Source organism: Bos indicus, chromosome 6, assembly GCF_029378745.1.
Source record: "Bos indicus isolate NIAB-ARS_2022 breed Sahiwal x Tharparkar chromosome 6, NIAB-ARS_B.indTharparkar_mat_pri_1.0, whole genome shotgun sequence".
In the NCBI taxonomy this organism is placed as follows: Eukaryota; Metazoa; Chordata; class Mammalia; order Artiodactyla; family Bovidae; genus Bos; species Bos indicus.
In genome coordinates, this window is record NC_091765.1 from 98,526,464 (window position 1) to 98,581,582 (window position 55,119).

The 55,119-nt window shown below is 42.7% G+C and overlaps 1 protein-coding gene across 1 annotated transcript; it reads right to left on the reverse strand.

The window, feature by feature from the left end:
* Nucleotides 1-5,890: 5,890 nt before the first annotated feature.
* LOC109560635 (placenta associated 8) lies at nt 5,891-40,780 on the reverse strand. Its single transcript, XM_019963024.2, has 5 exons — nt 40,623-40,780; nt 17,941-18,091; nt 15,948-16,072; nt 9,828-9,946; nt 5,891-6,188 (listed from the first exon to the last, which is right to left on the reverse strand). The coding sequence occupies exons 2-4, from the start codon at nt 18,059-18,061 to the stop codon at nt 9,842-9,844; spliced, it is 351 nt and encodes a 116-aa protein (XP_019818583.1). The 5' UTR covers nt 18,062-18,091; nt 40,623-40,780; the 3' UTR covers nt 5,891-6,188; nt 9,828-9,841.
* Nucleotides 40,781-55,119: the final 14,339 nt, after the last annotated feature.

Genomic DNA, 55,119 nt, shown 5'->3' on the forward strand with positions numbered 1-55,119 from the left:
TCCTCACAACAAGAAAAGGCTTAACAGGTGGAAAAAAATCAATTCCTTTTCTTAGATCCACCAGAGAATTGAGGTCACAGGGCACACCACCACTCCCAAAACTGGAGAAATAAAGAGTCACAGTAGAGGTCAGCTTACCAGGAGCAGACCAGCGTGGGCCAGTAACTGGTGACTAGTGAAATGGTAACTGACAAATTACTGGAGGCTAACTGTGGACTAGGACTTCTGTGGTGGCTCAGTGGTAAAGAATGCCTGCAATGCAGGGGATGTGGGTTACATCCCTGCTTTGGGAAGATCCCCTGGAGAGGGAAATGGCAACCCACCCCAGTATTCTTGCCTGGGAAATCCCATGGACAGAGGAGTCTGGTGGGCTGCAGCCCATGGGGTTGAAACAATAGCAATAAGTTTGGATTGGCAGGACAGTTAAAACCCCCTGGCACTCCAGGAAGTTCTCATGATTAAGATGAGGGATCCTCTTGTATTTCAGGGGAGGAGAAAGCAACTATTTTGAAATACTTCCAGATCATTTTCCATGACAAAGGCCTGCCCTCTGAAGGAAATTACTCTACCAAGGCCTTATCTGACCTGGGGAAAAGCCAGCTGCATAATTTCAGTCCCTGTTAGCCTACTTGTGACACAACTTAGCAACTAAACAACAAAATTTTTTTTTTTAACTTTAGACAACATGTCAAGGACAGATGGGTAGTGTAATCAGAGAGATTGAAATTTCAGAACTATAAAATTTTAGGAATGTATATAATTGGTACACTAAGAAAGGATGGAGAAAATGGAATCACAGTATTTTTAATTAAAACCAGAGCATCAACAACAAAAAATGTGAGGCAAAAAGTGATAAAACTGCAAAAAGAAATAGATGAATCCACTATACTTGAAAATGTCAGCACCATTCTCTCAGCAGTGGACAGTTGAGCAGGCAGAAAGTTACTAAGTACATAGTTGAACTCAACAGCACCATCAGTCAACTGGATCTAATCTGATATTTCTAAACGACATCCAACAACAGTACACTCGAGTTCACATAGAACATTCACCAGAGTAGACCATACCCTGGGTCAGAAAACACACCTTACCAAGTTAAAAAGAACAGAAATCATAAAATTTTATGCTCTCTGACCACAATGAAATGAAACTGAAAATAACAGAAACATAGCTGGAAATTTCCCCAAAACTTGAAGATTAAACAACATACTTCTAAATAACATGCAGATTAAAGAAGAAATCTCAAGAAGAAAATATTTTGAACTAAATGAAAATACAACTTATCAAAATTTGTGGGATGCAGTGCATGTGTTAGGAAAGAAGACAGATCTAAAATCAATAAGCTTCCACAAGAGGAAACTAGAAAAAAAGAAAATTAAATCCAAAGTAAGCAGAAGGGATGAAATAATAAAAATCAGAGTAGAGTGTAAATCAGTGAAACTTGAAAACAGGAAGTTAATAAGAGAAAATCAATGAAATCAAAACCTGTTTCTTTGAAAACATGAATAAAATGGTTAACTCTAGCCAGACTAAGATAAAAAGAGAAGGCACAAATTACTAATATCAGAAATAAAGGGGAAAGTTTAAAAATAAAATTAAAAAAAAAAGAAAAAACTTAAAAAATTAAAAAAATTAAAAAAAAGAAATAAAGGGGGTCATAACTACAGATCCTATGAAGATTAGAGGAATAATTAAGGACCATTATAAATAGCTCTATGCTGATAAATTTGATAACTTAGATGATATGGACCAATTCTATGAGCGATATCTACCAATTCTCACAAGAAATAATCTGAATAGGCCTATAACTGTTAAATTTTTAAAATTAATAACCTTCCATACCGGAAAGCACTGGGCCCAGATGAGTTCACTACTGAATTTTATCAAACATTTAAGGAAGAAATCATACCAATTCTCTACAATCTCAGAAAACAGAAGCATACAGAACACTTCTTCATTCATTTTTTTTTTTTAAGGCAAGCATCATCCTTCCACCAAAGCCAGATAAAGATATTACAAGAAAGGAAAACTGCAGTTCTGTATCTATCATGAATATAGATGCAAAAATTCTTAACAAAATATTAGTGAGTCAGATCCAGCAATACATAAAAAGAATTATATGCCATGACCAAGTGGGATTTATTCTAGGTATATAAATTGTTCAACATTAAAAAATCAATTAATATATTTCATCACATCTATAAGCTATAGAAGAAAAGTTCTTTGATCATATCAATAAGTACAGAAAAAGCATTTTTATAAAACCCAACACCTATTCATGATAAAAAAAATTTCAAAAAACTGGGAATACAGAGGAATTTCCTCAATAAAGAATATGTACAAAAACCTTATAGCTAACATCATAATGGTGAGAAACTAGATTGCTAGATTCTTTCCCCCTAAGATCAGGAATAAGGCAAAGCTGTCCACTCTCACCACTCCAATTTTTTTGGCCATGCCTGGGGGCTTGTGGAATCCCTCACCAGTAATTCAACCTGCACCCTTGGCACCGAAAGCACAGAGTCCTAACTACTGGACTGCCAGGGAATTCCCTCACCACTCTTATTGAACATTGTATTGTAAGTCCTGGATGATGCCGTAAGACCAGAAAAGAAAGTTAACCTTAAATACAGATTGGCTGCAGATGGTGACTGCAGCCGTGAAATTAAAGACGTTTGCTCCTTGCAAGAAAAGCTATGACCAACCCAGACAGCATATTAAAAAATGGAGACGTTACTTTGCTGACAAAGGTCCGTATAGTCAAAGCTATGGTTTTTCCAGTAGTCATATATGGATGTGAGATTTGGACCATAAAGAAAGTGCCGAAGAATTAATGCTTTTGAACTGTGGTGTTGGAGAAAACTCTTGAGAGTCCTTTGGACTGCAAGGAGATCAAACCAGTCAATCCTAAAGGAAATCAGTCCTGAATATTCATTGGAAGGACTGATGCTGAAGCTGAAACTCCAATACTTTGACCATCTGATGCATAGAAGTGACTCCTTGGAAAAGACCCTGATGCTGGGAAAGATTGAAGGCAGGAGGAGAAGGGGACAACATAGGATGAGATGGTTGGATGGCATCACCAACTTGATGGACATGAATTTGAGCAAGCTCTGGGAGTTGGTGATGGACAAGGAAGCTTGGCGTGCTGCAGTCCATGGGGTTGCAAAGAGTTGGACATGACTGAGCGACTGAACTGAACTGAACTGGGAAGAAAGAAATAAAACTATCTCTGTTCACAGTTGACATGATTATCTATGTAGAAAATCTCAAGGAACCAGAAGAAAAAATTCTTGCAACTAATAAGGAGTTAAATAGCAAAGTTGCAGGATATGAGGTTAATATACAAAAGTCAGTTGCTTTCAGGACTTTGCTGGTGGTCCAGTGGTTACGAATCTGCCTTACAATGCGGGGTTGCAGGTTTGATTCCTGGTTCAGGAACTAAGATCCCGTGTGTCGTGGGGCAACTGAGCCTACACGCTGCAGCTACTGAGCCCGGTGCCACAGCTAGAGAAGCCTACACAGTGCAACGATAGATCCTATATGCTGCAGTGAAGATCCCGAGTGCTGAAACTGAGACCCAGCACAACCAGATAGATATATTTTAAACATTCAATTGCTTGTATATATATATAAGTATATATATATATAAACAAAGAGCATTTGGAATTGGAAACTTGAAATAAGTATGTGTGTTCGAAGTAGGGAAAACAGGAAATTTGGAGTGTGAAAACATGGTGATGGTGGGAGAATAGGCTAAAGAGGTGGATTGAGGTTACATCATGAAGGATCAGGGAAATTTTTTTAGGATGTTTACAATTTTTTCATGGCAAGCAGTGTACAGGATGGACTGGGGAGAAAGCAATGGGAGCTGGAGTTACTAGAGGCCGAGAAACTAATTCAGGAGCTATAAACATGATTCTCAAGAGACGTAATATGGGCTTGGACTACATTCTTGGCAGTGGAGACAAAGAGGAGAGGACAGATTAATTCATTCAATAAACGATCTCTTCAGTTCAGATGCTCAGTTGTGTCCAACTCTGTGGCCCCATGGACTGCAGCAGGCCAGGCTTCCCTGTCCATCAGCAACTCCTGGAGGCTGCTCAAACTCATGTCCATTGAGTCAGTGATGCCATCCAACCATCTCATCCTCTGTTGTCCCTTCTCCTCTGCCTCAATCTTTCCCAGCATCAGGGTCTTTTCCAGTGAGTCAGTTCTTGGTATCAGGTGGCCAAAGTGATTTGCGCATGTATCTACTAGGTGTCAGGCGTTTTTCTAGGCACTGCAGATACAGGAACAAACAAGATCATCCACTAGGGTTATCAGGTGGAGTTTAAGTGACAGAAGTTGATGTCTGAGTAGATGTGAGGGGAAAGGAGAAGGGTGTGATGAGACAATTTAGGTTTCACCAATATCTAGATTTCTTACCTTGCAAACCTGGGTAGTGAAATCGTTTGACCTGTTGGGTAGAGAACGGGTAGGGACACCAAGAAGCGGTTGTTTTGTAGACAGTGGAAGAGACATTCTGAAGACCAATCGTAAGAGAAGAACTAGAAATACAGTCCTCCTTGGTGTGTAGGAGGCATTTGAAGCTGTGAGAGTAGATGATTCCAAGAAGACTAGGAGGTGTCAAAGGAATGGACCCAGGACCAGATCAGATCAGATCAGTCGCTCAGTTGTGTCCGACTCTTTGCGACCCCATGAATCGCAGCACGCCAGGCCTCCCTGTCCATCACCAACTCCCTGAGTTCACTCAGACTCACGTCCATCGAGTCAGTCCATCTCATCCTCTGTCGTCCCCTTCTCCTCCTGCCCCAGGATAGAACCTTGCAAAACACCTACATCTATAAGGCAAGTGAAAAAAGGGGGCAAAGGACTCAAGTTTGAGTGCCTATTAAGTTCTAGGTGGTTTTACATTTTTTCTCACTGAAATCTCACAATATCCTTATAGTGAAATATTTACTTACAGTAGATGTTTCTACTAATAGATATTTCTACTAGTCTGAAGATTGCCTTCCCTGACCCTCCACCCCAACAAATGAAATGGACTCACAAGTGTAGGGGGAGAAAGAAAGGAAATTAGGAAGTGAGATTTTCAGCAGGGCAAAATGTTGCAGAGGATAAACAGGATGAGAAATGGGAAAAAAAGAAATGATGACTTCACACATTTATCTATCAGTTTTTAACCAAAATTGAATCATATTGAATTTGACAATTGAATTTTTATTACTTGCTTTGATACCTCATATGCAAAAGATAAAATTAATGACACAACAATGAAACCATCAAGTATGCGGTTGGGAAGCAGAGCCTAGTACACTGTTGCTTTGTCAGACTACAGCTCACCAGGCCCTCCATCCATGGGATTTTCCAGGCAAGCGTACTGGAGTGGGGTGCCATTGCCTTCTCCGAATAATGCTTGTAGGTAACACAAAAAGGAGGGAAAGCGTTGGTTAAATGTGCTGTAAGTGTCTTAGAACAGGGGTCCCCAGCCTCTGGAATGTAATGCCTGATGATCTGAGGTGGAGCTGATGTAATAATAATAGAAATAAAGTGCACAATACGAGGAATGTGCTCGAATCATCCTTCCCTCTCTCTCCTCCACCCACCCCACTGCACCCCACCCCTGTCCCCCGCCCTCTTTCATGGCAAAATTGTCTTCCATGGAACCGGTCCCTGGTTCAAAAAGGTTGGGGACCACTTTCTTAGAATAGTTGCCCGTAGTCTTTGTCTCTCTCTCTTAAACTTCTTACATGAAAGAGAGCTGAATTGCTGTGGACCAAAATCTCCTGTTAGGAAAACAAACTACAAGGACAAAATTATGATATTGACCCTTGGAATTGACTGATGACATGAAGACATTTTATTGAGAGCAAAGAACCATAAAGAATCATGTAAAATCTTTTATTTGTTTATATTTTAAAATGTAATACAGAATTTATAAGCTGGAAAACTTAATAGCAAGGAGAAACTACGCTGGACCATTTAGCAAAACTAAGGGATAACACTCCTTTGAAATAAAAATTCAGTTTTTTTTAACCCCACTAATTGTGATTAAAAATATCAATTATATTTCAGTTGCAGAAAGTGGAAAAGCTGAAGAGGTGTTGATTTTAGTTGCTTCAGTAAGAGCTCTTCACTGGGTCAGGAGGGACCACAGAAGAAAGGGGAGAAAGGGAGCTCTTCACCTACGAGGGACACACAAAAAATATGGTTAAATTTTCTCAGTCTACTTTTTAATTTTTAATAAAGATTTAATTTTAGAATCATTTTAGATTTATAGAAAAGTTGCAAGAGAGTTCCCATATACCTGCACCAGTTTCCTTACTGGCTAGCATCTTACTATGGTAGGTGTATCACAACTAATGAACCAATGTTGATAGATTATTAATCAAAGCCTTTTCTTTATTCAGATTGCTCAGTTTTTACATAATGTCCCTTTGCTGTTCCAAGATTCCATTCAGATAGCATATTACCTTTACTCATTATGTTTCTTTAGGCTCCTCTAAACCGTGACTGGACCTTTCTTATTTCTGATGACCTTGACAGTTTTGAGGAGAATTGTCTTAATTTTTGTATTTTGCAGAATGGGCCTCAGTTTTTTTTGTTGTTGTTCTTGTTGGTTTTTTTTTTCTTTTTTTTGTTGGGCCTCAGTTTTTTTGTCTAATGTTTTTCTGATGGTTAGACTGGAGTTGTGGGGTGTTGAGAGGAAGACCACAGAGGTAAAGCACCAGTTTCATCGCATCATTTCAGGAGTGCGTGCTATCAACAGGATACCACCAATGAGGATAACTGGCTAAAGTAATTTTGTCAGGATTTTCCACCTGGTTAGTCTTCCAAGGTTATATTCGTCCCGCCCCCCTTTTATACTGTTCACTTTGAAAGTCACTATGCAAACCCATACTTAAGAGGTGGGAAATAAAGCTTTCTTTCCTTACGGGGAGGCATACCTTCATTAATTATTTAAAATTCTGTACCTCTGGGAAATTTGTCTATTCTCCCTTTTTAGTTGGTTCTTGTACCTCTTTGCCTCAGTCTGTTTTTAACATAAATCACATTATTCATTGATCTTTATCTTTTGATTCTCCCATTACAGATATTTGGAGATCTAAAGTTTTATTGTCAATGAATAACGTAGGGTCCAAGCTGATGAGCAAGAGTCAGGACCACCAAGATATTTTTACAGCAAACCAGCTTAAAAATTCAGAGAAATAATTTCCTTGAAGGAAAAAAAAAAAAGCTCAGGTGCCAGGATTTATGTATGTGTGGGTAGCTCTTAATATTTTATCCAAATTGTCTCATAAGTTCATTTAAGCAGTGTTGAAATAACACCTCTTTGCTTCTGACCTTACCCCGTCCAGTCTGTGTACATAGCATTACCAGGTTAATTTTTCTAAAACATAACTCTACCTATGTTACTCCTTTACTTACAACCTAAAATAATTCCCCTGCCTGCATGCTAAGTTGCTTTATGCTAAGTCACTTCAGTCGTGTCCGACTCTGTGCAACCCCATAGACGGCAGCCCACCAGGCTCCCCCGTCCCTGGGATTCTCTAGGCAAGAACACTGGAGTGGGTTGCCATTTCTCATGTCTCCTGCGTTGGTGGGAAGATTCTTTATCACTAGGGTCACCTGGGAAGCCCCAAATAACTCCCCAGTGCTTACCAAATGAAAGCCCAGATCATTAGCCTAGTATTCATGACACTGCAGTAAAATATTTCATTTCTCATTATTTTCCCCCTTTTATGTTCCTGCCAAGAGGAATCTAAACTCATAAATATGTTTTTTTCCTCTTTTTGCCTCTGTAGTTTCATTGGGCTTCCCTGGTGGCTCAACCAGAAAGCATCCATCTGCAGTGCAGTAGCCATAGGAGACGTAGGTTTAATCCCTGGGTTGGGAAGATACCCTGGAGGAGAGCATGGCAACCCACTTCAGTATTCTTGCTGGGGGAATCCCATGGCAAAGGAGCCTGGTGGGCTACGGTCTATACGGTCACAAAGAATCAGACAGAAGCGCCTTATCACAGCACAGCACTCATGTTTCACTCATGTTGCTGTTGAGAGGCAACACCCTTTTCTATTCATTAAAATCCCATCCTGAGTCAGAAATCTTCTGTTGGTCCCATCTGATCTATTTCTACCCCTGTCCACCCTGCCCTGTGCTCTGGGAGGCTGACCTGTGTACCCTAGCAATACCATCCCTGTCTCTGCCTTCCTGGTGGGTTCAGCCAATGGGAAGCCCAGAAGGACGTCAGAATGTGAGGTCAGGGCACCTTCCCTGCTGACTCTTCCTGTAGGGTTGCTCCGGGCTGCTCAGGTCCTCTCAGGGCAGCCACCATACAGGTTTCTCTTTTGGGGTTCTAGTCACTGCTCCCTCCCCTCCTCCAGAGGCCCAGGGGAGGTCTGGTTCCCTCTCCTGTCTCCTCCCACCCACCCTGAAAGTCCCTGTGCCTCCTGCCCACTCTGCAGGTGGTTTCATTAAATCCTTCTATTCCCACAGCTTGAGTGCCACCTATTTCCTCTTGAGACCCTGATGCTCACTTCCTCTTCAGAATCAAAAAACCACTTCTTTCAAGAAACTTTCACTTGTACATCTCACAGAATATCATCTTTTCTTCCTCTGAGCATAAAATAGCACTCTGACTAAAGGCACTGGTCAAAGTTTGCATTTTATCAACGCCGTTTTTTGGAGTATAAAGTCTCAAAGGACAAGAAGACCAACTTATCTCCTTTTGTTCCCCCAAATCAAGTACCGTGCAGGACTAGGTACTTGAGACATTATTTGCTAAATATATGACTATTTAAAAATGTACCTTCCAAGAGTTATGTTTGTTAACCTATACAGAGTTCTCATTCACTTGAGAAAGGAAGTGGTATTTTTGCAAAGAATGGGAAAATTAATGTTTTCTTCCCATACTCAAGATATGTTCTATAGAAGATTGTCCAAATCATGTTGATTTCTACTTTACTACATCCTCAGTAGCTAATTCTGAGAATCTTGAAAGAGTGAGTTGAAAAATGACTTGATTGAATTTCAGATGATGCCATTCTACATAATGTTTCCAAGTATTCTATACAGTATTTCACCTCTTTCAAATTCCACCGTCTCCAATAGGACTTTTCTGTTTAACCTCACCTCAAGTATTGATATGCTTCATGCCACAATCAATCCAAATATTACGTAACATAGTTTTCACTTGCTGTACTACTTCATAATTACTTACCAGTTTCTTTTGTCAGTTTGTATTAGGAGGGAGCGTGTTTTCTCACCACACTCTTGTATTATATATATACATGCTTTTGCAATTGGTGTTTTTATTAATAGACCACCAGAATTCTGAGAAGTCTAGAAAAGTCATCCCTTTATTTATAAAAATACAGTTTCAAAATACAGAGTTATGAATTGAATGTTTGTGTCCCGCTCCCCAAACTGGGATATTGAAACCCCAACCCGCAATGTGATGGTATTAGGAGATGGAGCCTTTGGGAGGTAATAGGTTTAGATGAGATCATGAAGTCCCCAAGGTTTAGATGAGGTCCCTGTGATGGGATTACTATCCTAATAAGAAAGACCAAAACATATTCTCTCTCTAGAACTGTGAGACATAAGTTCCTGATGTTTAACCTGTTCAGGCTATTTTGTTATAGTAGCTTGAACAAGCCAGTACAGCTATCTTCTTCATAAGAAGAAATCAAAATCTATCTTTATATTAAGATAACATTTGAAAGACTTAAAGAATTGCTATTATTGAATTATTGTTCAAAATAATACTTCGTTTACAAAGCCCTTAATTACATTCCTAAATATTCACAGATTCTGGGACTTACCATTGATTCTTTTTTTAGAAAGTGCGATTGGCTCTCCTTCTGTTGATGTCTCTCTTGATTTGGCAAAGAGAGCACAGAGGACAGCAATGGGTCACCATGAAGTCGTCACAAATGGATCCCTGTTGGAAAACAGAAAAGAAACAGAATGTAAAAACCCACCTATGTGGAAATAAAGGCTTGTGGGTTTTCAAGACATTTTGAAGAGAAGCAGAAGGTGCTGATCCTTCGAATTTGAAGTTTGGATGGATACATTCAGGAAAATGTTAGTTGATTTTAGTTGATTTCTCCACATAACTCCTGTCTCTTTTTATCACATCAAATGTTTTCCTGTACTTTGTAACATATATAGAATGGAAGATATCCAACCAGGGGCTTCCCTGGTGGCTCAGTGGTAAAGAATCCGCCTGCCAATGCAGAAGACCCAGGTTGGATCCCTGGTCTGGGAAGATCCCACAGCAACTGAGCCCCTGTACCACAACTATCGAGCCCACACTCTGGACCCCAGGAGCCGCAACTACTGAAGTCCATGCTGTCTAGAGCCCGTGCTCTGCAACAAGAGAAGCTACTGCAATGAGAAGCCCACGCACTACACAGCCCCCATGTACTGCAACTAGAGAAAAGCCTTCACAGGAACAAAGACCCAACACAGCCCCCCCAAAAGTAAATACATAAAATTTAAAAAGGAAAAAGAGTCCATGAGGCAAAAGAGGTACAAGATTAAAGAGAGGTAAAAGGTTGAAAAAAAAAATATCCAACGAACTATCAAAGGAAGGTAAACAGTTTCAGAAAGTAAAATCTCAAAATTCTTTTCTCCTATACCCTTTCCCTGTATCAGGAAGCTCCTAGAGGGTGCCCCCACCAGAATGAAGAAGCAAACTAACAAAGAAGAAGATGTGGGGTATAAGAAACCAGAGCCTAGCATGCGGAACTGGTTAAAGGAATCCCCAGGTCATGACGATAGAGATGGCAGGGTCACAGAGTGATTTCATCAAGAAGATGAAGATGATAGAATGTCTGTCTGATGTTTAGGGAAGAGATTTAGAACACTGGAAAGAGTTTGGGATTGGATTACTTCTAAGTAAATGGAAAACTCCTAGTGAAAAAGTCAAGAGTTATTAATAGTAGGAAAAACTAAGTTTAGTAGAAAAGACAATCATTGTTCATTACACAATTCAACTCAGCTCTGAAGAGCAAATATAGGTGTCATAATGTAAATGCTAAATTTGGACTTAGCCAAAATTATATATAATCATATTGGAGGGGGGCTTCCCTTGTGGCTCAGCTGGTAAAGAATCCGCCTACAATGTGGGAGACCTGGGTTCGATCCCTGGATTGGGAAGATCCCCTGGAGAAGGGAAATGCTACCTACTCCAATATTCTGGCCTAGAGAATTCCATAGGCTGTATAGTCCATGGGGTTGCAAAGAGTTGGACAAGACTGAGCGACTTTCACTTCACATATTGGAGGGAGTGGGGTAGGGGTAGGGTGCATGTCCGTGGTGCAGAAAGGGGAGAAAACAGAACTAAATTCTCATCTTCCACAATGGGAGGCCCATAGACAACGCCCCCAACTGAACAGTCAAAAGGTAACAATACAAGTCTACAATTTGGAGATATGGAGGTAAACAGCTCTGGGAAAGAGGAAATAGGGAATAGAAGTTTGGGGACTATTATTTTTCTCAACAAACCTTGTAAATTAGATAATTTTAACAACTATGTGCTTGCAGAGCTTTGTTAAATAATATTCAAGCTGCACTAGAAAATAGGGCTAAGCCAAAAATCTTCAGAAATTTTTGAAAAAAAAATGAAGCAGATGGGATTATGTTGATGGAGAAAGTAAAACAGAACTCAAGAACATGAAACTTAACATGGTCAGGGGCACTGCATTAGATAAACCCCAAACCAAAACCTGTGAGGTCAGAAAGGAGGAAGGAATAGGCTGGGGAATGAAAGATGGGAGGTTAACTAAAGCCAGCTTGAGTGGCTGGGCCAGCCCAGAACTGCCAGCTGTGGCCTTGCCTGGGACACAGCGCAGAGCCGTTTAACAGACAGCCCTCATGTGGGCTTCGGGGCCCCAGGGAAGAAGAGGGGTGAGATAAGTGGGGAGCTATACCCATCACATAAGAGGGCAGGCTCCCAAGGACTCACCACAAAAGCGCTAAGAGAAATAATAAGAGGTAAAGACATTTTAGCACAGCAGAGACATCTAAATCATTCCCACCAATGAGATAGGCAAATTGTTTTATGTTTCCTATTCATCAAATGTTAATTTTTCCTACTTTTTTTTTTTTGGCTGAATAGACCTTTCCTGGTTCCTTTTGTTTCCTTTGCTGTGCTATGCTTAGTCACTCAGTCGTGTCAGGCTCTTTGCGACCCCATGGACTGTAGCCTTCCAGGCTCCTCTGTCCATGGGGATTCTCCAGGCAAGAATACTGGAGTGGGTTGCCATGCCCTCCTCCAGGGAATCTTTCCAGCCCAGGGATTGAACCCAGGTCTCCTGCATTGCAGACAGTTTCTTTACCTTCTGAGCCACGAGGGAAGCCCTTTGTTCCCTTTAGTAGTTATTTATTTTTTTTAAGATTTTTTTTTTTTGATGGGGACTGTTTTTAAAGCCTTTATTGAATTTGTTACGTTATCGCTTCTGTTTCATGTTTTGTTTCTTTGGCCTTGAGACATGTGGGATCTTGGTTCCTTGAGCAGGGATCGAAGGCCTCATCCTACGTTGGAAAGTAAGTCTTAACCACTGGACCATCAGCGAAGTCCCCTTTTAGTACTTTCAGATGTCCCACAACTAATTTTTATCCTTTCAGTGATGATCCTGAAATTTTTACCCACAACTTAATATTATATTTATCTTGAGATTCATCCAAATTGTATCAATAGTTCATTCCTTTTTGTTGTTGAGTAGTATACTATTACATGGATGGACCACAATTTGTTTATTCATCCACCTGCTGGGTTGTTTTTTTAGTTTTTGGCTATTGCAAGCAAAACTACTCTAAACATTTGTGTACAAGACTTGATACAGATATATATTTTTGCAGGGTAGATATCTAGGAGCAGAATGGCTGGGCCAAAAAGTAGATGTATGTTTAACTTTTTAAGAAACTATTTTACACTCCAACCATCAGTACATGAGGGTTTCAGTTCCTCCGTATAAGCTAACACTTGGTGTGAGTTAGTCTGTTTATTTTAGCTGTCCCAATAGGTGTATGGCGGTACCTCACTATGGTTTTCATTTGCATTTCTCTAGTGACTGATGATGTTGAACCTCTTTTTATGTACTTATTTGCCATTCAAATATTTTCTTTGTTTTTTCCTAATTTTTGGGGAGGTTAAAAATACTTAACATGAGATCTGCCTTCTTAACACATTTTAAGTATACACAACAACTTGATGAATCCTCAAAAAATCATAGTGAGTGAAAGAAGCTGCATAAAGTAGTACACACGGTACGGTGAAAAGTGAAAGTCATTCAGTCGTGTCCAGCTCTTCACAACCCCATGGACTACACGGTCCACGGAATTCTCCAGGCCAGGATACTGGAGTGGGTAGCTGTTTCCTTCTCCAGGGGATCTTCCGAACCCAGGGACTGAATCCAAGTCTTCTGCATTGCAGGCAGATTCTTTACCAGATGAGCCACCAGAAAAGCCCAAGAATACTGGAGTGGGTAGCTTATCCCTTCAGCTGATCTTCCTGACCCAGGAATTGAACTGGGATCTCTTGCACTGTAGGCGGATTCTTTATCAGCTGAGCTACCAGGGAAGCCCACACACTATATAGTTCTGTTATATAAAATGGTAGAAAATGAAAACTAATCTACATTGACAGAAGCATATTGATGGTTACTTTGGGAAGATGGGGGGAAAAGAAGGAACGATTGCAAAAGTATGTGAGTAGGTAGTACCTTTCAGATTTTGAATGTGCATATCCTGTGATCTATCAATCAAATCAATTAATAGTACACTATCCTACAAAAATACCAGTGCGTGTACAAAATCATATATATACAACTGCAACATTATTTAAGCTTTCATCAATAAGAAAGTGATTAAGTAAATAATCTATATGATGGAATACTATACAGACATGAAAAAGAATCTATGTTATGGACATAAAGGGGGTCTACCATATATTAAGTGGAAAAAAAAACCAAGTTACAATATAGTATGAACTTATTTAAAACATAGAAACAAAATAAAAGAGCCCTGTAAATCCCAAATCACATATGTCTAGCTCTACAGCTATAGCTGTAGCTTCATCTAATCTATCTATCTATTTATCTATTTATATGCCTTAGAGGAGACCAAAAGCCCAGAGACAGAGCTCAGTCGTGTTTGACTCTTTGTGGCCCCATGGACTATAGCCCATCAGGCTCCTCTGCCCATGGAATTTCCCAGGCAAGGTTACTAGAGTGGGTTTCCATTTCCTACTCCAGGGATATTCCCTATCTAGGGATCAAACTCGTGTCTCTTGTGTCTCCTGCACTGGCAGGCAGATTCTTTACCACTAAGAGGTAAAGCCTCTTAGGAGGATGCACACCAAATTATTGATATTAATAAAATTTATCACTGAATAGTGGAATTGGGCATAAAGCCATTAGATTTTCATTTTTTATTTTATATATCTCTGTGTTTTAATTTGTCATAATGTTACCTATACATATTTTTATGATTAAATATTTTTATGATTAAAAAACTAACAAACATTTTAAGCAAAAAAATAAAATAATTTCAATGGAGTAAAATTAGTTCCTTAAATATTCTATTTATTTGTTCTGTGATGATTAATTTTATGTGCCAACTTGGCTAGGCCATAGTACCCACATATTCAGTCAAATGCTATTCTGGATGTTTCTGTGAGGGTAATGTTTCAGATGAAATTAACGCTTAAATCAGTAGACTTAAAGTAACCATCCAAAATGTGGGTGGGCCTCACCTAATTGTTGAAGGCCTGAACAGAGAAAGAGCGATCTCCCCTGAACTAGAAGGAATTCTGCCCGCAGGCTGCCTTTGGATTCTGCAACTCTTCCCAGCCTGTCAGCCTATCTTGCTTTTTGGACTTACCAGTCCCCACAATGTTATGAGGCAATTCCTTAAAATTTCTTGCTCTCTTTATATATCTGTATTCATATCATCTCTATCTCCTTTTGGTTCTGTTTCTGGAGAGCACTAAAGTGAAGCTTATGGTGTAATGATGGGGGCATCCCAGGTGGCATTAGTGCTAAAGAACCTGCCTGCCAACGCAGGAAACATAAGGGACGCTGGTTCGATCCTTGGGTCAGGAAGATCCCCTGCAGGAGGGCATGGCAACCCACTCCAGTATTCTTGCCTGGAGAGTCCCATGGACAGAGTCCCGTGGACAGAGCCCTTGCGGGCTACAGTGCCCAGGGCTACAGAGAGTCTGACTCGACTGAAGTGACTTAGCATGGTGTAATGGAATGTGCGGGTATGAAAAGCTGAGTTGAGTAATGACTCCTTTATGACTAGTGCATATCTTTGCCTGAGTTATTCTACCTGTTAAAACGTTTCTCATCTGTGAAGTGTGATAGACCTACTTACTTTACAGAGATGGTGCAAGGTTTCCGTGATGTAACATGTCATGTATGTGGGGCATAGTACAAGCATGGCCCTGAACAATCCTCTTCCATTGTATGACATACATTGCAAATATGAGAGTTGTTTGTTTTCTACGGTTTTCACAGAAATGTAGAAGGAGGTCACATAACCAGAGGATCTATTGCTACAATAATAGAATGCACATGCCAGGAAACTCCTACCAACCAAATTTAGTTGATGCCTGTGGGCCTGCCAAGTTGCTTCAGCTGTGTCCTACTCTTTGTGACCCTGTGGGCTGTAGCCTGCCAGGCTCCTATGTCCATGGGATTCTCCGGGCAAGAGTACTGGAGTGGGTTGCCGTGTCCTCCTCCAGGGGATCTTTCCCACCCGGGGATCGAACCCACATCTCTTACGTCTCCTGCATCTGCCTCTTTCTTTACCACTAGCACCACCTGGGAAGCCCCCATTCAGTTGACAGGTACCATCAAATGGCCTCTATGTTTATCACAATTGTTTTGAATGTGGGTGCATATTCGAATGATACAATATTGTAAAAGATTCACCGGAATGCCGTATCGAGTCCTGTAGAGGGTCCTCATTGCGACACTTGTTCCGCACAGACAGCATTCATTCATATCAGATGCAACTTGACACGCAAGGCATGTGAAGCAAAATGTGCCGCAGAGACCTGGATGCGTGAAATCAGAGGTACGAATTACTCCATTCTGCCCTCCACCATGGTTGAGAGTTAGGGTGTGTTCATGGATGGCAGTTCCAAACCCTGGGGCCTTTGTCACATAGTCTGCTGCCAAGGTCATCCTCACTGCTTCTGTTCGACATCACATCAGCTTCCCCTCATTCCCTCTAGTACTGCCTTCTTCCATGTATTGAATGACTCACTGAAACCTGGCCCTGTTCCAGAGGTTATCCTCACTACCCACAATGCCTCTGTCTGAAGTCCAGGAGTGAGGTCAAATAATGTGAAAAGTTCTCCAACAGGAACCTACTCAAGATCCCAAGGTGTCACTCACAGAAATGGGGCCTCCAGTGCTCTGGGAAGATGCTGTTGCTTGATCTGAATATGGAATGATGATTAGGAATTTTATAGATTGAGGAAAGGGGAAAGAGCCTCTGTAGATAACTTGGTTTGTCTTGGCAATGGCTGGTTACACATAACGTGGCTGGAACCAGGGATGGGGAAGAATGGGGATGAAGCTGGATCAAAGGCAGGGTGGAGACTGGATGATCTGGAAGTACGAGTGTTCAGAGGGGGTCACGGAAGTCATGAGGAACCTCTGAAATATTTTAAGAAGGGAGAATGATTTGATCAGATCTCTGATTTAAGAAATCCTATGTGAAGGTTTTAAGCTCATATTAGAACTTGTAATTCACTTATTCAAGTAACAATACTAGGGTTTGGAGGATTAGAATATTCCTCTTTAGAAGGTTTTATTATTGTGGTTTCATGGTCACTATGATTTGCAGATGTTGAACTAACGTCCTGAGAAGTGCAAGTCATCAGCCCGGGTCATGCAGCAGGACAAGGAGCGCAAATCAACCAGCTCAGTGGTTCCATGTCCCAGGTGATTCTTTCCCTCTATGCTTTTCAATGTAATTATCAACTCCATTCCAAATTTTAATTCCTCTGCCAAGTGAAAGGTTAATAGGTTTTCCTTCCCTGTCTCAGAACACTGGGTAGATTTGAAACAGGTAAAAAAAAGAAACAAATGGACAAAAAACCTCAGAGTAAAATTTGTTTCATTTTTTATTTTGTAGGCAGGTTTGTTTATTTCTTGCTTGGTGTTGAGAACTAAGCATTTGGCCTCTCTGACAAGCACATCTTACCCCGAACTTTTCTTCTCTCAGGTTTACTTAGATCTCATAAAATGAAACAAAACTGAAAATGAAGCAGAGTTAGAGATATTTTACCCACTGAGCAGTTAATTGCCTTCAGAATTCTTTATTCTTGTCTGTATAATAATCCTAAATGTATAAATAAAAATAATGCTTATGTGAGCTCATGCTGAAACCATGGATGAAAATGAACCCTTGTGTGTGGGCACAGTGTAACTGTAATGAGTTTAATTGATGTATAACAAAAGCAGCCTTTTTTCTTTTTAATCAAGTTAAACTTTAAACGTCTCTTCTAATATAATGTATGGTCTATTTATAATAATTAGGCCAAGCCTGTTCATTATTCAAATCATTGGCTTTTTTTTTTTTTTAACAGTTATCTTAACTCCAGAACTTTTTTTAGGAGTAAGATTATCCTTTGAAGGGTGAAGAAGAATGAACCTACAGTCGGTACAGGATTTTTCTGTTCGCAAAGCATTGCCTGACAGGCAGGGTACCTTGGAATGAGAGGGGAACTTCTATTACACCCTAAGGGAGAAATGAAGGAAAGATATGAGTAAACTCTGGGAAATTGTGGAGGACAGAGGACCCTGGCATGCTACAATCCATGGGGTCACAAAGATTTATATACAACTTAGCGACTGGACAACAACAAAGTTAAAATCCACTTCTGAGTCAGTTACAGGTTTCCCCAGCACTTACAGACACCGCAGTCGCTGAAACAATCACACAAGCCCGTCTGCCAGTTGGAGTTCTGAGGCGCTGGACCGCTTCCGACTCCAGGCTGAGTTACAATGACCACTGGAGAAGATGCAGCTTGCATTTTCAACGCAGGTTCTTAAGCGGCTGTGGTCTGAAAGGAAGAACTTGGTGTCAGTAGTCTGGAGGTTGCTCTTAGAAGCCTGTTTTCAGGGACTTTGCTTCACAGGCAAGTGAGGCAGTTTAGATCAAGTCGCTGGCTGATCTTTGAAGAACCTTTTTCTACAGAGGCTCCTGGAGGAAGGGATTCACTGAATCAGTTAAAGGAACGGATGCTTCTCTTGGAGTTAGGGAATGAGACAGGCTTGTAAGTACTGTTTTAAACAGCTATCTAGTCTCTGCACAAGACAGGAAAACAGAAGAGGAAACCTGTGTAAATGGCACGTGTGTGTGCTCAGTCGTGTCTGACTCTTTGTGACCGTATAGACTTATAGCCCACCAGGCTCCTCTGTCCATAGAATTTCCCAGGCAAGAATACTGGAGTGGTTTACCATTTCCTCCTCCAGGGGATCATCCCGACACAGGGATCAAACCCCTGTTTCCTGCGTCTCCTGCATTGGCAGGTAGATTCTTTACCACTGTGCCACCTGCGAAGCCATGCCAACTAAAAACTGTCACTCGTTATCTGGTGCCACAAGAATTAAGTCATTAACCACTTAGTTGCTGATTTTCAACATACCCTGAAAGGAGTTCAGGGTGGAAATTAGGAATGAAGCTCCCTGTGATCTAGGGAACACTGGCAGAACAGGCCTTCAGAGAGTTAGATATTTTTGAGACAAGATTTTATGAGCCCAGTCTCTCATATCTTCTCATATCTAGAAAAGAACGAAAATCATTAACAGAGACAACTGCTCCATGTGACTTGCAGCAACCTTCTGCCAAAATGCATGCTTGATGGCACGTGTCCCCTTCACTAAAATCAGTCAGAGCTATCTGAGAAGCTGTCTCTCGGGCTATAGATCTCATTTGCCCCAAATAAAACTTAACTCACACCTGCCTGTTAATGAGTCCAAGCTCACTTTGCTCTCAGCACAACAGGCCAATAAATGCAAGGGATGAGATGTTGAGGCAAGGAATGCGACTTTATTGGGAAAGCTGACTGACCGAGAAGATAGTCGACTAATGTCTTAAAATAACCATCTTGTCAGGGTCTGGATGTGTTTCTTTTATAGAACAGAAGGGGAGGATTTGCAGAACTAAAGTAAAAAGGCAAATAGTCTGACTCATGGAGTCAGCTTTTAGGAATTTATCCAAGAGGGGTTGTAAACCCTTCTTCCCTTCCAGCTTTATCGGATAGGCAGTTTCTGGCCTAAGGCTCATTCTTATAGGTTGGGCCTTTACTGGCCTTGCAGGGGTTCCTTTGTCTCATTAAGGGTCTACTGCCCGTAGGATATGGCTGGGAATAGGACCTCGTGGCTGGTCTGTCTTAGTCAGAGTCAAGATAAAAGCCTGCTTGGGGCCTCCTGACCTGAGTATGGCCCCAGGGGAGCTCAGAAGATCTCTTCTAAGGACGTGGGTAGGACACTGAGACACAACTAGAAAGGCATGCAAAATCCACCGTTGTTTAAATTGGCAAGTGAAATGCCCAGTAAAATAATCGAGTGCAAGGCTTTCCATCGACACCAGTCACAGTACAGCTTTAGGAGGAGAGAGGTCCAGTGTGAAAAATTAAGACAAAGTACAGTGGCTCCTGTATCAATTAAGTAATCAATTTTCTTTTCTGCTATGGGAGTCAAGGACTACCCAGGGATCCTTGATGGAGATTAGCATCTCACTGAAGGGAGCCGCCAGAATCCCCAGGGCCACGCCAGTTGTCCAGCGTGGCCATCTCAGGAGCCAAAGTCCCCCTTCCCCTTCAGGAATGGGGGCAGTCCCTCTTCCAGTGACCTGTTTGTTTGCTATCTGGGCATAGCCCGGGGTGGGGAGGTTCTTTCTGGCAGTCTTGGGCACAGTGGCCAGTTGACTTGCATTTGTAGCATTTCCTCTTGTTGGTCTTATTTCCAGATGAATGGTTGAACTTTCTTGGCCCCCCTGAGGTCACAAAGCATGACTGACACCAACAGCTATCAGTTTTGCACAAGCCCTGGCCTGTCTTTTCTCACGTTGGGTTCTCTCTTTCTCCTGAGCTTGGTCTTGATTATTAAATACCCGAAAGGCCACATCTGGGAGCTGGGGCATGGGCATTTGTGGGCCAAGTTGTAATTTTTGGAGTTTCTGCCTAATATGAGGGGTGGACTGGCTAAGTGGGAATACTGTCAGGAGGAGGATGTGCTAGGTTTCCACCCTGAAAGATCAGAGAGCTTAGAAGGGGATCATCTAAAGTGTTGGGAGAGTCTTCTGGTTCTCCAGGTTTTAAAATACAGGAGCTACATAGGGTGGGATTTTGGTAAAGGACTCTGAAAGCCTGAATATAGGGAATCTCAATCCACTTCCTCATCTGGCAGCAATAAAGATCCAATTGCAGAAGGTTATTATAATTTAGAGACCCATTTTCAGGCCATTTTTCTCCATCTCCCAACTTAAACAAAGTCTGGGCACTGCTACAGTAGAATTTAAGTTTCTCCTTTAACCCTTCAGTTTTAAAGAATTTCCAGTTCTTAAGGATACACTCCAGAGATGTTTTTTCTGACTTGGAGGGGGATCCTCCCATGTTGAGTAACTTGCAACTGAAAACAAGACAGTGCTCCTAGAATGGAATCCATCAACCCGGAAGCCTTTACCAGGAGGTTTTAACCTGAAGGGGTGCAGGGCGTCCCCTAAATTCTCTTTGGACCTAATGGGATTTCAAGCATCCTCTTCTCTCCCATTGATTTCTGACCAGATATCTCTGCCCTCTGCGATACCACCATGTGCAGGACACCCCACCCAGCAGTTAGAGAAGGGCTTTCACGCTAAGTGTAAACCGTTGCGAGGACTTTCCTTAAGAGGGATCCCTTTTCTGTAGAGCTTACGTCCTACGATAAGTCTTTCCACGCTGGGTGTATTCCTCGTGACTGAGCATCTACAAAGCTTATGATTCGGGCTTCTGGGTGGCAGCCAGTCTAATAGGCTGTCCCTAGCAGAATGAGTAGGCTACCAAGGCCTGGAGTGAAGGGGTCCAGTAGACGCAAAGGAAAAACTTGGGGGAATTGGAGTTGAGCGCCTTGGAAGATGGCACGGGGCCCAAGGTTTGAGGCCCAGCAGGCAGAGACGTTCTCAGAGTAGATTTCTGGGCATTGAGTGAGGTGAGAGACTAGACAACAGAAGAACCCCGAAATCCTTTGCTCTGCCTTCCTGGCAGCTGAGATAGAATTAAGAATCATCTGATGATTTTGTCTGACACAGACAGCACAGAGTGTGACAGTGGCTGGGATGCAGCTTAGGAATGATATCCAAGAAATCCTTCCCTAGAAGAAGGATATTATAAGAAGGAGATAAGGAGTGAGAAAGAGAACTTGTTGTGGGAGGAAAGTGGGAAAGGAAACTGTAGTGGAGGGTTTCACACAGGACAGTGAGAGAGGGACACTGAGAGCAAGAGAGAGACAGAACTTTTGGGCTCCTGCTCAGTTGGAAATTGCGTTTCCACCTTGTCCCAGAGGACAGCAACAACTATCACCCAAGAATTATTTGATTCTTGAAAAGAAAGTGAAGGGGAGATGAGAGAAAGAAGGCAGGAGTAGAAGTCAGGGGCCGTAAGTGACAGCTGGGCGAAGCCCGTGGTTTACCTTGACTTTCCAAATTCCCGAGTTGCCATACCAGATCTGATCTCAGGGGGCCTCAGTCTGCAGCAGCTTGAAGTGGGGTTTGGGCTCACTGGCCAGAGATTGAGTCTGGGTCACAGCGATGAGAGCACCAGATCCTAACCACTAAACCTGTGGTCAGTGACAAGACCCTGGCTTCCTGGCTTTGCAAAAAAGAATTCCCTCAAAGACAGAAAGTAGTGAAGCAAATGAAGTGTTTATTAGGAGGGACAGAGCACAGTACGTGTGGGTAGACTCATGGGGGGACTCAGAGAGAGAGAGTCACTGAGTTTTGCCCTCGTGGCAGTCTGAACAGTTTTATGTGGCATTTCTTCTGGGTTTCCTTGGCCAATCATTTTGGTTTGCCTTGTTCACGGTCTATATTTGGTATACCACAGGATCCTTCCATGTGTGTGCGTGCATCTCTTAGCCGAGACGGATTCTACCGAAAAGGCAAAAGGGTAGAGCATCCCTTGGCATCATTAGCCTTTGACCACCAGGGGACCTTTCTGTGCATGTGTGGTTGGGGAAGTCTCCTGATTTTGATAACAAGAAATACATGGTCTGGGCAGGGCCCAGAGTCCTCCCTTAATTGTCCTGCTATTGTTGTCTTGGAGTTTCAGTCTACAGGAGGTCTTCTGACTTCAAGAATGAGAAATACGTGTTCTGGGCAGGGCCTAGCCTCCTCCCTTAACTTTTGTCATGGGGTTTCTGTCCACAGAGAATGAATTTTACCCTGAGATTTACCCTGGGGGCAGGGGGGTTCCATCTACACCCTGCCTCAATTTCATGGATAGAGGGATCTCACATTTTAAAAAATTTATTTATTACTTTTAGTTGCACTGGATCTTCTTTGCTGCGTGGGCTTTCTCTTGTATAAGTTCTAGGAGAGGCAGCAGAGGATGAGATGGTTAGATAGCATCACAGACTCAGTGGACACGAATTTGAACAAACTCTGGGAGACAGATAGCTTTCCAAGTGGCGCTAGTGGTAAAGAATCTGCCTGCCAAGGCAGCAGATGCCAGAGACCTGGGCTCGATCTCTGGGTTGGGAAGATCCCCTGGAGAAGGAAATGGCAACCCACTCCAGTATTCTTGCCTGAAAAAATTCCATGGACAGAGGAGCCTGGAGTGTTGCAGCCCATGGCGTCACTGAGTTGGACACGAGTTAGCAACTCAACAACAGGTTCCAGAGGGCATGGGCTTCAGTAGTTGTGGCTCACGGGCTCTAGAGGGCTTCAGAGCACAGGCTCAGAAGCTGTGGGGCATGGTTCCAGCTGCTCCACCACATGTGGAATCTTCCCGGACCAGGGATCAAACCCGTGTTCCCTACATTGGCAGGAGGATTCTTCTCTAATATGTCACCAGGGAAGACCATCTGAAGCAAGGTCCTGATGCGACAGCCCACCAGTCTTCACTCCTGGGGGGAGGGGAGGTTACCAGTTGTAGGTGGGATTGAGATCAGGGTGGCTCACCGGTTGTCAGGGAAAGCAGCAGAAGAGCACAGCCATTCACTGCCCCTTTGATAAGTTCTCAGGGTGGAGATGTTCTGATCTAACAGCTAAAACAATTACTAGCTGGGGTTGGTGGCAAGGACGCAGGCATCTCCTGATTCGGAAGGTCGGTCATCTGAGTAGAATGTAGGTGACACAGGCACTGGTCAAGCAGAGGGTGAACAGAGAAGCAAGAGTACAGTCATCTTGGGGAGCCTGCCCATACAGGGCAATTCAGCTCCATTCTGGCACTGCCACCTGTAAGCAGTGTCAGATTCCATGTATTTCAGGCTCAGTCCCACAGGACTGCCCTCCCTCTCCTACTTCAGATATCCATTGTACATCCACGTGGTTACCTGTACTTCTTTTTAAAGCATTTCTTTCATTTATTCATTTTTAAATGTTTTGGTTGTACAGGGTCTTCATCACTGCACGTGGGCTTTCTCAGGTTGCAACAAGCGGAGGTTACTCTTCATTGGGGTGCACGGCTTCTTATTGCGATGGCTTCCCTTTTTGAGGAGCACAGGCTCTAGGCACACAGGCTTCAGTAGTTTTGCAGCACATGGGCTCAGTAGTTGCTGCTCAAGGGCTACAGCGCCTGGGCTCAGTAGTTGTAGCACATCCCACAGCATGTGGAATCTTCCAAGACCAGGGGTCAAACACATGTGCCCCTGCATTGGCAGGCAGACTTTCAATCCAGTGAGCCACCAGGGAAGTCCTCACCTGTGCTTCTGACCAGGTAGATCAGAGGTTCCCATGCTCCCCTCTTCATTTCCATTAATTTGCAAAAGTGGCCCACAGAACTCAGGAAAACAGTTTATATGGGCTTGCCTGGTGCCTCAGAGGTTAAAGTGTCTGCCTGCAATGCGGGAGACCAGGGTTCGATCCCAGGGTCAGGAAGATCCCCTGGAGAAGGAAGTGGCAACCCACTCCAGGATTCTTGCCTGGAGAATCCCATGGAGTGAGGAGCCTGGTAGGCTACAGTCCACGGGGTTACAAAGAGTCGGACATGACTGAGCTACTTCACTTTCACTTTCTATTGATATATTACAAAGGGTATTAAAGGATACAGATGGACAATCAGATGAAAAGATATCTAAGGGGAGCTTCAGAGTCTGTGGAGTTTGGGGTGCGTCACTCTCCCAGCACACAAACCCCAAAACTCTCTGAACTCTGTCCTTTTGGGATTTTATGGAGGCTTCATTGCATAGGCGTGATTGATGAAATCATTGGCCATTGGTGATTGAACTCAGTCTCCAAACCCTTCTCCCCTCCCTGCCTCACAGTCTGGGAGGTGGGGCTGAACATTCCACCCCTAGTAAATCCTAAAGGAAATCAACCCCGAATATTCATTAGAAGAACTGATGCTGAAGCTGAAACTCCAATACTTTGGCCACTTGATGTGAAGAGCCAACTCATTGGAAAAGACCCTGATGCTGGGTAAGATTGAAGGCAGGAGGAGAAGGGGGTGGCAGAGGATGATATGGTTGGATGGCATCGCCAACTCAATGAACATGAGTTTGAGCAAACTCCAGGAGACAGGAGACAGTGAATGACAGGGAAGTCTGGTGTGCTGCAGTCCACGGGGCTGCAAAGAGTTGGACACGACTGAGCAGCTGAACAACAACAATCACAGGTTGCTTCCCCTGGCAACCAGCCCCCATCCTCAACGGTTTTCCAAAAGTCGCTTCATTAGCATAAACTCTATAGTTGAGAGGAGCTTGTTATGAATAACAAGACACCTTTACCACTTTTTATCACTTAATAAATTCCATAGATTTTAGGAGCTCTGTACCCTGAACAGGAATGAAAGTAAAATATGTATAAATCACAATATCACAGTCAAAAGTCAAAGTGTTAGTCACTCAGTTGTGTCTGACTTTTTGTGACCCCATGGACAGTAGCATACTAGGCTCCTCTGTCCATGGGATTCTCTAGGCAAGAACACTGGAGTGGGTTCCTGCCGGGAGCCAGCACGGGAGTCCCCACTCATAACAAGGTTATGTGGGAGAGTTCTGGTGGGCAAGGCGAGCCAGAACTCGAGGGGTGCCCCTCTGGGCCTGCCTGAGCGTCTACTCCAAAACCAGAGTCTGTCTGTTTTACTGCTTCATGACTTTCACCAACTCCTCCGACAGTCACGGAGGGGGGCTATCCCCATCGCCTTTTCTCTGAAGGAAATCAACTTAGAACTCTGGCTAATTAGCCTCTTGGGCATAATAGGAGTGTTTAAATCCAAACCCCCCAGATGGTTCTCTAACTTGCCTGACAGGTTTACCCGGACTCCTACAGCTACGCATATGATTGTTTACAGTCTCCCAACTGTGAGAGGCACGGGAAGCTTAAGATATTCAAATAGTATAGAGCCTCTGGGGGAATTAGAAATTGTCAGAATAGAACTAGTAGAAGATTTCATTGTTGAGCCAATGCTTGCTGCCAAGTTTCCACATCCCCTGTATTGTATCTTTGGAAGTGTATTAATTAATATAGTTGGTATGTAGAAAAAATAAGCAGTGGCCTTGGTGTTAACAACTTTAGACCCTTAAGGTAATAAATTCTTTCCTTCGTTGTAAACCCATTGCACCTTTGCCCTATAGGAATGCAATTTTATCTAACACCTTCGGAGGATGGCGCCAAACTTTAAAATAATTACTCTTAGAGAAAATAAGTCTTATGGTTGACAAACCTTTGTCGGAGTCATAAAATGTTAACAGGCCTTCTGGCCAGCAGATGATGTAAATCACCTAAACCATTTGTATAAGATAAGTTTGCAGAAAAGAAACCCTGGTTTCGATAAGGATCAAAGACTGCTGACTTTGCATGATTTCACACCCCCTATTATCCTCTATGTGCAACTTAGGGTATAAAAGCCCCTGTTGAAAATAAAGTTTCGGGCCTTGCTCACCGAAGCTTGGTCTCCCCGTGTCGTTCTTTCTTGTTTCCTTTTCCTCCTTTTCTCTTCTGTTCTTCCTTCACGCCAAAATAATTGGAGCGCGGGGGTCCTCTGGGACCACTTATTTGCCTGGGCTTCTAAGACCCAATCGAGAAGGTGCCTAAGGTGGGGCACCTTCCGCTATTTGAGAGGGTGCCTGCAGCCTCTGTGGTCAGAGCAAGTTTGGTGTCACGAACTTTATTGATTTCCCGCGTAAACCAGTTATTATTGAGCATCTAATAAATCCCTGCTTTGCTATTCTAATCGCCAACGCTGTCCTCCTGAGGGAATCCCTGGATCCCACTGGGGCTGGACCCCAGGAGTTTCCCTATCCCTTCTCCTGGGGATCTTCCCAACCCAGGGCTCAAACCCAGGTCTCCCACATTGCAGACAGATTCTTTAACATCTGAGCCACCAGGGAAATCCAAGAATGCTGGAGTGGGTAGCCTATCCCTTCTCCAGGGATATAACAGTAATCCTCTCCAATCTTCCTGCATCCAAGCTGATCCTTCAGTTGAAATTTACCTGAAGCCTTGTTAGGGGGCAAGCAAAGATAGAGTGCCCAAGCAAAACTTATTATAAAGTACATTTTGTCCTAATTTCTCTCCATCCTAAGAGGCAGTGTGGGGGTAATTAAACATTGATTTGAATAAAAAAAACATTTTTTTAATGTGAACCATTTTTAAACCATTTTATCAAATTTGTCACAGTATTGTTTCTGTTTCATGTTTTGGGTTTTGGTCACCAGGCATATGGGATCTTAGCTCCCCAACCAGTGATCTCTCTTGCACCCCCTGCATTGGAAGGTAAAGTCCTAACCATTGGACTGCCAGGAAAGTCCCTGATTTGATTTGGAGTGAGAATGTGCTGTGCTGTGCTTAGTCACTCAGTCATGTCTGGCTCTTTGCGACCCCATGGACTGTAGCCTGCTAGGCTCTTCTGTCCATGGAATTCTCCAGGCCAGAATACTGGAGTGGGTAGCCTTTCCCTTCTCCAGGGGATCTTCCCAACCCAGAAATCGAACTGGGGTCTCCTGCAATGCAGAAAGATTCTTTACCAGCTGAGCTACCAGGGAATATCTGGGAGTGAGAATATCTTTGTTCAAATTCTGTTTTTCTAAATTGTAATCTTGGACTAGTCATTGATAGGCCTAGTCATTTAAATTTCCTCCTACTCATCTGTGAAGTGAAAGTGGTTTCTCGCCTATCCACCTTATGTGCTCATTGAGAGTATTAAATAAGATAAAGTCCAAGGATGAATTTAATGAACAATTAAATTTAATGAACAACTAAAATTAAGATAAAATTAAGATAAAGTCCAAGGATGAATTTAATGAACAACTTAAAAAAATCAGACTTGTATAAAGGGAGTGGCTAAAATGTACAAAAATGCAGCAAGGAAATTTCTTTTGATCATTTCCACAAATAATTCTTGGCAAAAGTATCAGTTAATATTTACTGAGATGCCACCCTATATCAGGCACTATACTAGACTCACACTGTCTACTTCATGTTATAACAGCCCCGGCTAAGTACGAACTATTACCTTTACTGAGTTGATGAGGAAATGGAGGCTCTGAGACTTTAAGTAAATTGTGAAATTCAAACCCTTCTCTGGCTCACTCCACAGGCCCTGTTTCTCCCTTTGCTCTCAGCTAAAAAGCCTGCTCCTTCAGAGCACTGACTGCATTGTGGCATTGTCCTTGGTTTGTTGTGATCTCCTTGAGAGCTGGAACCCTCTCTTCCCATTGATTCCTTTATCATCACACCCAGTGTTAGGCTCATAGAAGGTACTTTTCATTGTCTTCTTGAATTAAGTACTTATTATATGCTTAATTCACTCACAGCGTGCTAGACACTGAGATGTAATACATTTCCACTTCAGAATCAGGACAAAAGAAAAACACTAAAATTGAAAATACAGTGCTTCCTGATACTCAGGCAATATGATTATACTATTTGCTTTCTTGTATTGCTTTCCTCATAGGGCAGTTTCAAAAACAAGCCAATTACCTCAGTTGTTCTATATTACTTTTTCTATTTCTTGAGTTCACTGGTTTCTTCTCTAGATTTCACTGCTCAGTCATGTGTGGGTGAGCTGGATAGTTGGGTAGTGCCCATAAACAAAAAAAGGAGAGCAGTACATGACACAGGGCAACACCTTGGATATTTATCCACACAGGGACAGTGTATCAGCAATGATTCAAACATGCCTAAATCTACCCAGGCTTCATCGTCAGTTCAGCTCAGTTGTTCAGTTGTGTCCAACTCTTTGTGACCCCATAGACTGTAGCATGCCAAGCTTCTCTGTCCATCACCAACTCCCGGAGCTTGCTCAAACTCATGTCCTTCGAGTTGGTAATGCCCTCCAACCATCTCATCCTCTGTCGTCCCCTTCTCCTCCTGCCTTCAATCCTTCCCAGCATCAGGGTCTTTTCCAATGAGTCCCCTCTTTGCATCAGGTGGCCAAAGTATTGGAGTTTCAGCTTCAGCATCAGTCTTTCCAATGAATATTCGGATTGATTTCCTTTAGGATTGACTGGCTTGATCTCCTTGTAGTCCAAGGGACTCTCAAGAGTCTTCTCCAATACAGTTCAGAAGCATCAGTTCTTTGGTGCTCAGCTTTCCTTATGGTCCAACTCTCACATCCATACATTACTACTGGAAAAGCCACAGCTTTGACTAGATGGACCTCTGTCTGCAAAGTAATGTCTCTGCTTTTTAATATACTGTCTATGTTGGTCATAGCTTTTCTTCCAAGGAGTAGGCATCTTTTAATTTCATGGCTGCAGTCATCATCTGCAGTGATTTTGAAGCCCAGGAAGAGAAAGTCTGTCTCTGTTTTTCTTGTTTCCCCATCTATTTGCCACGAGGTGATGGGACCAGATGCCATGATCTTAGTTTTTTGAATGTTGAGTTTTAAGCCAGGTTTTTCACTCTCCTCTTTCACTTTCATCAAGAGGCTCTTTAGTTCTTCTTCACTTTCTGCCATAAAGGTGGTGTCATCTGCATATCTGAGGTTATTGATATTTCTCCCTGCAATCTTGATTCCAGCTTGTGCTTTATCCAGCCCAGCATTTAGCGTGATATACTCTGCATATAAGTTAAATAAGCAGAGTGACAGTATACAGCCCCGACATATTCCTTTCCCAGTTTGGAACCAGTCCACTGTTCCATGTCCGGTTCTAACTCTTGCTTCTTGACCTGTATACAGATTTTTCAGGAGGCAGGTAAGGTGGTCTGGTATTTCCATCTCTTTAAGATTGTTGTAATCCACACAGTCAAAGGCTTTGGCGTAATCAATAAAGCAGAAGTAGATGTTTTTCTGGAACTTTCTTACTTTTCCTATGATCCAGTGGAGCTAATTATAAATCAGCCAGATCTATCATTATAAATTGTCCTTTGAGTCCTAGCAACAGCCTCATGTGAAGAATACTCAGTGTTTTTGGATGAGGATAAAATGAGTTTATTTTTATTTTATTTTTTAGACAGAAGAAGCTTTAAATGTTCTTCTAAATGTTCATACCTGTTAGACATTTCTACCATTAGAAATAGCTCTAGGTCTTTCCCTTTCCATTGGTGAGTGCAGTATACAAACATATATTTTTCTAAACTTTAATTAAATGATTATAGTTATACAGTAAGAAGGCTTCCCAGGTGACTCAGTGATAAAGAACATGCCTGCCAACGCAGGAGACATAAGAGACGTGGGTGCAATCCCTGGGTCGGGAAGAGCCTCTGGAGGAGGGCATGGAAACCCACTCCAGTATTCTTGCCTGGAGAATCCCAAGAACAGAAAAGCCTGGCGGGGCTACAGTCCATGGGGTCACACAGAGTTGGACACGACTGAAGCGACTTAGCACAGTCGCTTAGAACTTAGAAATGGGCAGTAACTCTGTCAAAGTTCAAGACAAGCACTTAGGAAGCCACCAAGGCAACAAACAACAGCTTTACACACACACGCACACACACACACACACACACACACGCACACACACGCACACACACACAGAAATGTGTGTGTATGTTGTTATTCGTTGTTTATTTGCTAAGTCGTGTTCAGCTTTTCATGACCCCGTGGATTATAGTCCACCAGGCTCCTCTGTCCATGGGATTCTCCAGGCAAGAGTACTGGAGTGGGTTATCATTTCCTCCTCCAGGGGATCTTTTCTACCCAAGGATCAAAACCCCCACATCGCCTGCATTGGCAGGTGAATTCTTTACTGCTGAGCCACCAGGGAAGTTTGTGCATATGTATGAATACATAAATATTTCCTAGCCCTCTCTGTTGAGAGGACCTAGAGGCAAAAACAGCCCACTGTCAATGAATGTATTTTGTGCCCAAATCTTGGTTTATCAATGCCATTTTCCAATTAAAAAAAAAAAAAAGAGCCTGAGTTCATTGGAGAAATGGCTGATTCCAGGACTGGGGCAGGTAAAGTACAAGATAAGCCTGGAACATCTTGTGGAATCACAAGGTGAAAAAGTTCAAAATTGGACTAGAGACAGGGCCTCAGAGCCAAACTGATGGCTCTTCCAATAGCTAAATCTGGGACAGTATGAGTAACCAAACAATGTCAATATTGGATTATAACTTATAGGCAAAGTTATACTATACAAAGTTATAGTATAGTATAGTATAGTATAGTATAGTATACTATATTATACTGAGGTGTTGCTAGTGCTAAAAATAAAAACCTGCCTAACAATAAGAGATGGCTGATTCAATCCCTGGGTTGGGAAGGTTCCCTGAAGGAGGAAATGGTAAATCACTCCAGTATTTTTGCCTGGAAAATCCCATGAACAGAGAAGCCTGGAGGGCTACAGTCCATAGGGTTGCAAAGAGTCGAACATGACTGAAGCAACTTAGCAGACATGCAAGTACTGATAAAAATAAAAGAATAAATTTTAAAATGAGGGAGAAGGGATAGTGCTTTCTTTTGGTAGATTTCCTATTAATTAATAAAGATGGAGTGATGGAAATATAAGATTATCATTTGGCAAATGCTACAGTAATAACTGGGGCTTCCCTGGAAGCTCAGGTGGTAAAGAGTCTGCCTGCAATGCAGGAGAACCCCATTCGATTCCTGGGCCTGGAAGTTCCCCTGGAGAAGGGATAGGATACCCACTCCAGTATTCTTGGGCTTCCCTGATGGCTCAGATCCACCTGTAATGTGGGAGACCTGGGTTTGATCCCTGGTTTGGGAAAACCCCCTGGTGGAGGGCCTGACAACCCACTCCAGCGTTCTGGCCTGGAGAATTCCCATGGATGGAGGAGCCTGGCAAGCTACAGTCCATGGGGTCACAGAGTCAGACACGACTGAGCAACTAAGCGCAGCAACAGTAATAACTGTTATAGGCAAGCCTCAAGGATAGATACTAATTCTAGACTTCGGAAGTATGATGAGAAACAACACATTTACATGGTCTCAAAGTATCACCCCACAGGCTGCTGACTAATTACAAAGGGAAAAATAGCAACTCTCCAATGGATAAGCTGGCAGACACTATCTTAGTCAAGTGACCAAAGTTGGTAATTGTCAGTAATGGGACATACTGATGTGTTCCAGAAAGTGGAGACAATGCTATGACTGGGTATATTAATAAATCTTATCTATGGAGTAGGGGTGACTAGAGCATGTCTCACCATGCAACAGATAAAGAAACCGCAATCACTCATATTATTCAAGAAAGGGAAGTGTTGGTATTTTATGGCTCGGATAATGTTTAAAGTTCATCTGTGTTCAAATTTGATTATGGAGTGCTAGTATTTTTATTTGATCCCTCAGGGTCTTAGCTGATGTTGATGCTCTGTGAAATTGTTCATGTGCTAGAGGAGAGCATCAGGACCCAGCGTGAAGGACAATATGGATGGACCTTAAAGGCATTAAGTGAAAGTCGCTCGGTCGTGTCCAACCCTTTGCGACCCTATGGTATACAATCCATGGAATTCTCCAGGCCAGAATACTGGAGTGGGCAGCCTTTCCCTTCTCCAGGGGATCTTCCCAACCCAGGGATCAAACCCAGGTCTCCCGCATTGCAGGCGGATTTTTTACCAACTGAGCTATCATTACACTAAGTGAAATAAGTCAGACAGAGCAAGACACACACAGTAGGATCTTGCTTATACCTGGGATCTAAAATAAGCAAACCAAACTACGGATATGGAGAGCAGGTCGGGGGTTGTCAGGGGTAAGGGGTGGGGTGTGGGTGAAATGGGTGGAGTAACAACAAGCTATACTATCTAGCGGTATAAATTTGCAGTTGTAAAAAAAGTAAGTCTTGGGAGGTGATATCGGAGAAAGGCAATGGCACCCCACTCCAGTACTCTTGCCTGGAAAATCCATGGACGGAGGAGCCTGGTGGGCTGCAGTCCATGGGGTCGCTAGGAGTCGGACATGACTGAGCGACTTCACTTTCACTTTTCACTTTCATGCATTGGAGAAGGAAATGGCAACCCACTCCAGTGTTCTTGCCTGGAGAATCCCAGGGACGGGGGAGCCTGGTGGGCTGCCGTCTATGGGGTCGCACAGAGTCGGACACGACTGAAGTGACTTAGCAGCAGCAGCAGCAGCAGGGAGGTGATGTACAGCATGGTGACTATCATTACTAACATGTATTGCATATTTCAAAGTTTCTAAGAGAATAAGTCTTAAAAGTTCTCATCTCAAGAAAAAAACTTGTTAACTGTGTGGTGATGGATGTTAATGATTTACTGTGATCATCATTTCACAGCATGTACACATGTCAAATCATTATGTTGTACACGTGAAACTAATATAATGTTATATGTCAATTATATCTCCAAACCACCCCTCCAGAAACCCAACATCCTGGTGTGAGTGCCCGGCCAGCTCACAGCTCACCAAAGTCTAGCTCAAGTGGTCAAGTTCCAAGTGGCAGGAGTTGCTTTCTCTTTCTCAGGATGTGAGTGGGACAACTGATAACACTTGGATAAGATAGATCCATAGGTTAATTAGTTGATAGTAGTTTGCCAACATCAATTTCCTGGTTTTGATATTTATACTATGGTTTGTAAAATATTAACTGGGAAAGCCAGGTGAGGGCTGTATGGGGACTCTGTGTTATTTTAAAAATATTTTATTGAGATATCTTTTACATTCATTTTACATATAATAGAGTAGCCAGTGGTATTTTTTTTGGCTGCCCTGTGGAGCATGCGGGATCCTAGTTCCCCCACCAGGGATTGAACTTGCACACCCTGTCCCCCTCATCCCCACCACAGTGGAAATGCAGAGTCTTAGCCACTGGACTGATCGTTTTGCATACTATAGAATTCACTCATTCAAAATGGATATAGTTCAGTGAGTTTAGCCTATTTATAGTTGCACAACCACCGCCATAATCTAACTGTGAAATATGTTAGCACACATCCTCTAAAGAAAACCCCACACATCAGTTACTTCCCTTTCCTCTTGCCTCCTCCACCTCCAAACAACATCTACTGTGCTTTTTGTCTCTATTGCTTTGCTTGTTCTAGTCATTTCATATAAATGGAATCAGAGGATATATGATCTTTTGTGACTGATGCCTTTAGTTAGCATAATGTTTTCAAGGTCCAGTCTTGCCACAACATGTATTAGCATTTTTTTTAAACTGTTGAATAATATTCCATTATGTGGATAGACCATTTTGTGTTTATCCATTCATCAGTGAATGGATATGGAGGTTGTTTCTACTTTTTTGTTACTATGAATAATGCTCCTATTACCATCTGCCTACCACACAGGTTTTTGTGGGGACATGTATTTTCATTTCTCTTGGGCATATCTGGAAGTAGAATTGCTGGGTCAAAATGCTAACTTATGTTTAGCATTTTGGAAAGTAGCTATGCTCACCACTCTACCATCAAAGCCACATTTAGCGTTTCCAACTACTTCAAACTATTTTCCAGAATGGTTGGGTTTTGTTTGCAGTTTCTGTCATCGTGGCCAACATTTGTTATTGCTTGTCTTTCTATGTGTTACTTTGCAATACTTTTCATAAGTCTAAAATTATTTCCAAAAATAAAAAACAGAATATGAAAAAAGGAAAGCCCCCATGGGACTTAGAGCGAAAAATACAAAAGCAATATATCACAAAAGCTGTAAAAAAAAATACATATTCCCAAATCCTAGTAGTATATGGTTTAAATATAGCTGTAATATTTCTGAACTCTGGTTGCTTTTCCCCCTTATAATTCTTAGGAACCGTCCTAAAGAATTTCTTTTTTTTTTTTTTTGTATAAAGCACTATAAAATGCATTCAGAAGAGGTGAAGTTTATTTAAAATTTATTAGGTTTGTATTTTTTATATATATTAAGGTGGCTTTTTATTTTGGTTTTTGATTTTTTTCAATGTGCCATAATGACTCTTTACTGCTTTTTTACAATAAAAGATTCTAACCACTGTGGATCTCTCAGGAAACTTCTTGTGAAAGAAGTTTCTAGCAAGTGAACAAAAAGCAGGAAGGGGTTTGGGGGGCGGGGCGTGTGTTATTTGTGGGTCTCTTTGTGTAGGGAGGAGGTGTCTGTCTTCAAGGGCAGGTTCATCAGGCGAGTGAACGAAGTGAACTTGCCTCTCTGCCTGGGCTCTGGCTCCCTTGCGGGGAGGAGGATCAAGGGGGGCCGTGACAAGGGCAGGACAGAGTGTGTGCCGAGGGGTAGGTCCGCGTTAGGCTGAACCAAGTTATCAAATCATCACTGCCCAGCAACAGTCCCGGCTTTGCCCTTTAGGGCTGAGAACTCGATCGCCTGTCTTTCCAGTGCCCGTGGGAGGTGTGGTCTCCGCGGGGAGGCAAGGCGGGGCGGAGGGCCGGGTGGAGTTCTCCCCTGGGTGACTGCTCGCCTCTCAGGATGGAGAGTGCCAAGTGGCGTGCCGTGTTCACAAGGCACCCACATTCGGCTTTCCAGGATGTGGGTTGTGCATCCGCCTTTCTCCTCTGCTGGGGCCCGACCATGACCTTTTTGCGCCGGGGGCAGCCAACGGGGGAACCGGAGGGCAGGGTCAGAGGCGATCAGGGCCAGGCTGGCTCCAGGCGGCTGTGCCATCGGGGCTGTGGGGAGGGTATCGAGGCCAGGACCCGGGCTGGTCCCTGTCCCGGAGACAGAGATTGGGGCCCCTCCCTCGTGGCCCCCTCGCTCTGTCTGCAGGAGTCCGAAGCCTCACCAGGCATTTATAATACATTTTTAAAAGTTTTCATCAGATGAATGGACTGATCAGCTCACTTCTGATCAAGAAATAAGAGAGACAGAAATATCACCAGCAACCTATTTCTGGCCCTGCTGACTTTAGCACCCCTTAAGCAGGCTTCCCAATTGGTAAAGAACCTGCCTGCCAATACAGGAGACCCAGATTTGATCCCTAGGTAAGGAAGATCCCCTGGTGGAGGGCATGGCAACCCACTGCAGTATTCTTGCCTGGAGAATCCCATGGACTGAAGAGCCAGGCAGGCTATGGCCCATGGGGTGGCAAAGAGTCATACATGACTGAAGCGACTTAGCACAGCACACACACAGGCTGGCCTCATATTCTACTACCTGCACACATGTCCATTGTTTTTTTTAAATGACAAGAAGCAACCACAGCTTTCAAAACAAACTCCTGTGGATTCATGACAAAGAAAGTAAACAAACTGCTGCTGATACTGCTACTGTTGCTGCTAAGTCGCTTCAGTCGTGTCCGACTCTGGGCGACCCCATAGACGGCAGCCGACCAGGCTTCCTGGTCCCTGGGATTCTCCAGGCAAGAACACTGGAGTAGGTTGCCATTGCCTTCTCCAATGCATGAAAGTGAAAAGTGAAAGTGAAGTCGCTCATTCGTGTCCCACCCTTAGCGACCCCATGGACTGCAGCCCACCAGGCTCCTCTGTCCATGGATTTTCCAGGCAAGAGTACTGGAGTGGAGTACTGGAGTTGGGTGCCATTGCCTTCTCCAACAAACTGCAGTCATGCCATTTCTGTTGCGCACCTTTTTTTGGACAATAATTGTCTTGATTTTAGGAAAAGGAAGCTCCTAATCCTGCATGTAAGCTCTGCCAGGGCAGGGAATATTTGTGAGCTTTGTCCGCTGAGGTATCTCCAAAGCTCAGCGGAGGGCCTGGCTCACAGTAGGTGCCCATTAGCACACCTGGCACTAGTCTCAGAGTGTTGTCCTGGCTACAGCTGGAGTGCATCAGACACAGCCTAGCGCTCATCCTGGAAACCACTCAAGAAGTGGCAGTTCTCTCCCGAACTCCTTAGACTGCCAGGCAGCCCACATTCCAAACCACAGTACAAACCGTCCTTTTGAGTGACGGCTTCCCGTTTCTGGGGCCTGGGAAAGAAATGCAGGAAATGCTTTTTTTTTTTTTTTTAAAGTATGTTTGAACTTTCTTTTACCTTTCCTTTTCATCTTCAAATATCAGAACAAAACAACCAGGAAAGGCTATACAAAATGTTGCACATTTTCTCTCTTCAGCACAGAGAACCAAGCGGAAAATGGGGTTGTCACTAGGTTACTGGTTGATAGATATTTTTAACTACCTTTGTAATTTTGTACATTGTCTTAAAAAAGCTTTACTTTACAATTAGCAGTTATTCCTTTTATAATCAAAGCAAGAAATACCCATTTTGGAAACAAAAAGAAAATGCAGTGACCAAAAAATAATGTATAGGTTTGTACCGATTATCCTATAGCTGTCTGAATGTTTTTGTCCTTAGGCCCTAGCCAATGCCTGGAAACAGTTGGCATTCATGAATTTCATGAAATTCAGGAATGAATGAATGAATTGATATGCTTCTCATGATCTCTCTCAGGAAAAACATGTTTGTTTGTTTGTTTGTTTGACTGTCTCATGCTCAGTTGCTTCTGAATCTTTGTGACCTTGTGGACTGTAGCCCACCAGGCTCCTCTGTCTATGGAATTTTCCAGGTAAAAATACTGGAGTGGGTGACCATTTTCTCCTCCAAGGGATCATCCCAACCCAGGGATTGAACCTGCATCTCCTTCTTTGCAGGTGGATTCTTTACCACTGAGCCATGGGGAAAACTTATGCTGTGATTTTTAATATAATTATATGAATATTTAATTATAATTTTCTTAAGATTTCAGAATAAAAACTTGCCTGCAATTATCTAGCCATCCTTTCCTTTCCTTGACTGTCTTCACTCAGTATATACTACATGTGTTTGTGTATTCAGATCGGCTGCTGTTAACCCTGAAAACAGAGACTGGAGCATCCTCTGAGTGCTTTTGAAGTCCACCAATGGTAATCTGAATATTTTGTAGCCAGCAGCTGTGTGCTGACTGCCATTTAGTTTGTTGGAAAGTTTACATCCTCAGTGTAGGAGCCTAAACAGTTTTTAGTCCCAAAGTCAAAGCTCTGGTTGGTTTCTGTTTCTTTCACTTCTTTTGACTTCCTCTTTTGAATGTGAAAAATGGTGGGGCCCCAGGTGCACCTGTGGACTTTAGCACAGAGAACCAAGCAGAGAGTGGGGGGCCCCAGGAGGTTTCAAATTTCATTTCTTGGGAAGGTTTCCTATAGCAGTGGGGAAGCTTGTTCCATCCAGCCTGGCCCAGAGCAAACAGCAGTAAGAACCAGCATCCCAGACTTCTTTTTTGACCAGTGTAGCTTATTCTGAAAAAGATCTTGCATCTTCTCACATGAGAGTTCTTACTCAAGTACTTACTCAACTCTCTGATAGTCATCAAGTGGGAGAGGAAACAAACACACTTGCTTCTCTGAGGCTTAAATAGCATTTCACAACTCTAAGGATCCTTTGCTGCTGCTGCTGCTAAGTTGCTTCAGTCGTGTCTGACTCTGTGCGACCCCATATACGGCAGCCCACCAGGCTCCCCCGTCCCTGGGATTCTCCAGGCAAGAACACTGGGGTGGGTTGCCATTTCCTTCTCCAGTGCATGAAAGTGAAAAGTGAAAGTGAAGTCGCTCAGTCGTGTCCCACCCTTAGCGACCCCATGGACTGCAGCCTACCAGGCTCCTCCATCCATGGGATTTGCCAGACAAGAGTAAGTACTGGAGTGGCTTGCCGTTGCCTTCTCCGCTAGGGATCCTTTAGGTTGCAATAAAATATAAAAGAAAAACAAACACAAAACATCCAAACAACTGCAAATCTCGTTGCTTCAGCCATTAAGTCCCTGACAGTGTTTAACTGTAACCCCTCAAGGTTAAAGATCAACAGCAGGAGTTGAGGGCAAGATAACAAAAGACAACTTCCCCGAAATCACTTTAGTGCTTGGCAATGTTTCTAAGTATTTCTGGGACCTTGTCTATAAGCCTGTATCCTCCGTTCGGAGAGGTTGTTTATGATGTAGATTCCTGAGCACTGTCTCCGGAGGTTGTGATTTAGGTGGGCTGGGCTGGGGTCCAAGAATCTGACTGAGAACCCCCAGGCCTGCTGCCCCATCTGCCATAGGGTGCTGTTATGTAGAGTAACATAGCCCTTCTGCATAGACCCACCTTGGTGAGAATCCAAAAAAAAAATGCCTTCCTCTTCTCCAGGCAGATGCAGTCATGCCAGAGCCTCCAGCTGGTCAAGGAGCACAGGCTGAACTAGCCCCGCTCACCCCTGGGCTGCGTGCCCGTGCATCTCAGGAGAATGGAGCATCAGTTATTTTACTGCGGACGCTTTGTAACCCACATCTCTGGGCGTTTTTATTTCTCTTCTGTTAAGAATAACTGTAGGACTTCCCTGGTGGTCCAGTGGTTAAGAATCCACCTGTCAATGTAGGGGACCTGGGTTTGATCCATGGTCCAGGAAGATTCCACATGCCAAGGGGCAGCTAAGCCCATGTGGCAACCATGGAAGCCCGCACACCCTAGAGCTCCTCAAGAGAAGCCACTGGAATGAGAAGCTCGTGTACCACGACTAGAGGGTAGCCCCTGCTTGCCACAACTAGAGAAAACCTGTGCAGCAACAAAGACCCAGCCCAGCCATAAATAAGTAAAAATTAAAAAAATAAAAAGAATAACTGCCAATATAGGGTTTCCTGGTGGTCTGATGGTTAAGAATCTGCCTTCCAATGCAAGTAACCCATGTTTGATCCCTGGTCAAGAAACTAAGATCCCACGTGCCGTGGGGCAAAATAAGTGTGTGGGCCACAACTAAAGAAGTACGTGCTCTGCAGCTACTGAGCCCATGCGCTCCACACACAAGTCCATGCTCCACACCACAAGGAAGAGCCCGTGTGCTGCAGTGAAGACCCAGCAGAGCTGAAAACAAAAACCAAGAATGCCTGCAGATCAAACCCACCTTAGGGAACACTACTGGGTGCCCAATGTGTGAAGCGTCTGTGTTTGATTTAGCGGGGGTTCAAGAGAGTCTGTAGTTCCCTCTCCATGGTCGGCAACTCTGCCCATCACTGAGTGAGTACACGGTTGTTGCATTTCTTGGCAACTTTGATCCCACAGAGCAGAGTGAGTGATGAAAGAGTTGACGGGGGCCACTCAGGAAAAAAGGTAGCATGGAGGCAGGAGGAATTGAAATGAGGATCTTGGTGGAGAGGCTTGGAAGAGAGACTGGGACTCTTTTCTTCAGAAGACTCCTTTCATGGGATGACCTCAATGGCCAGAAACCTTGCAGGATTTGGTTCACCATTTAAATACCCTCATTTCACTCATTAATAGTCACAATTAATCTTATACCTGTCTTTCCAGTCTTGGAACACATCATCTTTCTAAGAACAGCCCCTTATCTTGAAAAGGATAGCCCCTTATCTTTCTAATAGTATTAATATACTATATTAATTGCATTGATATTAAACAATATATCACTTCAATTTTCCTCTTCTTTCTGGTGTTTATCCATGTTAAATTTTTTTTTTTAATTTTGATGGAAGCATTTTCATCTCATAACTTCTCATCTTGAAAGCTCACAAATGTATAGTGAGAAATGGTCTCTTTCTTTACACATATAAATAAAGCACTAGAATTTAAGTTTGAAGCATTCTAGTCTGTTTTCCTTACTTTCTTACCAAAAATTCACATTCAAGGATTCTCAGGATTTATTCTCATTCGTTCATTATTCTCACGATTTAGCTAAATCTGCAAAATTTCGTCTTCTGTTTTCAAGCAGAATAGTTTCAAAACCCAAGTTTCAAAAACCAAGCAAAATATTTACAAAATACAAAGGCAGTAGACCACACAAGCAAACATACCTATGTGTGAAATAAACAGTGAAATTCATGACCCCGTTATAGACACAATGCCTAATATATGTTTCCTGCCGAAAGCAGTAGTTGATGATTCAAGACTACCTTATGAAAAATGTGGCATCTCACACATCCTTGGCACATGTTGAATATGACTCAATTTACCACAGTTAAAACAATTAGACAAGAAACCATTGGTCCTTCTGCTGAACCTCAAATAAAAGCATTTCTCTATATGTGAGAAATAGAAACAAGGAAATCAAATACTTTTAAAGAGAACTTTCTTTTTTAAGTGCTGAGATAAGTTTTAAAGAAATCCTTCATTTCAAAGTACTTACAGTTAAGAAATAGGTTCTGGGCAGCTGTGTCTTGTGGCTTAGAGAATCTCACTAGAAGTGAAAGACGCAGGAAAGAAGTGTATTCAATTGCAGTTTGTTTTAGTCAAAGTACATATTCAGCGGTTTTTATTGGCCAATGAAATCCAGGCAGAAGAATTTTCAGAGTATGTTTCTTTTTCCTAGAAACCGAAACTAAAAAAAAAAAAAAGTGTTCCTTCTCCTACCTTTTATCACCTTTTTAAGGTGAAAACAGATTTGATTCATTATATAATTTGATTGATTTTACCTGCCTGGCAGACCTTAGCAATTTTTAAATTTTACCCTTTAACTCAATAAATAAGATTTAGTGTGTATTTATTGCCATTTTTAAACTGGGGAGCTTCGGTAGTATTAAGAGAAAACAAGCTATCGGGAATTCTGTATCTAATCAGACACTGCTTTTTTTCTTCTGCCTCTTTGCACTCATTTGTTTTCCCTTGTTGTTGTTGTTATTTAGTTGCTAAGTCATGTCTGACTCTTTGCAACCCCATGAACTGTATAGCCCATCAGGCTCCTCTGTCCATGGGATTTCCCGGGCAAGAATACCGGAGTGGATTACCATTTCCTCTCCCAGGGGATCTTCCCCATCCAGGGATCAAAACTGTGTCTCCTGCATTGGCGGGCGGGTTCTTTACCAATGAGCCATATGGGAACACTTTAGGCACTGTACTAAATGGTTTTTTTTTTTTTTTTAAGTATTTATTTATTTTGGATTTGGCTGCATTGGGTCTTTGCTGTCACATGTGGGATCTTTAGTTGTGGTATGTGTCAGCTTAAAAAGATGCACAACGTGAGAGTTGCTAGTTAAGTTTTCTTTGGGGCAAAGTGAAGACTGCATCCCAGGAGACAGCGCTTCAGATAGTGCTGAGAAGCTGTTCCACTGTGATGGGGGGACAGTAGGTATACATGTGGTTTTGGTGAAGGGGGAGTTCATTCAATCAGGCAAAAGTTTTTGCCTGATTTGCAAAAGTTTTCTGCTAGTCACAAGGAGCTGATGTCCCCCATGAAGGGATTTAGTGCTTTTCTAGAGACGAGGAGATGCAAGGATTGGGCTCGGAAAATCAGTTCCCGAAAATATTTAACTCTCTGAAGACCTGTTCTGCCAGTTTTCCCAGAACACAGAGTGCCCCATTCCTGAATTACCTTCAGGGCGTGTGGCAGGTCAAGAGCTGAAGCAGCACAGAAATCAGTTCCCGCAGAAGTGAAGTGAAGTGAAAGTCGCTCAGTCATGTTCAACTCTTTGTGAGCCCATGGACACATGGAATTCTCCAGGCCAGAATACTGGAGTGGGTAGCCTTTCCCTTCTCCAGGGCACTTTCCCAACCCAGGGATCGAACCCAGGTCTCCAGCATTGTGGGCAGATTCTTTACCAGCTGAGCCACACGGAATCCTGCAGAGGCAGCTGGCAAATGACCACTTGCAGTTGATACACGTGAACTTTTAGTTGCAGCGTGTGGGTCTAGTTCCCTGATTAGGGATCAACCCGGGGCCCCCGGCACTGAGAGCACAGAGTGCTGGCCACTGGACCCCCAGGGAGGTCCTCTAAATGCTTTTAATGTGTTGATGTATTGGATTTTCCTCACAATTCTGTATGTAAAATTGTACGGCGGCTCAGTGGTGAAGAATCCACCTGCAATGCAGGAGATGCAGGAGATGCAGGTTCAATCCCTGGCTTGGGAAGAACCCCTGGAGGAGGAAATGGCAACTCACTCCGGTATTCTTGCCTGGAGAATCCCATAAACAGAGGAGCCTGGTGGGCTACCATCCATGGGGTCCCAAAGAGTTGGACATGGCTGAGCGGCTGAACACACACACAATTCTGTGGGGTAGGTATGACTGTCACCTCCATTTAACTGTCAAGGAAACTGAGTCACAGCAATGTTAAGTGGCTAGAAGGTGACAGCTAGGAATTGGCTGACGCGGGACTCTAGTCTTTGTCTGCTGAGGTCTACACCGCATCCCGCCCCCCGTTTTCACCTTACAGTCTGCTCTAGGGAGAGAGATCTGACACTCCATACAACCTCAGAGGGAGTGAAAAGACTAGCCACTCTCATTTCTGAAAGGCTTATATTATGAATCAGAAATCAAAATGTTATTATTTCAAAAAGAAGAAGCTCAAGTGTAAAAAAAATGTTATATAGAAATTGGATGTGATGTAGTAAAAGGAGCCATTGTTTGTAGCTGAGCTGATGCGGAATAAAATCCTTGTTGTGCACCTTGATAGCTGTGAGGCCTCTGGAAGTCAACTCAAAACGTAAACTTTGGTTTCCTTACCTCTAAAATTAGAAGACTAGCCTTTTGGGCCAACATCTTAGCAAGGTGGCAGAGGTAGCATCTGCTCTTTCAGCTTCACTATGCCACTCAAAGATGACAAGAAGAAGAAAAATGCTGGAAAGTCGGCCAAGAAAGACAAAGACCCCATGAACAAACCAGGGGCCAGGCCAAAAAGAAGTCTGAAGGCAGAGTTTGTGACAAGCTCAATAACCTAGTCTTGTTTGACAAAGCAACATACGACCAACTCTGTAGAGAATGTCTCAACTATTGGGTTGGCTAACTGGAGAAGTGCCTCGTTTCCCATGTCTTTCATGACTTTGGCTTGTTTGAAGAGTATTTGTGTGGAATTAACCTCTTCTTCAAGGAGCCCTAGGTTCTTTCACTGGAGAATGGTATTTAGAAAAGATCTGTTTTAGGCAAGCTCATGGCTGTTGGATCCTCATTGCTTTTAGGGTCCTTTAGTAAAGAGAAGAGACATATGTATGTTTACTTATACACATGAATGAATATGTATACATATACATCCATCCATCATTATCGATCAAAACCATGACTTCATACTGATACTTCTAATTCTAATCCAATTCCATGAGGTTTAATTCTAGCTTTCCTCCTTGTCTTATTTTAAGTTCTTTTTCAGACAATGAAAAAGTGAGCTCTTGGTTTCTACAATATATTTACTTATTTGTTCACTCCTATTATGTACACAGGATGCTTTCAGAATTGCTAACCCATACTTCTGTGAGCAACCAATGTACCAACTAGACTATAGTTGTGTACGGTTCTTTTGTTTTTAGCTTTATAGGATCAGGTCAATGCACTGTTTTCCAAAGTTACTTAGGTTATTTCTTTTCTTTCCTGTCCACTTTGATGTGGCTACTCGGAAAAGGGTTAATCCCATTTCATCTCTGCTGTCCTATTCCCATCCCCCTCCCACCTTCTTTGCCTGCCCATCCCCTGTAGGTAACCAGTCTCTTTAGTTTCTGGTTTACCTTTGTTCATTTATGTTGTACTCACATGGAGAGGAACTGACATCTAGCACAGAGCTACAACTCTGAACAATTTTGTGAACATACCAAAAATCACTGAACTGAATTCGTTCTTAAAAAGAAAACAGTTGGAGCTATGTTCTGTACTGAATGCCACTTTCTAATCAGCATCTGGAATAATTGGAGCTACCGTTCATAGCAAGCAGAGGGCCAGTTTCTTTTGAAACTGTAATTCATATTCTTCTAGCCAGAAAATTGGCCACTATATAAAAAATTTCATAGAAAAATTGAGCAGTTTCAGATGTGAATGAGGGCAAAGCATTTCTCTTTCTCAGGGTTTTCTCAGGGCATGTGTAAATGAATCTTGGTTTCCTTTGCTTTACTCTGGGCTCATTGTTATAAACATTGTTCGAAATCGTGGCAGCTCTCCAGGAGCAGCCATATCTTATCCTAAAAAGACAGCTGCCAAAGATTCTTTTGGTTCACGAGTTCTTGTTTTTTGGTTATAGCGTACAAAGGATTAAGCTTCCTGTGGAGAGAAGACTAAGAGTTTGTGACCTCTGACCGAAGAGGAACTGGCTGGCACAGTTAGTACAGCACGGAGAGGGGTCCAGCTCACATAATGATTGCTTTCCTGCGGAAGGAAAATGAACAAAGACCAGATGATTCGCAACACACTTGTTAAAGGAAAAGAAGAATTTATGTTTTAAAAATCAAAATAGGTTTTTATTATTAAAAATTTTTTTTAATTTTAATTTTTTTAACACCTAAAACAATTTTGTATTGGGATATAGCCAATTAACAATGTTGTGGTCGTTTCAAGTGAACAGCAAAGGGGCTCAGCCATACATATACATGTATCCATTCTCCCCCAAACCTCCCTCCCATCCAGGCTGCCACATAACATTGAGCAGAGTTTCACGTGCTATACAATAGGTCTTGTTGGTTATCCATTTCAAATATAGCGGTGTGTACATGACCTTCCCTAACCTATCCTGTCCCTCTGGCAACCATAAGTTCATTTTCTAGGTCTGTGAGTCTCTTTCTGTTTTGTAAATAAGTTCATTTGCATCATTTCTTTTTAGATTTTTCATTTAAGGGATGTCTTATGATATTTCACCTTCTCTGTCTGACTTACTTCAGACAGTGTCAATATGACATTCTCTAGGTTCATCCACGTTGCTGCTAATGGCGTTAGTGATAGTTGCTCAGTCGTGTCAGACTCTTTGTGACCCCATGGGCTATAGAGTTCATGGAATTCTCCAGGCCAGAATACTGGAGTGGGTAGCCTTTCCCTTCTCCGGGGGATCTTCCCAACCCAGGGATTGAACCCAGGTTTCCCACATTGCAGGTGGATACTTTATCAGCTGAGCTACCAGGAAAACTCAAGAATACTGAAGTGGGTAGCGTATTCCTTCTTCAGCGGATCTTCCTGACCCAGGGATTTAACCAGCGTCTCTGGCATTGCTGGCAGATTCTTTACCAGCTGAGCTTCCAGGGAAGCTCATGCTAAAGGCATTATTTCATTCTTTTTTAATGACTGAATAATATTCCGTTGTGTGTATATATATATATATATATATATATATATATATATACACATACCAATGAGGAGAAGATCAATATTACAAAATCAGTTTCTGTGGAAATATATTTCTGTGCTCAGATGCACATTCACCCCAGCTCACACCGGCAATCTGTCAGTTTATATCTGGTGGACATACATTTCCAGAAGGTTGCAGCTGAGAACATGGTTTTATGATAGATGAGGAGGTGCTATAAAAGAGGTTGTGAACTTTCTTTCCCTGTGTCTTATTGAGGGGCTGCTAACTTCAGGTTAAATGTCTGTCCTTCTATAGCTAGAAGATAACGCTCCCTTTCTTGGGGGAATCCGGTCTCCATACTCAATGGCTGCAGACTTGTAGACAGGCCCAACTTTCTTCATGAAATGTAGTAACTCTCCTTAGGGAGAGGCCGTGTATAGGCTGCAGGTTACAGAACCCACTTACTTACCCCCCTTTCCCCAAGCAGAACATAAAAAATAAGAAACAAGAGCCTGAGACAGGGATTTTAACACCCCTTCCAAATGTCTAGAACCAGGGACTTGGATAAGGTTGTGATCTCTTTTCGTCTTATCTTTGTTCTTTTTTTAACTGTGTACTGGCTTTGTCTGAAATAGGAAGTGGGTGTGTGGCTCAGGGTAGACAAAAATCATATCAAATGATGGGACTCCTCCAGACTCGCTGAAGGGGAAGCTGCAAAGATTCGACCTATGGTAGAACAGTGTCAATGAAAATAATCAATGAACAATCCCTAAGGAGTTTTATTTGAGCCCAACTACAGACTAGCCCAGAAGTCAGTTTCCCAGAGAGCTCTGAGATGCTGCTCCAGAAAAGCATGGTTTCCAGCACAGTTTTGTATCTTGTCAGAACAAAGAGCATTAAATGGGACTTCCCTGGTGGTCCAGTGGTTAAGAATCCGTCCACTAGTGCAGGGGACACGGGTTCTATCCCTGGTCCAAGAAGATCCCACATGCAGCAGGGCAAGTAAGTCTGTGAGCCAAACTGCTGAGCCCATGTGCCCTAAAGCCCATACTCTGAAACAAGGAAGCCACTGCAATGAGAAGCCCAACCACTGCAGCTGGAGAGTAGCTCCCCACCCCACTCACCACGACTAAAGAAAACCCTTGTGCAGCAAAGAAGACTAGGCTCAGACGAGCAAAACGAAAACAAACCAACTTAGGGATACATGTCTGTGCTGTGCTTTGGCACTCAGTTGCGTCTGACTCTTTGTGACCCTGTGGACCATAGCCCACCAGGCTCCTCTGTCCATGGGGATTCTCCAGGCAAGAATACTGGAGTGGGTTGCCATGCCCTCCTTCAGGGGATCTTCCCAACCCAGGGACAGAATCCAGGTCGCCCACACTGCAGGCAGATTCTTTACCATCTGAGCCACCAGGGAAACCCATACATATCTTCAAGAGTTCCAAAAAAATCGCCCCACGTCGACCAGTACATATCCAGCCAGTCAGTGTGGCCTTGCCACCTGGGAAGGAAATCTTATCCTCAAAGCAGGACCAGCACTGGCATTCCAGGAAGAGAGGCATTTTAATCTATATTTTTCACACAGACATTCTTTACTTCTGATCAGTGTGCCCTTTTCTATACTAATTAAAACAGATGTACGGTGTATCCTTGATAGGCCACAAACAGGATATCTTAGTGTAAAATTCAAGTTAACTCATGCATAAGCCAGAATGACTTCCCTCTATCTCAATAGGTGAAAATGTCTTTTATCACAGGCTTGCCTGGCACTTGGGAGAAGCACGCTGAAGAGGAGGTGCAACTGCCCTGGTGTGTCCCTGGTCCCTGTGATGGCTCCGTAGGAGCCCGGGAACTGAGCCGTGTACTTGGCTTCATTGGCGTCCCTTTGAGCTCAGATGTGCAAAGACCCAGCTTTGTTACTGAGTCCGAGGACCCTTGCGAGATCTTGAACCTCCTTCCCAGTATCACGGAAACCTTGATTCTTTGATTCTTCTTGACTTCCTCCCCATCTCAACCAAGAAAGAAAACTGATGTGTATAAGAGAAATGACAGCTGTGGTGGAAGCTTCTAGAGGGTTTAGAGAGCTTTAATTTTTGTGCAAATCTGCCAGCTCTTGAACAAGAGACCAAAGGAATAAATAATTAAAGTGGGGAGACTGCAGCTTGAGAACTCACTGGGAAAGCTAGTAATTTGTACCCCTTCAAACATCAATATTTGTTCAACATCAAAACCTCCTTCCAACATCAGAGAGAAATTTAATCTTCAAGGACTCATAAAAAAAAAAAAAAAAAAAAAACCAAAAAAAAAAAAAAAGCTCCAAAAAACTGGAACTGTATTGAAAACAAAGAAAGAAAGACTATCTTCTGGGTTATAACCCTCAGGTTGGCTTGAATAAAATTCTCTATCTTTTTTGCTTTCGATCTTTTTATTTCGTATTGGGATATAGCCAGTTAACAATGTGATAGTGTCATGTGAATAGTAACAGGACTCAGCCATACATATACGTATGGCTTTCCAAAGGAAAGTATATGTATGGCTTTCCAAAGGAAAAAAAGAAGGAATTTGAGAACAATTTCAGATGCTAATGATAGCCAATTATAGTAACCACTTAAGAACCTGACAACTGCAAAATTGTCGCAAGAAAAATTGTAAATGTATATTTTCAAAAACATTTTCATTTTTCTTCAAAGTGAACTTTTTTTGTTCAGTGACTAAGTTGTGTCCAAATCTTTTGTGACTCCATGGACTGTAGCCTGCCAGGTTCCTCTGTCCATGGAATTTTCCACTCAGGAATACTGGAGTGGGGTGCCATTTCCTTATCCAGGGGATCTTCCTGACCCGGGGATTAAGCCTGCATCTCCTGCATTGGCAGGTGAATTCTTTACCACTGAGCCACTAGTGAAGATCATACAAATAACTGAACTTTTTCAAATAATATGGAAGGTTTTTATAACCAGAGAAGTAGCAGCTTTCTCTTCCACCCTTCAGTTGATGCAATCTTGTTCCATAGAGCAAAATCAGGTTAACTCAATCATTTTTGTTTCTGTTTTTAGTTTTCTGGGGTTTATCTTCATATCTCTCATAAATATACTACTCTTTCTTGGTTAATAATTTTAGACATTATCTCTGGCTTGCTGCATGATAGAGGATTCCACATTCCCAGTTTCCCTTTTTTCTCCACTCTCTATATAGCACCAGGACTATTTTAAATTTCTGCATTAATTCCTTCATAACTTTATTTAAAAATTATTTATTCATGGCTGTGGTTGAACTGTGGTGTTGGAGAAGACTCTTGAGACTCCTTAGGACCACAAGAAGATCCAACCAATCCATCCTAAAGGAGATCATGGGTCCTGATTATTCACTGGAAGGACTGATGTTGAAGCTGAAACTCCAATACTTTGGCCAGCTGATGCGAAGAACTGACTCATTTGAAAAGACCCTGATGCTGGGAAAGATTGAGGGCGGGAGGAGAAGGGGGGGTGACAGAAGATGAGATGGTTGGATGGCATCACCGACTCAATGGACATGAGTTTGGGTAAGCTCCGGGAGTTGGTGATGGGCAGGGAGGCCTGGCGTGCTGCAGTCCATGGGGTCGCAAAGAGTCAGATATGACTGAGCGACTGAAATGATGATGATGATGATGATGTGGTGGGTCTTCTTTGCTGCATGCGGGTTTTTTCTAGTTGCAGCAAGTGGGCCCATTCTCTTGTGGTGCATGGGTACTGTGGTGGCTTCTCTTGTGGAGTACGGGCTCTAGGGCGCATGGACTTCAGCAGTGGCGGCACATGGGCTCAGTACTTGTGGCACGCAGGCTTAGTTGCCCCTTGGCGTGTGAAATCTTCCTGGACTAAGGATTGATCCTGTGACCCCTGCACCAGCAGGCAGATTCTCAACCTCTGGACCACCAGGAAAGCCCTTCCTTTGTGACTTTAAATGCTGTATGTAGACCTTTCTTTTTGGTTTTCTCTACTTGTGACCGTATTTCCCAATTTTGCCTTTTTTGAGATGAGTCTTGTCATGACCGTGCCCTCCTGCCTTCCTTCCCATTTCTGCTTCCCAGCTTCTGTCCTTTCTGTTTTTACGTTTCCATTTTTGAAGCTGATGCAACTTATATCCTGTTTTGTGCCCACAATTGAGAAATGTGTATATTGCCCAAGTGTTGTATTTAAATAGTCTTTTTTAAGCAATATTAACATCATTATGACTATATGACTTTTAAGGGCAGAGCCAAACTTCATTTTTATTTTTGCATTTAATGCACCCTTATTAATTGCTGGGCTCTTTTGAGGTTGCTGTGCAATTACTAACTTAGTTCTCATGACAGCTCTATAAAGACGGGCTATAATTAACCTCATATTATGAGTTTTGAAACTTCCAGGTAGAAAAGTTAAGCAACTAGCAAAAAGTCATAGAGTTAGTTAACTGAAGAGTCAGGACTTTTTTCCTCTGAAGTTTCTATTCCTGTATTTCTTATGCACTTTAATCACCTTCTCAATGCCAGTTTCAAATCTTGGGAATTCTGTTGTACCTGGAGGGCTCCTTCCTAAAACCCTCCATCTTCTTGTTCCTATTTGGACCAGTTGTTCTCTTTTGTTCTTGTTCAGTTTCTAAGTCAGGCTGACTCTTTGAGACCCCGTGGACTATAGCTTGCCAGGCTTCCCTGTTCTTCACCATCTCCCAGAGTTTGCTCAAACTCATGTCCATTGACTTAGTGATGCCATCCAACCATCTCATCCTCTGTCACCCCCTTCTCCTCCTGCCTTCAATCTTTCCCAGCATCAGGGTCTTTTCTAGCGAGTCAGCTTTTTGAATAAAGTGGCCAAAGTATTGGAGCTTCAGTTTCAGCATCAGTCCCTTCAATGAATAGTCTGGGTTGATTTCCTTTAGAATTGATTGGTTCAATCTCCTTGCAGTCCAAGGGACTCTCAAGCACCTTTTCCAGCCCCACAGTTCGAAAGCATCAGTTCTTCGGCGCTCAGCCAGCCCAGTTGTTTTCTAGACCTGCTGTGTTTCTGTTCACTCGAATCTTTCCTTTATTTCTTCTCAGGAGGTTTCAGAGTCTAAGTCATCCTTTTTCGTGGTTCACGCTCTTATTTAGCTCGATGACACTGAATGGGACTTCCTAAGACAAGAAGTATGGGAAGTTCATTTTTTGAGTCTTTCTACATCTGAAAAAAAATTTTTTTTCCTTCCTTCATACCTTATAGTTCAATTAGACTTATAACTACATTTAAAATAAATTCTCCTTAGAAATTGAAGCTGCAGGAACTCTGAGGATAAAAGATGAAGAAAAGTCCCCTTGAAGGTGCAAGTCAATGAGTAGGTGAGCCAGGAGAGGACCCCCTCATATAACCTCACCCAACTAATGCACAGCTCCATCCCTCCCCCTACCCCCACACCCAGCACAGGGAGACGACAGCGCCTGCTCCATCACTTCATTAGTTTGTCTTCTGGGCTGTGTCTATGCGTCTTTGTCTTCTCTTCCCAAACTGAATAATAAGCCCCTCAAGGGTAGGAACCAGATCCTCTATTTCTTTATATCTCTCACCTTACTTAAAACAACATGGATACATCTGAGCTATATGTGCCTTGTCATGGTGAGTTGAGGAAGAAGCCAGAGACGGAGCAAAAGAGAAAATACCTCCTTTAATGGGAACAAGTCACAAATGAAAAATAGAAACTGCAGCTTTGCCCTGTATGGTATGAGCTGCCCAGATGGAATTGTTAAATACATGGAGAATGTAATTGAGCTATTTATGGGAAATAGTGAGGTGAAAGTGAAAGTCACTCATTCATGTCCAACTCTTTTCGACCCCATGGACTATACAGTCTGTGGAATTCTCTAGGCCAGAATACTGGAAAAGACATGTAATAAATTATCACATAATAAATTAAAAGAAAAGTCCTATATGGGAAGGAGGAATGAGATGCAAGGAGAGACAGAAGCCAAAAGAAGACAAGAAAGAAGAAGGAAAAGAAAGAGAGAGAAATAGAAAGCAGAAAATAAGATGGCAGATTCCCCCCTCCCTCAGATGTATCACTCACTTTAAATACCTCAGTTATAACACAAAAAAGATCAGATCAGACATTTAAAATAAACAGATAAATCTAGCTACACATTCTCATCAAGATTTTCAGGGACATAATACACATAGACTTTAAAAGTCAAGGGATAGATAAAAATCTACCAGGCAATGAGCCAAAAGCAAGATAGTATCATTTAAGTACTATGAGACAAATAATATTATAGTGCAGTGAAAGTAGGTAAACCTCAGAGGTCAACACCCACATGGGTGAGCTCAAAAACACATGGAAAAAGCACGTCAAAAGAATACACATGATAGGAAGATATTTATAGAAATTTCACATAATGAATGTATGTTTTATAGTAATATTTCCGAACCAAAATTTACATCAGTCAGCAAAATACACGTCAGTTCACTTCAGTTGCTCAGTTGTGTCCGACTCTCTGTGACCCCATGGGCTGCAGCACGCCAGGCTTCCCTGTCCATCACCAACTCCCGGAGCTTGCTCAAACTCATGGCCACTGAGTTGGTGATGCCAACCAACCATCTCATCCTCTGTCGTCCCCTTCTCCTCCTGCCTTCAACCTTTCCCAGCATCAAGGTCTTTTCCAATAAGTCAGTTCTTCTCATCAGGTGGCTCATCTTCACATCAGCTCCAAAGTATTGGAGCTTCAGCTTTAACATCAGGCCTTCCGTGCGTCCAAGGACTGATTTTCAAGGGGCTCTCAAGTCTTTCCCAACACCACAGTTCAAAAGCATCAGTTCTTCGGTGCAGTTTTCCTTATGGTCCAACTCACACGTGTGGTGAAATTATAATAGAAATCAAGAAAATGATTAGTGCAAAATTCAGATTACCTCTGGTGGGGAAAGAAAGAGCAGGACCATGGTGGGGCAGGCAGGTGTGTCACAGGGACTGGTTTTTAGTGTCTTCAGTGAAGTGAAAGATTCATGAGTGTCCATTTATCATTATTTCAAAGCCAAGCTCTGTATGTTATATGCACTCTTGTCTACAAATATCCCTTGGAAGTGACTGAGATGTCAATCTAGTACTTATTCCTTGGAAGCAATGTGTCTTTGGAAGCTTTTAGAATTTTCTTTTTTATGCCTGTGTTTCTGAAGTTCTGTAACCTCAGGTGTCTAGCCGTACCTATTCCCCCTTTCATTGTGCTGGGTCCTGTGCGGTTCCTTTCACTCTGAAAACTCATTCCTTCAGCTCTAGGAGAATCTCGTGTTATTTCATTCAGCCGTTGCTTCTGATGACAGTCATGTCTTAATTCCATCTCCCATTGTTTTCAATATTTCTGAAACAGTCTTCAGGATTTTACAGGAAAGAGTGTCTCCCACCACTCTTCAGCTTCATAGAAGACAAGCATTCTAGAATATAGCTTCCTCTAGTTTTTCTTCAACTACCATTTTCTCATCTACTCTACATCTAGAAATTCATTGAACTTCTTTTTATGATGAACCTCTTCCCAGTTTCTTGATTTTAGCTATAAGTCTCCAAGAATATTTTTAAAATTAATTTATTTATTTTAATTGGAGGCTAATTACTTTACAATATTGTAGTGGTTTTTGCCATACATTGACATGTATCAGCCAGGGGTGTACATGTGTTCCCCATCCTGAAAACCCCTCTCACCTCCCTCCCAATCCCATCCCTCAGGGTCATCACAGTGCACCAGCCCTGAGCACCCTGTCTCATGCATCAAACCTCCAGGAATGTTTTTTAAATGCTTGTTTGTTGACTCTTCAACATAAAACTCTTGTCAGTTTTTCTGAGATGCAGAGAGAAAACTGAACCAGTGGGAGAGGATTGACTAGAGCTAAGGGAACTGAAGTCTGAGCTTGGATGAAATCTTACCTGCACACCTGAATGAGTGCCCCCAAATACCCTTTACTCACTAACTGCATAATCTAGGACAGAGAAGTTGATTCTCTTATCTGTGCTTTAGTTTCAAATAGAGGTAATAATACTAGATATGTTGTTGTTGTTCGGTCACTAAGTCATCTCCAGCGCTTTGTAACCCCATGGACTGCAGCACGCCAGGCTTCCCTGTCTCTCAATATCTCCCAGAGTTCGCCCAAGTTCATGTCCATTGAATCAGTGATGCTATCAAACCATCTCATCCTCTGCTGCCCTCTTCTTCTCTCTCCTATGCTAGATATACCAGTGAACAAATAAAGAAAATCATAGGCTTCATGCAACATGGAAGATCCAGTCCCTGGATCAGGAATATCCCCTGGAGAAGGAAATGGCAACCCACTCCAGTATTCTTGCCTGGAGAATCCCATGGACAGAGGAGCCTAGCGGGTTGCAATCCATGGAGTCACAAAGAGTCCAACGTGACTGAGTGACTACCACTCACGCAATTTATAGTTAAGTGTCCTCCCCTGATACATAATTGGCATTAGCTCCCCACCACAGTTTAGCTCTGTGGAGGAGGGTTTCTCTTGGTCAGAGGGAGGAGTGAACATTCTGATTGCTGAATCTGAATGCCCTGGTGGCAGCGGGTGTGTGGGCTCTGAGTGTGAACTGAGTCTGTGCTCTCCGCACACGTTGCCTTTGCACGTGCTCTTTCACTCACTGTCTGCACTGCCCTTCCTGTCCCTCTTGGCTGGTTGATTCTTAATCATCTTCTAGGTTTCAGTTCAATTGTCAGTTTCCTTGAGAAGCTTTTCCGGACCTTGATCATGTAGTCCTGCTATTTTCAGCGCTCCGTGCTGTGTATTTCTTTCTGTTAAAAGGACACACGCCCGCTGCCCCCGCCCCGCAACCCCGGGGCTGGACCGTCTCCCTTACACGGTTTCATTCTATGACTTCTGCACAGTGAAGTGAAGTTGCTCAGTCGTGTCCAACTCCTTGCGACCCCATGGACTGCAGCCCACCAGGCTCCTCAGTCCATGGGATTTTCCGGGCATGAATACTGAAGTGGGTTGCCATTTCTCTGCACAGCTTCCTCCTAAATCCTCCCCTACCCCGGCCTTCTGTCTTGCCTCTCATCTCAAGAATGTCAAATTGTCCAGTATTTCCTCTGTGTCTTGTTGACCTAGGCACTATTTTCTTGCTGACAAGCCTTGTTTGGTTGGTTCTACTGATTAAGTGAATTCTATTTGTCTTCAGTTATTATTTACTGTCCCTTTCTGTTATTTTTCTTTCTAAATATTGTGTCATTTTCTTGGAAAGATGATACACAAAATTCAAGAGCTATAGAAGAGTGCATTGTGAAAAGTAAGTCTCCTTCCCTCTCCGGTCCCCCAGTTATACTGTCTCCGTGTATAAAGACACGATGCTTATATACAATGGCTGTGTGCTCCTCCTGGCTTTGTTTTTTGTGTGCATTTTTGTCAATCTATCTTGAAGATTTTTGTTTCCCACAAAATCTAAGGTACAAAATAAATCCCAGTAGGTACAACCTCTACTTTTCTAAAAAAGCATTTTATGTGTCTTGGTTTATAAATTTATATACATGTTTTAATCATTTCTTTTTTTCTCCCTGTCCATTGAATTAAATAATTCCTTGTAGTAGCTGCCCGTGTTTTAGAAAAGCATAATATACCCATAAGGCCTTGTGCGTGTGATGGTAGGAGGGATTAAAGGAATGGAGTAGGGATGAGAATGCCA

Coding starts and splice junctions, on each gene's coding strand:
- LOC109560635 (XM_019963024.2), bottom strand. CDS start 18,061: ATGCAAGCTGCATCTTCTCCAGTGGTCATTGTAACTCAGCCTGGAGTC. Junction 16,073..17,940: donor TTTCAGCGACTGCGGTGTCT/GTAAGTGCTGGG, acceptor TCACGCATCCAG/GTCTCTGCGGCACATTTTGC. Junction 9,947..15,947: donor GGACTCGATACGGCATTCCG/GTGAATCTTTTA, acceptor GTTTTCCAACAG/GGATCCATTTGTGACGACTT.